The following is a 65,369-nucleotide window of genomic DNA, read 5'->3' on the forward strand; positions in this document are numbered from 1 at the left end:
AAAAGGTAGCATGCTCTTGAAATAACAAATCATTTTTTGGAAGAGGGGTTGTTCATATTGACTGTTTCAAGCCCCATGTTCATCAAGGTCCTTGATGTTATCTCCACTTTTCCATTGGTTAACGACACCCTTATTTGTAATACCTATACTATTTCAGGATTACTCCTTTTTAAAAAATCTCACCAGGAGGTACAAGGCTGTAGCCATGGACTAAACAGTCAGGGGGACCAAATCTAAAACATTACTGCTTTATAAACATTTGGGACAAAGACGAATACTAACATTATGCAAAGCTAGTAAGTGGAATATATTTATTTATACATTTTAACATCAATATATTGGGGAAATATTGGGGTGGGGCATTTTGAGCATATTGTAATTAAGTCCTTGAGGAGTCACTTGTCTTGCCTGCCCTCATCTGGCTGAAATAACCAATTAAGCTCAATGGAAACAAGCTTGTCCCCTTCAAGTGCTTTGATGAATTCAGTAGGTGATTCATAGCACAACATGTCACAGCAGGAAGCTCATTGGTGATTCATAAACCTGTAGGATTGGTCAGTCACGCTGGCCACAAATGAAAAGCTTAGATCAGGTATATGCTGTTTGTTTGTTTGTTTGTTTATTAGGATTTTAACGTCATGTTTTACACTTTGGTTACATTCATGACAGGAACGGTAGTTACTCATTACACAAGATTCATCAGTTCACAAGGTTATATCAAACACTGTCATGGACAATTTAGTATCTCCAATTCACCTCACTTGCACGTCTTTGGACTGTGGGAGGAAACCGGAGCACCCGCAGGTATATGCTAATCCAATCCTAAATCTATAGATGATCTACACACCTTCTGTAATACACACTGTAATGTGATGTGGTTACAACAGTAAGAGCAAGAAAAGACCATAAATAGGTCAAGAGACGTGTTGAATTTCCGCACTGCTGACACACTGTTATCCCAAGAACATTTTCCTAGTTTTATTTACAGTCCATTTTATTCTGCATATAAGAAACTTTTGGCAAAAATGTGTGTGTGTGTGTGTGTGTGTGTGTGTGTGTGTGTGTGTGTGTGTGTGTGTGTGTTTCTCATGTACGAAACCCTTGTCAAACCGGTTCTCCCCACAACTTCTCATGTTTGGTGTACACATTCACCATGAGAAATGTATTCACCAGTGAATACACGACTGCATGTTACAGGTTTGATTCAAATTCACAAAGTCTTGTGAAGAGACGATGCAAAGTGGAGACAGTGAAGTACAGAAAGAGGGAAAAGAGAACGTGTTTTCAACTACAAAAAACCTTCAAAGTTTACAAACCTTGGGGTCTCACCTAAGAGGATCATGGGGTTGCTGTATGTTTGTTTTCCTAAACATTTACTATACAAACCTTACAATATTTTAATTGGGGGCGGCACAATGGCTCGGTGGGTAGCAGAAAAGAGGGTCCTGGGTTTGATTCCCAGGTGAAGCGATCCAGGTCCTTTTTGTGTGGAGTTTGCATGTTCTCTCCATGTTCGTGTGGGGTTACTTCAGGTACTCTGGTTTCCTCCCACAGTTCAAAGACATGCAGTCAGGTTAATCAGGGATACTAAAAGTGTCCTGTGTGTGTTTGTGTGTATGTGTGTGTTTGCCCTGTGATTGACTGGCGACCGGTCCAGGGTGTTTCCAATTGTACCTACTGCGAACAAGTAAAAGCAGTGGTAAAACAATGAATGAGTTAATTAACCATTTAAATACACCAGCACTGCTGTGCTTTACTGTACGCTGGCCCTGCTCTTTACTGACCCTGCTCTACACTGGCACTGCTGTGCGTTACAGCGGTCCTGCTCCACACTGCTGTACTTTACACTGGCACTGCTGTGCGTAATACTGACTCTGCTCTGTTTTACTCTACACTGGCACTGCTGTGCTTTACTTTACCCTGGCACTACTGTGCTTTACACTGTCATTTTTGTGCTTTACTTTACATTGGCACCCATGTGCTTAACACTGGCACTGCTGTGTTTTACTTTACACTTCTCTCTCTCTACTGCTGTGTTTAGACTGGCACTGCTGTGCTTTACTCTAAACTGGACCTACTGTGCTTTACACTGGAACTGCTGTGTTTTACACGGGCACTGCTGTGCTTTACTGTACACTGGCACTGCTGTGTTTTACTCTACACTTCTCTCTCTCTACTGCTGTGCTTTACGCTGGCACTGCTGTGCTTTACTGTACACTGGCACTGCTGTGTTTTGCTCTACACTTCTCTCTCTCTACTGCTGTGCTTAACACTGGCACTGCTGTGCTTTACTCTAAACTGCTCTCTCTACTGCTGTGTTTTACTCTAAACTGCTCTCTCTACTGCTGTGTTTTACACTACACTGCTCTCTCTACTGCTGTGTTTTACTCTAAACTGCTCTCTCTACTGCTGTGTTTTACTCTAAACTGCTCTCTCTACTGCTGTGTTTTACTCTAAACTGCTCTCTCTACTGCTGTGTTTTACTCTAAACTGCTCTCTCTACTGCTGTGTTTTACTCTAAACTGCTCTCTCTACTGCTGTGTTTTACTCTAAACTGCTCTCTCTACTGCTGTGTTTTACACTACACTGCTCTCTCTACTGCTGTGTTTTACACTACACTGCTCTCTCTACTGCTGTGTTTTACACTACACTGCTCTCTCTACTGCTGTGTTTTACACTACACTGCTCTCTCTACTGCTGTGTTTTACACTACACTGCTCTCTCTACTGCTGCGTTTTACACTACACTGCTCTCTCTACTGCTGTGTTTTACACTACACTGCTCCCTCTACTGCTGTGTTTTACACTACACTGCTCTCTCTACTGCTGTGTTTTACACTACACTGCTCTCTCTACTGCTGTGTTTTACACTACACTGCTCTCTCTACTGCTGTGTTTTACACTACACTGCTCTCTCTACTGCTGTGTTTTACACTGGCACTGGTGTGCTTTACTCTAAACTGGCACTGCTAGGCCTTACACTGGCTTTACTCTAGCCTGGCACTGCTGTAGTTTACTCTACACTGATGTGCTCTACACTGGCACTGCTGGGCTTTACTCTACACTGGCTCTATTCTAGACTGGTCCTGCACTACTCTACTGTGGTTTATACTGGTCCTACTCTACTGTGGTTTATACTGGTCCTACTCTACTTTGCTGTGGTTTATACTGGTCCTGATCTACTCTGCTGTGGTTTATACTAGTCTGCACTACTCTACTCTACTGTGGTTTATACTGGTCCTGCTCTACTCTGCTGTGGTTTATACTGGTCCTACTCTACTTTGCTGTGGTTTATACTGGTCCTGATCTACTCTGCTGTGGTTTATACTGGTCCTGATCTACTCTGCTGTGGTTTATACTAGTCTGCACTACTCTACTCTGCTGTGGTTTATACTGGTCCTGCTCTACTCTGCTGTGGTTTATACTGGTCCTACTCTACTCTGCTGTGGTTTATACTGGTCCTGCTCTACTCTGCTGTGGTTCATACTAGTCTGCACTACTCTACTCTACTGTGGTTTATACTGGTCCTGCTCTACTCTGCTGTGGTTTATACTGGTCCTACTCTACTCTGCTGTGGTTTATACTGGTCCTGATCTACTCTGCTGTGGTTTATACTGGTCCTACTCTACTCTGCTGTGGTTTATACTGGTCCTGCTCTACTCTGCTGTGGTTTATACTGGTCCTGCTCTACTCTGCTGTGGTTTATACTGGTCCTACTCTACTCTGCTGTGGTTTATACTGGTCCTGATCTACTCTGCTGTGGTTCATACTAGTCTGCACTACTCTACTCTACTGTGGTTTATACTGGTCCTGCTCTACTCTGCTGTGGTTTATACTGGTCCTACTCTACTCTGCTGTGGTTTATACTGGTCCTGCTCTACTCTGCTGTGGTTTATACTGGTCCTGATCTACTCTGCTGTGGTTTATACTGGTCCTACTCTACTCTGCTGTGGTTTATACTGGTCCTGCTCTACTCTGCTGTGGTTTATACTGGTCCTACTCTACTCTGCTGTGGTTTATACTGGTCCTGCTCTACTCTGCTGTGGTTTATACTGGTCCTACTCTACTCTGCTGTGGTTTATACTGGTCCTGATCTACTCTGCTGTGGTTTATACTGGTCCTACTCTACTCTGCTGTGGTTTATACTGGTCCTGCTCTACTCTGCTGTGGTTTATACTGGTCCTGATCTACTCTGCTGTGGTTTATACTGGCACTAGTCTACACTACTCTGTCTACACTACTCTACTCGACTCTGCAGCCAGAACAAGCTGAAACTTGATTAGGTGGGCGGGGCTTTAACTGCCTCATTACTAACCTGCTCACCTTTACCTGTTCCTACTTCTTCTCATCTCTGTAGCTGCGGAACTAACAGCACTGAAATGGCGCGCTGTGTTTCAACTATTTATCTGCTTTGTGCCGGTAAGTTTCCTTCTAAGTCATGTTAAAAGATGAATGTAACTACAGTCGTCCTAAATGAGGTTAGATGAGTAGGAAATACGCAGGTGTGCGTTAATAGTGGATGTCCGGTGGTGTTGCAGGTTTGATTAATGGCCGTCGGTGCTTAATTGAGGTTTCAGGGTAAATTGGGTGCTTTGGAAAGTTTGTTTATATTGAGTGAAATATAAGCGTGTAGCTTCCACTTCTCTTTACTTATAATTTTACTTGTTTTTATGGTAGTGTGTGTATATATATAATATAAGTGCAGCATGTCTTGACACAGGTGTGTAAGGTAAAAACAGCTCTAAGCTTTACCCGAATGGCGGTGAGTTGTGAGCCAACGCCCAGACACCAGCAGCCTCATTTGCGTGTAGTGCAGCTGCTGTTTTCTACTTTTCTGTCCAACACGACCACATTTTGCCCTCATTTTACAGATTATGACTTTAAAACCATTTATTTAACAAGTGTTAATTGTGATATATGTAGGGCTGCAACAACTAATCGACAAAACCGATTAAAATCGATTAATTATCGAATAGTCGGTTTATTGTTTATTCCATACTCATGTGAAACTGTTGATTAATTGTCTTGACCTTAATGGAATAAAACAAATCCTACTGGTTGGTACTAACATGCACTACATGTGGTACAACATTTACTGGAGCCAAGAAAAGACTCTGAATTTATCTAATCCTATAGAAGTTGGTTTGACATCAGTAAGTCAGATAATTTAAATGTAATCGATTTATTTATCTGCATTATGGTTCTAAAGTAAATAAAACGCATTTTGAAGTTTTGTTTTATATAAGGAGTGTTTGTGTAGATTTATTTATCTGCATGACGATTATAAACAAATAAAATGTATATATTTTGTAAGTTTGAGTTATGTGAGGTACACTAATGTATGTACAATTATTTATCTGCTGAATAAAATTATTATTAATTAAAAACAAAAACAGGGCAGGTGGATAGCACTGTCTCCTCACAGCAAGAAGGTCCTGGGTTCGATCCCCAGGTGTGGTGGCCCTGTTCCTTTCTGTGTGGAGTTTGCATGTTCTCCCCATGTCTGTGTGGGTTTACTCCGGGTGCTCCGTTGCAAGTGAGGTGAATTGGAGATACTAAATTGTCCAGGACTGTTGATATAACCTTGTGAAGTGATGAATGTAGTGTGATGAGTAACTACCGTTCCTGTCATGAATGTAACCAAAGTGTAAAACATGACGTTAAAATCCAAATAAATAAACAAAAACAATTATACGTTTTATGACTGTCCCTAACATCCTAGCTACAGTAGGCGCCTGAACAGCCGGGTTGCTTCCATTTTTTTTTTTAAAAATAAATAAATGTAGTTCTGGCTTTGGTATAAATCATATTGTTGTGTGTTTACCAATTCCATTTGTCTATGAAATTGTAAACTGAGTTAGTATTGTGTGGTGTTTCTTCGAGTGAGATGGACAGAAGGTTGCCAGTTCAAGCCTCACCACTGCCAGGTTGCCACCCTTGGACCCTTAAGCAAGGCCCTTAACCCTCATTTGCTTAGATTGTATACTGTCACAGTACTGTAAGTCGCTGTGGATAAAAGCATCTGCTAAATGCTGTAAATGAACTGGAATGCCAAATGTTCAGTATCACACTAACTTGGTGCAGTCTTCAATCAAACCCCACTCCATAAAGCTGGCATGTAAACATGTGTTTATAGTGTTTATTTTGTTAAGGGTTTGGTTTTTATTCCTAATGTGTGTCCCTGTGTTGAATGTTACTACATTTAGGGACAGAAGAAAGTGCACAACACATTCAATGCTTGGTGGAGACAATCTTCTACAATTTGAATGCATAACCAGAAGTTAGTTTAAACATGTAAATGGTTTCATAAATGTACCTTAAACTGTTTATGTGAATTACTTTTTATTGTTTTCCATATCTGGGAAATTACAACATCGTGAGAAGCAGAACCAGGGTTACGGAAAATTAAACACCACAACCACAGAGAGCAAATCGAGAGCCATGTAGTTGCTTACACTGCTGTTTACAGTTAATGTGGTGTGTTTGCCCTCAGCGCCTTGTTAAAAATGCCACCACAGTCTTCAGCAAACCCTTACAATCCTAGTTACCCTTGTTCATTTGGACATTGACTATCGTATTGGTCCTGGAGATCAGTCTCCAACCCAGGACCTAGTAATTTCTCTGGATAACTCCCAGATCAGACCATCTGATAAGGTAAGAAGTCTTGGTGTTGTCCTTGATAACCAGCTGACATTCTCTCCTCATATAGCCAACATGACAAGATCATGCCGGTTCCTCCTGTACAACATCAGGAAGATTCGTCCATTTCTCTCCAGGGAAGCTACCCAGATTCTGGTGCAATCACTTGTAATCTCACGGTTGGACTACTGCAACTCCCTTCTGGCTGGAGCTCCCATGTCCACGATTAAACCCTTACAGCTCATTCAAAATGCAGCTGCACGTCTGGTTTTTAACCAACCCAAACACTGCCACATCACCCCACTGCTGCGTTCTCTTCACTGGCTTCCTGTAGCTGCACGCATTCAGTTTAAAACACTGACGCTCGCCTACAAAGCCAAAAATGGACCAGCCCCAAGCTACCTTTGTGGCCTAATCAAACCCCGCTCTGTACCACGCAACCTCCGAGCCTCTAGTCTTGCTCGACTTGAGCCCCCATCCAGGACTAAAGGAAGACAAGCATCAAGGCTGTTCTCTGTTCTAGCGCCAAAGTGGTGGAATGAACTTTCTCTGTCTGTCCGAACATCTGAGTCTCTTGCTGTCTTTAAAAAACGATTAAAAACCCACCTTTTTACTAAACACTTAGGCTGACTTGTACTTATTTACTAACATTTTGTTCCATTCTTTTCCATTTAAAAAAAAAAAAAAAAAAAAAAAAAAAGGCACTTTGGTTCTAACAGGTTTTTAGCAGATTTGTGTTCTTTGACTGTTGTTTTCCTAAACTTGAGAAATGAAATGTTCACTATAGAAGCACTTCTGTAAGTCGCTCTGGATAAGAGCGTCTGCTAAATGCTGAAAATGTAAATGTAAATGTATTGGGTACGGTATGGAGAGTTCTGGACTTGGATGTGTACTGTATTGTAATCTAAGGAAACCATGCAATGGAAAAGGGTCACATGACTGTTCCCTCTTTTTTTAAGTTATATACTTCTACTTTAAACAGAAAATGTACTCCAGTGGCATAACTACTGGCTTAGATTCTTGAGCCAGTAGCTTGAGTGGGAGCATGGCAAGTCGATAAACATATTTCAACAATTACATCAGCAAGTCTTTATGAATGTGCCTCTAGATGCTTTGCCAGCTGGATTTGGATATTTATCCCAAAGTCTGAGATTGGTCTGTGCTTCTGAAGGACATTTAGTAACTTGTTCAGAAGGCACCCCAGTTTTGTTACATCTGGAATCTCTGGAACACTTAAATTGAAAGTTTGAAGCCCTCTCTGGGGTATTCCCCACATTTTTTAATGTTTGCATGCATTTATTTAAAGTTTACCTGTCATCCTATTGCTGAAACTGAGAAGCACAGTGGCTGCATGATGCAGCCACCACCATGTTTCACTGTAGATTACAGATTACTGATTAAGTCAAATCACTGTGAAGGAAACTCCATTCCAGTCAGCACACTTTGATCTTTTTTGTCCTTATGTAGCTGTTGTAAAGGTTAGAGGGATTTGGGTCTTGATCGTGCTGCAGTATGAGTCCACAAAGATCCAAACCAAGGAGAATAGCATAGTCTAAGTTTAAAGAATGAAGCAGTATGTCTCCTTTTTCAGGGTGTAGTTGGTTTTAAGCAGGTGCCCAACTCCTGAATATTTTCACCAGCGTGTTCTTCTCCTTACATGAATCCAATTGTTACTGCCATAAGTGCTGCTTTTTCTGTGAGCCCGTTTGTGGTTGTGGCTGAAACATGTGCTTTTGCACCAAAATAGATTCAATACAGAACTGGAATCTGATATTTGTCCTTTTTATGGTTGCCCTTGGTTACCTAGTCAATGTCTTAGCCAGGAGGCAATCAAAGTTGTGTTTTGGAAAAGTAGAAATGGTTGTTCTTTCCTAGGGCAGCATGTTGGCACAGTGGGCAGCACTCGCCTCACAGCAAGAGGTGCTGAGACACTAAATTGTCCATGACTGTGTTCGCTATAACCTTGTGAACTGATGAATCTTGTGTAATGAGTAACCACTGTTCCTGTCATGAATGTAACCAAAGTGTAAAACATGATGTTAAAATCTTAATAAATAAACAAACAAAATGTGTCGTTTGTGTGTGTTTCTGCCCTGTGATGGACTGGCAATTTGTTCGGGGTCTTTTGCCCAATTAATCAGACCCCAGACTGGATATAAATGCTGCACCTTGTAACTGATGGACAAGAACATTTTGAATCCACATTAGCAGTGTTAGATTCCACATTTGAAGACCTGAATCACCCTGTATAGAAATGTGTGCTCAGTATTTTCTGTTTTGTTTTTCAGTCGTTCACCTGACTTCAGCTTTAACCGTTGAAATGCCCCAAAAAATCTATGAATTTGGCCGAGGTAAAGATGCCACGATGCAGTGCAACTTCAAACCTGACAAACCAGTCAACCCAAAAGTCACCATCGAATGGTCAGCTAATGCAGATAATCCCGATGACCCTATGGTAATGAACGACATATATGATATATATATATATATATTGTGTTGTATTGTTTGTGTTGAATGTTTATCAGTGTTTAAACTATCTTCTTTCCTGCCACTGTTGCCCTCGACTTGCTCATTAGGGGTGTTTAATCCTGCAGTCTGTAAAACCTTAAGTGTTCACTGTAAAAAGTGCTATACAGATAAATTTGACTTGATTTGCTGAGGATATTGTATTAATAGCATACACTGATAAGGCATAACATTATGACTACCTCCTTGTTTCTACACTCACTGTTCATTTTATCAGCTCCACTTACCATATAGAAGCACTTTAGTACAATTACTGACTAGTCCATCTGTTTCTCTGCTTTTTTTTTTTTTTTTTAAACACACACCTGCTTTCACCCTGTTCTATTTGGGTGGTGGATTATTCTCCGCACTGCAGTGACACTGACATGGTGGTGGTGTGTTAGTGTGTGTTGTGCTGGTATGAGTGGATCAGACACAGCAGTGCTGATGGAGTTTTTTAAACACCTCACTGTCACTGCTGGACTGAGAATAGTCCACCAACCAAAAATATCCAGCCAACAGCGCCCTGTGGGCAGCATCCTGTGACCACTGATGAAGGTCTAGAAGGTGACCAACTCAAACAGCAGCAATAGATGAGCGATCGTCTCTGACTTTACATCTACAAGGTGGACCAACTAGGTAGGAGTGTCTAATAGAGTGGACAGTGAGTGGACACGTTATTTAAAAACTCCAGCAGCGCTGCTGTGTCTGATCCACTCATACCAGCACAACACACACTAACACACCACCACCATGTCATTGTCACTGCAGTGCTGAGAACCACCACCCAAATAATACCTGATCTGTGGTGGTCCTGACCATTGAAGAACAGGGTAAAAGCAAGTTGAAACAGTATGTAGAGAAACAGATGGACTACAGTCAGTAATTGTAGAACTACAAAGTGCTTCTATATGGTAAGTGGAGCTGATAAAATGTGACGCACACGTGTGGCGAGGAAGTGTGTTGTATAGTTTTGGGGTCACCACATAAATCTCCTTAAGTGCATAGCCTAGACAAAGGAGCAGATAGCAAATGGGTATCAGGATTGTAGAGTAAGTGCAGGTTTGTATGGTCGGAGGAGACAACAAAGATAGGAGGTGGCGAGGACATGCAGGAAATGGCACCTGTGTTGTATGCGTGCCACAGTTCCAACTGATCTGCTGCAAAAAAGGAAGAATGTTCTAAGAGGTGAGAGACAAAGAGGAACTTGAACATCGAATGTATGACCTACTGAGGATGAGAAAGCAGTGGCCTTGACTGTTTTGGTCTTTAAATGCATTGCTTGCTGTTACAGGGTCAGTTGTGAGTTTGAGCTCTGCATTTACAAATGGACCGGGTACGGGGCAGCATCACAACTTCAACTTAAAGATTGGTTGTTCCTGCTTATAAGCAACTAAGCCTTTTGTTTATCATGAAAAGCTTTACCTAGATAAAATTCCTTTATTGATCCCCATGGGGGAAATTCGAGTGTTACAGCAGCTCCAGTACAGTAAATAGAGTAAATAAAATAAGTAGAATAAAATAAAAAATAAGGGAATTATAAAAAAAAAAGAGCTATGCGATGCAATTACTATTATTCATCATTATGGTAATATGGTAACAATATAATAAAAGCACTATATATTCTATATGTAAATATATACGTACATATGTGTGAATAATGAAATGTAGAGGCCATTGCTGGGAAGGGGGGGGCAGGGGGGTCGAGTTATTGTATGGGGTTGGGGGCTCGTCAGTGTGAGGGCAGCCTAAGTGTTCTGCTATTGTTGTGCAGTCTGATGGCAGTTGGCACAAAAGAACGTCTGAAGCGCTCCGTCTTGCTCTTTGGTGGAATTGGTCTATGACTGAAAGAACTGCCCAGCCGCCATAGTTCCTTATTGAGAGGGTGAGAAGTATTATCCAGGATGGCATACCTGTGGAAAGTTTTTGTGTTGCCTTGTCCTAACTTTGTAATGTTTTATAGCATAAAATCTAGTGTGTGTTTGCAAAAAGAATTAAAAGTTTAAGTAAAAAAAAAAATCTGTTTGGTTTATGAATAAATACTTGTAAATAATCACCACTTTCTGTTGTTATTAGCACTTTTTCAGAGCTGTTTATTTATTTATTAACAGTTTTAACCGACAGTGCAATTTAAATATAAAAAGACCAAAATATATATAAATATAAAGACCAAAAATAAAATAGACTGAAACATAATACCCATTTTGGCCAATAATTGACACATGGTAAACTCCCAATGGTTAAAACCCAAATAAATACATTATTTATTTGTTTAGAATGAGGGCAGCTCGGTGGGTAGCACTGGCCTCACAGCAAGAAGGTCCTGGGTTTGATCCCAAGGCAGGGCGGCCCAAGTCCTTTCTGTGTGGAGTTTGCATGTTCTCCCCGTGTCTGTGTGGGTTTCCTTCGGGAGCTCAGGTCCAAAGACATGCAAGTGAGGTGAATTGGAGACACTAAATTGTCCATGTTTGATATAAACTTGTGAACTGATGAAGTGTAATGAGTAACTACCCTTCCTGTCATGAATGTAACCAATGTGTAAAACATGACCTTAAAATCCTATTAAACAAACACTTGAGGACGTTGATACCTGATTGGTGTTCGTACTGGCTGATACTGAGCTCTGATGTTTGGATTGGATCAGAAATGAGGAAAAATGCAATTGGAGCGTCACTGGTTAAATAAGCACTGAAGCAACACCGTCTGGCTGAGGATGTGTAGATTTGTGTGTTGTCAGCACCGCTAACTCATTGTCTGCTGCTGTTGTCGCAACTATTCCTCACATTTATGCTTCATTCTCCCATTTTGTCCACCACAGATGAGTGTTCTTACATACTACTATGATAGCACGGCCAGTGGACCTCCAATCATAGATTACGGTGACGACTACATTGACAGAGTGACTCTGCAGCCAGACATTGCTGCGGGGACAGCGATGCTAACGCTCAAGACTCTAACGGCGCAGGACAATCGAACATTCAACTGCAAAGTTACAATCCCTGGTGATGCTAAAGGAAAACATGTGGCTTCCACCAAGCTGGTGGTTTTGGGTAAGCGCATAAACTATGTTGAGCATGAACGGCATCATTCTCTTAATATCGTGTGTAGTGTGGGCGGTTCTGTTCCTTCCTTCAAATTTGTGACTTAAATTCCTTATCAGTAATTCTGCCGAACTATAGCTGGTAACTTCTCTGTGCACATATAAGGAAGGGCTGGTTTTGTTGCATCAAGTAAAGTACACAAAACGTTGTCCCCCACGTCCCCAATCAAACTGCCAATCTATTCAGCTGTAACAGCTCAGTCTTCTCCTATAATGCTTCTCGTGTCTGTTTAGGTTTCCTCCGGGAGCTCCGGTTTCCTCCCACAGTTTAAAGATGTGCAATAAGGTGAATTGGAGATACTACAAATTGTCCATGAGTGTGTTTGACATTACACTTGTGAACTGGGCGGCACGGTGGCTAAGTGGGTAGCACTCGCCTCACAGCAAGAAGGTCCTGGGTTTGATCCCCAGGTGGAGCGGTCAGGGTCTTTTCTGTGTGGAGTTTCCATGTTCTCCCTGTGTCTTCGTGGGTTTCCTCTGGGTGCTCGGGTTTCCTATTCCAGTCCAAAGACGTGCAAGTGAGGCAAATTGGAGAAACTAAATTGTCCATGACTGTGTTTGATATAATCTTGTGAACTGATGAATCTTGTGTAATGAGTAACTACTGTTCCTGTCATGAATGTAACCGAAGTGTAAAACATGACCTTAAAGTCCTAATAAATAAATAAGTAATGTGACTGGGGAACACACTGCAAGTGATATGAGACCATTACTAGATTCAAAACCACCTCAGATCCACAAGGTCTATGCTGTTGGGATCTTCTCTTCAGTGATCATCCTGCTGGAAGATCTAACACTGGCCCAGTTCAAGCAATTCAAGCAATTTAATTTGATATTAATTACTTCGAGTCCATGATGCAGTGAACTGAGTTGTTTGGGGCCTTTACAAGAAAAGGGGAAGTACTTTTCTGTGCCTGGGCCAAAATGATCTTGATTTGCTTTTCCAACCCCTGCCACAGACACAGCCAATGATGTTTGTATGTATCTGTGTTTGAACCCTAGATCCCAGCAGTAGTGGGCTAGCATAATTCACTGCTACTGCCACACAAGCAGTTCCTTTGTAAATTGTTATTTTAAAATATGGTGGGGGTGGCTGTTTGTCTTACATTTTTTTTTAATGATCTGAACTGTAATGTGTAATGTATAAGAAATAGAAGACATTACAAGAGGCTAATACTGTATGTGCATTGAGATATGGGATGTTGTGGAAGCAGTTTGATGGATCAGTCTCCTGGCTTGTGGTAACTCATCTTATTTTCATCAACATTCTAACTGATGTTCTCCTTCCGTTACACAGTGGCTCCTTCCAAACCGACCTGCACCATCCAGGGTAAAACGGAGTTTTGGCAAAACATCACCATTACCTGCCTTTCCAAAGAGGGCACCCCAGACCCGACCTATAAATGGCAGAGCTTTGATACTACTAGTAATCTTCGACCGCTTCCCCTAAGGGCCACTGATGGTGTGTGTGCTGTTGTTTATTTATTTATTTATTCTTTCTAAAAACCTCTTCTTCGTAATTGTTTTATTTCACCTTTTCATTTCGTTCTCTCTTTCTAGTTAAAGGAGTTTTATCACTTTACAATCTTTCGACTGAGACCACCGGTTATTACGTCTGCTCATCATCCAATAAGATTGCCACTGAAACCTGTAACGTGACTTTGGGTGTCACCTCATGTAAGAATCTTTAATCATCTTGCTAAAAACAGTTTCTGAACATACTTTAGCTACATGTTTGTATTTAGATAAATTTACTGTTACTCTTACTGTCACTTGTTTTATGTCCCTTAGCGTCCATGCTCAGCACTGCGTCGACGGCAGGGTTAATCGGAGCCGCTGTGGCTGCTCTCCTGTTCCTGATCGTTCTCATCTACTGCTGCTGCTGCCGCCGCAAGAAAGACGAAGAGTTTGAGGAGTGCGAAATGGAGTAGGTTTTTATTTATACCTGTTTATACACATACACATGCATATTCATTCATTCATTCATTGTCTGTTTTATCCTGTATTTACTTTATACTGGTCAGGGTCGCAGTGTGTCTCTTTTACTGCATGTAAGGCAGAAAATGCCCCGTACAGGTCACCAATCCATTACGGCAAACGTGACAATTTCTGATGGGTTTAATTGACCTGATTGCATGTCTTTGGAGTTGTAGGAGGAAACTGGAGCGCCTAGAAGAAAACCCACACAGACGCAGGGAGAACATGCAATCTCCACACAGAAAAAAAAAATTGGCTGGGAAATCCAAATCCAGGCCCTTTTTGCTGTGAGGTGGCAGCACTACCACTGCGCCTCTGTGCCGCCTGATGCATCCTCCTCATCGTCCCAATGGCTAGGCTGTTTAGCCACCAACTTTCCACCTTAGACATATAGGATGTGTGGATGGCACAGTGGCTCAGTGGAGGTAGCACTGTCGCCTCACAGCTAGAAGGTCCTGGGTTCGATTCCCAGGTGGAGAGGTCCAGGTCCTTTCTGTGTGGTTTGCATGTTCTCCCCATGTCTGTGTGGGCTTCCTCCAGGAGCTCTGGTTTCCTCCCACAGTCCAAAGACATGCAAGTGAGGTGAATTGGAGACAAAATTGTCCATGACTGTGTTTACTGGGTTACCTGAGCACTTAGTAGGTTTAGAATCTAATGTGTGAAGCTTAAGCAGCACTTTCTTAGCTTGAATGTAATTTGTTTGTTTTGCTTGTGTTTTTGTATTGTGTTATTAATGATGGGTCATCTCCAGTTTCACCCTCATGATGATTAAAGAAAACTTATATTATTATTATTATTAGAGCTCCAGAGGGTGAAGGATTGACCGATAAGGCGCCTCAGCAGCTGGAAGATCTTCAAGACACGCGACTCGAGAGCAAACCCGACCGGCGCGACAAGTACGAAGAGCAAAGCGACCGATTTGAAGATCGCAGAGTTAACACTGACAATCGGCAGGAGCGACCAGACGACCGGAGGAACGATCGCTATGACGATCAGAGAAGTGATCGCTATGACGATCGGAGAAGCGACCGTTACGACGACCGGAGAAGTGATCGCCAAGATGACCGAAGAAGCGACCGTTGCGACGACCGGAGAAGCGATCGGTACGATGACCGCAGGAGCGATCGCAATGATGACCACTACGATGACCGACGAAGCGACCGCTACGACGACCGAAGAAACGATCGCTATGACGAACCCTACGATGACCGCCGTTATGACCGCAGAGATCGTTAGGACTCGCAGGTGATTGCTATGACGATCGTGGTCGACCTCCCGACGTTTCAGCAAATACGCTACCTAGTGGCTTAGTATAAATGGTTCTTTGAAATTTGAAAACCTCACACAGTAAAGCAAAGTGAAAAGCAGCAGGTCTCCGGTTCTACTCCTCCAGACATGGATTGAACAAACTGTTGACTAAAATTTAAACCCCAGCGCTGATTCACTCTTCCTTTTTATTAAGTTCTTTTTAGTCTTTTATAAGGACCCAACTTGGTCTAAACTGTTAATGTTTTAATGATTTGGGTTTTAACGGTGATGGGTAACTGCTAATTGCTAACTATAGTAGATGAGCTTTGCAATGCCAAGGAAACATCATGCAATACGGTGAAGCGGTCATCTTGACCACAGAGCTTAATGACTGTAAAACACTGACAGAAACCTGCAGAGATCCGAGACTTTTGGATCTTCAGTATGGACCATCAATTGTTCTTTATTGCTCTTATGTAATTAACACTGCTGTGTTTGCTATTTTTGTGTGTTTGTATTTGTGTGTATGGCAATATAAGAATTTTAAAATATTTTTTAATAAAAATTATTTCTCTTAACTTTTCGCGTTGTGGTTTGAGCCTGTAAAGTGGGATCATATCTGAATGATATTGGCAGACCGAAGTGAGTCACGGCCCTGAGCGCCCTGTGATTTTTGGCTCTGATTGGACTTATGTAAGCGGCCTCAGTGTGGGTTTGTTCTTAATGCAGGAAGGCCAGTAACGTAATTGAAAGGAATCTGAGGCAGGGAGTCCATCTGAGAGAAATGCTTTTGTTCATGCTGCATAGAATGTGCGGTAGAGAGCCTGTTCCTGAGGTGAGAATCACCCCGGCAGTATTATTAATAACGTATTATTAAGTGTTCTTGAGGGTAAATTGCAGCACCAATTCATTTTTTCTTATTAACCTGCAGTCAATTTCATAGGCTGCCAACATGTACGAGTCTGACCAGAGTGGCATTAACATTTTCCCCCAAACCTTTTTGTTGTGTTGGGTGGGATTGCAAACATTTTTAGGTGCACCAAGACCCATTATAACCTGATCAGGATGAAGCGAAAATCAAAGACTAGTGATATTTTTCTCATCAGCTGCTTTATACTGGGTCACGGGGTCTGGTTTCATCCTAAATCATTGGGCACAACGCATGAGCACTGGGGGATTGGCCAAAGGATTGAGGTTTTTTTTTTTGGCCTCTCTAACCGTACGCCTCACTGCACGTGTGATTGTCATAGCCATACATCTGACCATTTTATGTCCTAATCACACAGGTGTCACTTTTAAACCCTAAACTATGAGTGAATGGCTCAATCGGTACCAGTGCAAGTTCAAACACCAGTGTCCGTCAGGGTGTGGTGTGTTAGTGTCCTGTGAAGGCAACATTGATACTGACATTTCAGTGCATACACTAAGGGCAATTTTAGTAGCTTTAATTACTCTGACTGCATGTATTTGGATTTGTGGAAGGAAACTGGAGCGCCTGGAGGAAACCCACACAGACGCAGGGAGAACATACACATTTCAGTGCAATACAAGCTGCCGTCTAGACGAAGATGCTTCTTTAGTAAGAACAGCGTTCTGCAAGTTACGCAAGTGTGGATTGGTAGTAAGAGTGTGCGGGTGCTAGACTGCAGTCCAGACTTGTCTCTCGTTGAAAGCGTGCAGCACATTATGAAACGTGTGATGTACAACACTGGAGACACTAGACTGTTGAGTGGCAGAAGTGTTAGATCAAGCAGGAATGAGGAAGAGGACCATTGATGAGGCGTAGTAGTGAACATGCCCCTGAATGTTTACTACTAGTTTTGGAATTTATCGCTGCCATGGATTTAGAGTAAGTGTGTATATTAGAAAAAATATTTCATTGAAACATTAAGTATTTTTGCATTGTTTTCATCATATACAACTTTTTATTTACAGAACCTTTTGGTATTGTGGTTTGGTCGAAAATGAGTAAAGCCAGTCTTCTGGTTTGACGCCACATGGAGCGGACATGAGCTCGTGTTTCCCTCTGAGTGAAATCATCTTTTTTCATTATTTTAAGGCACATTTACCGTCTATTTCATTTAAGTTTTTGTTAACTCTTATTTATTTTGGTTCAGTTTTTTGTTATGATGCCTCCAAAAGTCAGTAGAACACCGGGACCCTCACAGAGCCTCCTCAGGCCTGTAGTTCAAGCTGTGTCCTCACCTGGTAGAGGAGATGCAGCCCGTGCTGAAGTGAGCGCTGCTTCGGGCTTAACCCAAGACGTCATGGTGCTAAAGTCTGAACTCTCTTGCAGTGAAAGAGGAGCTGCAGACATTTTTCGAGATAACACTGATCTTAAGAAGAATGTTTCAGATATGGAACAGTCTGTCTCCTCATTTTCAGTCGATGTTGTGGGTCTACAAGCTAAGGTCAATTATTTAACTGCAGAGCTTAGTAAGCTAGACGCTAAGTGCGATGACTTGGAATTTCAGGTCTCGTCGGCAGAACATCAGGATTGTTGGGGTCCCGGAGTCACAGCCGACATCCAATTCGTACGTGTCTCAACTTCTTAAAGACGCGTTCAATCTGATCAAATGTCACCACTCCCTTCTCCAGTCCCCCTAAAAATTAGTAAAGCCTAGATTTATTCATGTCAATACTTAGGAAATACAAAGAAATTATTGTAATTTTATAATTATTGTTATTTTGTTGGGACCAAATAGTTAGCATTTTATGACACACTGTTTTGATGTTGCATGCACATTCCAACTGTTGTAATCAGCTCAAACTAAAACGCCCTGGTTCCAGTGTAGAAATTCTTCTCCACGGCACTTTGATAGCGTTTAAGTTGTAACTACTATGTTCATTTGCCTCCGAGCTAAATAATATTATCTGAGTATTGGAACGGATCTTCAGTGGAAGTTGTGTGAGAGATTCCTGGTACGTCATTAAGCAGGTTGCAGCCTGTTCAGGAGCAGGAACATGTTTGTGTTGGAGAGATAAAGACTGCATGTTATTGTGCAGTATTTACTCACAGTCCTTTCATGCACTGTGTAATGGCATGCAGGCTGCAGGGTGTTGGAAATCATCGCAGTGTATGAAGAGAGAAACCGGTTTGGTTTGAATTCCATGGTAAACAGACCCGCCGGCCGATTTGTGCTTCCTGCGCTATTGCTATAACGTGTACAGTTGTAGGAAAGTTTGTGAACCTTTTGAAATGATAATTGTCTGCATTCAGTGTGTAGCACTAAAATATTCTTACAAATAGTGTCAAAGTAAGTAAACACTTAAAGGGAACAAAAACTCAGCACTAAAGCAACATTTATTTTATGAGGAAATTATATTTGCATTTTGGTCAAAGAACTTCTGAGCATTGTCCACAAACAACTCATCCCATCCCCCAGATGTATTGTATTTGCTCATAAAATTGAGAGTGTAGTGTTCCCAAATTATTTCTCACTAAAATGTAAACAATGTAAAGATAAAGTCTAGGTTCTGGTGATTGGAACAGATGTGACTGCACAGATGTTTGCATTCCAGTTTCAGGAAGAAAAGGCAAAGCGCCTGACCAAACCCAAGCACTCAGCCACCTTAGTTAGTTTTTATTAAGCAGGTTTTATTATTCTGGTTATTGGATTCTTGTTTTTTAGTTATCCTATTCATGCATTTTGCCTTTTTCCCCTGGCTATTCGTATTCCAATTACCCAGTTGTATCCTATCTACTGCTTCAGACCCCTCCCATGGATAAGGAGACCGTACCTAATACACAACCCATCCGACGTGTCGTAGCCAATTGCTTCTTTGCACATGCAGAAGCGGATTTCACACGGGGATCAGTAGTGCATAGAGTCACGCCCTGCTCTCTATTATTCACCGTCTCTGTCCAGACATCGTTCACCAGCGAGCAGAGGCCACAATTGCAGCAGTAATGAGGAATCCTTTCGGTCCTCTTCTTGTTTGAATTAAGAATTTAATACACTATTATTTAAAGCTGCTTAGGCACCCAAGCAACAAAACATGAAGCTCCCTCCACCACACTTTACAGTTGAGATGAGGTTTAGGCATTACTGTGCACTGCTTTTTGTTTTACCATGGCGTAGTATCCTTAAGCACTGCATTTTGTGCTTTTGTTTAATTTTAGCAGGACACTGAATTCAAAGACAAATTCAGGTTAATCATGTATATGATGAACATTGTCATGTGATTTCGATTTCAGGGTCTTAAAAAAGAATTAAAAGCTAGATCACTAATAAAACACATAAACTGGGTAACAATATTTAGTCCAGTGATATTTGAAGGCAACAGCAGTTTTAAAAGTCTGACTTCAACACATTTACCACTTCCCTCATTTACTCACACCCAAAGGCATTTTTAGTAGATATGATAAAACGACAGTTCCAGCCGGTGACTGGAGCTGAGGTTCTGCTCGGGGTCAAGCGCAATTTCTCAACACCATCATCGCTTTGCACAGATGAGTCAGTTTTCTCCATTACCCTTCGTCTCGGTTTGCTTGTAGCAGTCTAGCCACTGATAATACGATCCACTTCATTTACTTCATCTTGTTCTTGGTTCTCCTCATCCATAAATCACAACATTGCCTTCAGTGTTGTCATGTGGGTACGACAACATGCGCCTGAAGTTTGTTTGTTTGTTTATTAGGATTTTAACGTCATGTTTTACACTTTTTGGTTACATTCATGACAGAAACGGTAGTTACTCATTACACAAGATTCATCAGTTCACAAGGTTATATCAAACAGAGTCATGGACAATTTAGTATCTCCAATTCACCTCACTTGCACGTCTTTGGACTGTGGGAGGAAACCGGAGCACCCGGAGTAAACCCACGCAGACACCAGGAGAACATGCAAGCTTCACACAGAAAGGACCGCCACACATGGGGATCGAACCCAGGACCTTCTTGCTGTGAGGCGGCAGTGCTACCCACTTAGGCATCGTGCCTGAAGTTTGCCACCCCATGCCTGAAGTAACCTAGTTTGCAGGACCCAATGTCATTCAGTAGATCCTTTTCTGTTCTGGCCATCTCATACACTTGCTCAGTGGGCATCATTTTCTTTTATTATATTTTCAGCTGTTTTTAGATGCGCCTGTCCTGTAACTGCGTCTTTCTTTTTCTTCAGTGTCCAGGCTTTACATCCGTAAATGTCCAGTGTTTAGACCAACAATTTAATTAATTGTATTTTGGAGGAAAATGCTGTTTTAAATACATATCTAAATTAGCAGTTTTGAGGTTAGCATTAAGGTTAGCATTAATTTGAATAGTCTGGATTATAATAACATAATTATTTCTTATTCATCACCTAATACGCTTTAACCTAGAATGTAAAGCGCGAGAATATAAGCGACTAATACAATTTTATCAAAAATTTGTTATACGTGAATTCCGTAGACTTCATAGTTAGCACTAGCTGATCACTGAACACTTTTTAAGCTTAGCAGAAGGTCCTGGGTTCGATCCCCATATGGGGTGGTCCTGGTCCTTTCTGCGTGGGTTTACTCCGGGTGCTCCGGTTTCTTCCCACAGTCCAAAGACAGGCAAATGAGGTGAATTGGAGAAACAAAGTACATAACCTTGTGAACTGATGAATCTTGTGTAATGAGTAACTACCGTTCCTGTCATGAATGTAACCAAAGTGTAAAACATGACGTTAAAATCCTAATAAACAAACAAACAATAGGCCTAGCTTTTGTGATAAGCTTCTCTAAACCGTTTTGGTTATGGTGAATCCATTATGGTAACGGTGTGGATTCATTCAAAACTAAGAGGAGACACAAGAGGGCGACAGTACAGATTCATTACACTAGAACTGAATGGCATGAATGCAAAACTCTAGCACAGTAAACACTCTGGATTACAGGTCTACAGTTTCCTCTTTCTCAACTTATTTTAGAACCACCAGTATCATCAGTCATGGTACCTTTTTACCTGATAACTGCCTGTAAATTCTGTAACAGTCAGCATAGTAATCAGAACTAGAAGACACGACGTTTAATCTAAAACAATCAAACCTTAACATTAAACTTGATGGGTGAAAATTGCACCCAAAAACACCACGGCAGAAATACAGTCTGGTCAGGGTGGCACTCGATTACAGCCACTCATATACTCTCAGTGGCATAACTGGGAGCTCATGGGCCCCAGTGCAAAAAAAATGATTTATATATATATACAGGAAATGCTGATAGCTGATAAGGATGAATTAAAGGTACTCACTCAGAAGTTCATGCCTTGCGCTAAGCAAAATCACCTACAATAGACTTCAAATCCAAATTCCTGGCTCTGGTATTTTTAATGTACAGTTTTGGTTATTTTAATTTTAATTAACGAAAATAATGTAATATAATAATAACGACCTGGCGAATGCAGCCAATGGGGGGGCAGTGAGGTGAGTGGTTGAGTTCATGTCGTGGAGGGCCCCCCCTGCCATGGGCCCCAGTGCACCTGCCCCCCCTGTAGTTACACCCCTGTATACTCTCTTACTCAAGGGCAATATACTGTATATGTTTAACCACTGCTGTATCCTGGTTGGGTCGCGGTGGGTCAGTTTTCCGTAGAATCACTGGATGCAGTGCAGTAACACAACCCGGACAAGACACCAATCCATCATGGGGCTTCGGCCATCCTCCCTTCTCAGACATAGCCAAATATGTCTGTATGTAGACAACCAACCGGCCATGGATCCCAGCGGTAGTGGGCTAGAGCAGTTCACCTCTGTGCCACCAGAGCACGAGCAGCTAATCATAGGTTACTAAATGTTTTTATAATTCATCATCACACATGTTCAGTTATTAAATCGGTTCTATCTGTAACATTTCAAGTTTTTATTTCTCATTTTTGGTGTGACTCGGTGTGTTTTGTAGGTGGTGAATTTGTTTTCTACCTTAATGTCCAAATATCATTTTCAAAAATGTGTGAAAGAGACAAAGGGAGAGATCAGAAGGTATGAGATCGTTCGAGCGCTTTAAAACTGATATTATAGGAACAATTGTACGTGGACAGCCTTGTAATCGATGAGTTCAGGCGTTTCAATTAATATTAACACCAATAATAGCCAGGTAAAAATAGTAATTGCCCCCTAAACATAACTGAATAATGTATTTTCTGTTATTGTTAAAAAGTTTAAGGTTTAATGGGAACAATAGGAATAAAATTGAGTTTTTTAGTCTTCATTGGTCTGTCCTGAATTGTCCTAATGTGCTTGACAAGCTTGACTGAGCTGGCCAATGAGCTTCTTCCAGATGGCTGACCAGCATTAACCAGCTAAACATTTACATTTTCAACATACGCTTTCATCCAAAGCGACTAACACTATACAGTCTAAGCAACTGAGGGTTAAGGGCCTTACTCAAGGGCCCAACAGTAGTAACCTGGCAATGGTGGGGTTTGAACCAGGGACCTTCTGTTTACTAGTCCAGTACCTTAACCGCTAGGCTACAACTGCCCTACACCAAGTAACCATAATATACTGGTCTTAACTGGATTTTCCACCATGATTGTTAGCTGGTCTCATGTTGTTGACCAGCTTTACCAGTCTAATCTAGGTAGGTGACCAGAATGTAAAGCTTGATCAAGGTGGCGGCCGGCCTTTGTTTTTGTGTCTCCTTAGTCTTAAAACAACCTTAAGATTTAAGACACCTGAAAGCTGGTAATGAATGGAAAAACAAAAATTAAAAATGTGGTTGATTTAAACAGTAACAGCCTGAGGTAAACAGTAATTATAACAAGTGTGTGAAAGAGTTAATTGTGAGTTTAATTACTATAGGTGGTATTATAAAAGTTCTACTTTGGGTGAATAGGATCTTATTTTATATAAAATTTACTTATATCGATAATGAATTAACAGTGTATTAACAGTAAATGTTTGCATTAATCCTAAGAGTTCAACTGCTATCAGTTACTGATTAACGGTTGAGCTTGTATTCGTTTGAGCCATGGCTGAATTCCAAATAGCTTTTTACTCCCTACATAGTGCAATACACAGAGCATTATAAAAATGGCTTATAGGCCCTAGTTAGTGCACTTTGTAGTGATCAGGGAGCCATTTGGCACACAGCTGAGTGAGCACTAGCTCGCTAGCTCGCGTTCCCGTTATCCTGAGCTGATACGGTCCCGCTACTCGCACTATCAAGCCAGTCACAGAATGAAGCGAAAACGAGGAGAAAAAGTTTACGACTTTTGTGCGGATTTAGAGCTGAGTTTTAAAAGAATGCCTTCACTCCTGAAATGGTGGATTACTTTACTTTATTTAACAGGTAGGACGAGTTTTAATTGTATAAAGAATCGGCAGGATACAGCAGGTTGCTGCAGGTTCATGAGAAGTTACTTTAAGTTCAGACTTCAGTGTTTTAGTTTTTTCTTGCTGTGGTTTATATACTATTATTACTTTTTGGCTCTTTATAGAGTGTTTAAACCCTTAGTTTATGTTTAAATCTAGTCTATTATAGATACAGTTTAAATATAATGGGCGAACAGGTTCATTTTAAACCGCTGGTTCTGAACAAACAAGGCTACAAGTGGTTTTATATGTAAACTAAATCTAAAACAAGATATAAAAGTCTAAAAAACAACTTTCTTTCATTCAATTCAACTTTTAAAAGTCTGAAAAGCTGTTTTCCGTGTCTATATTCACTCTAAATGCTAAACAGATCTAAAAAGCTGATTATCTGTATTATGATCCACCCTTCCCATGTGTAAATGTAAAGATTATAATAATATTCCAGTGTTCCCATTAAGCTGTTGATTTGGCAGGACTGTTTTAGAATGGCAGTAACCCCAACCCCCCAATCCGACCCCCAAAAGAGGATTTGGGTCGTACCCCCTGCCCCCCAAGGACCCCCATCCGTGTTCAAATTCCTGGCTACAGCTTTGCTATATTTACTCTAAAAGATAAACAGATCATAAAAGTAGATTATCAGTATTGATTTAAACTCCGAAAGTATAAAAATCTGTTTTTTTATGTCTGTATTCAGTCTAAAATGTAAACAGATCTTAATTTGTAACTTCAGAAACACAAGTATAGAAATGTGTTGTATGTTAAATAGGAATGACCAGATTTAAGCAGAAATCACAGTTTATTATCATTTCTTTTAATTTCACCTGACTTGTTTATTTATTTATTGTTGATTATTTTTAATGTCCACATTGAATAAAATGTCTTCATAAAAAGATTCTACTAATATAATAACACTAACAACACTTTTAAAACACTGATATACTGTAATAAACCCTGAGAAGTGCTCTATGTGGGTATGTGGGTGGCACGGTGGCAAAGTGGGTATGATCTGGTGTAAAAACTGTTCCAACTCAGGTTTCCTCTGGCTGCTCCGGTTTCCTTCAAAGACATGCGGTCAGGCTACTAAAATTGCCCTCAGTGTGTGTGTGTGTGTGTGTGTGTGACCTGTGATGGACTGGCGACCTGTCTGGGTTGTTTTCTGCCTTTCGTCTATTTAATATATATATAGTTAAATATAAATATAGGAAAATAAATAAATATACATATATATATATATATATATATACACACCGATGAGGCATAACATTATGACCACCTTTCTAATATTGTGTTGGTCCCCCTTTTGCTGCCAAAACAGCCCTGCAACTGTGATGCTCTGTGCATTCCGACACCTTTCTATCAGAACCAGCATGAACTTCTTCAGTAATTTGAGCTACAGTAGCTCGTCTGTTGGATCTGACCACACGGGTCAGCCTTCGCTCGCCACGTGAATCAATGAGCCTTGCCCGCCCATGACCCTGTCGCCGGTTTACCACCGTTCTTTCCTTGGACCACTTTTGATAGATACTGACCACTGCAGACCGGGAACACCCCACAAGAGCTGCAGTTTTGGAGATGCTTGCAAAAGTTGCAAATAAAGGGCAGATCTATTTTCTTCTGATGACCAGCTTCAGCATATATTTTAATGGTTTACCCAAAAATTCAGAGGACATTTCAACAGCAGTGCAATATAAAAAAACAAATCTGAGCATCCTATAAGAGGTCTCCCGTTCTGTCCCAGTTTCCTAGCTCACAATGCCATGTTACTGATTTTAATCAAATTTTGTCAAACACTGAGAATCAGATTCGCTCCACCATGTTTGCACTTCACTTCTGTCTAAGTCACATACACAGTTCATCTTATTATATATATATATATATATATATATATACAGTGTATCACAAAAGTGAGTACACCCCTCACATTTCTGCAAATATTTCATTATATCTTTTCATGGGACAACACTATAGAAATAAAACTTGGATATAACTTAGAGTAGTCAGTGTACAGCTTGTATAGCAGTGTAGATTTACTGTCTTCTGAAAATAACTCAACACACAGCTATTAATGTCTAAATGGCTGGCAACATAAGTGAGTACACCCCACAGTGAACATGTCCAAATTGTGCCCAAATGTGTCGTTGTCCCTCCCTGGTGTCATGTGTCAAGGTCCCAGGTGTAAATGGGGAGCAGGGCTGTTAAATTTGGTGTTTTGGGTACAATTCTCTCATACTGGCCACTGGATATTCAACATGGCACCTCATGGCAAAGAACTCTCTGAGGATGTGAGAAATAGAATTGTTGCTCTCCACAAAGATGGCCTGGGCTATAAGAAGATTACTAACACCCTGAAACTGAGCTACAGCATGGTGGCCAAGGTCATACAGCGGTTTTCCAGGACAGGTTCCACTCGGAACAGGCTTCGCCAGGGTCGACCAAAGAAGTTGAGTCCACGTGTTCGGCGTCATATCCAGAGGTTGGCTTTAAAAAATAGACACATGAGTGCTGCCAGCATTGCTGCAGAGGTTGAAGACGTGGGAGGTCAGCCTGTCAGTGCTCAGACCATACGCCGCACACTGCATCAACTCGGTCTGCATGGTCGTCATCCCAGAAGGAAGCTGACGCACAAGAAAGCCTGCAAACAGTTTGCTGAAGACAAGCAGTCCAAGAACATGGATTACTGGAATGCCCTGTGGTCTGACGAGACCAAGATAAACTTGTTTTGCTCAGATGGTGTCCAGCATGTGTGGCGGCGCCCTGGTGAGAAGTACCAAGACAACTGTATCTTGCCTACAGTCAAGCATGGTGGTGGTAGCATCATGGTCTTGGGCTGCATGAGTGTTGCTGGTACTGGGGAGCTGCAGTTCATTGAGGGAAACATGAATTCCAACATGTACTGTGACATTCTGAAACAGAGCATGATCCCCTCCCTTCGAAAACTGGGCCTCATGGCAGTTTTCCAACAGGATAACGACCCCAAACACAACCTCCAAGATGACAACTGCCTTGCTGAGGAAGCTGAAGGTAAAGGTGATGGACTAAACCCAATTGAGCACCTGTGGCGCATCCTCAAGTGGAAGGTGGAGGAGTTCAAGGTGTCTAACATCCACCAGCTCCGTGATGTCATCATGGAGGAGTGGAAGAGGATTCCAGTAGCAACCTGTGCAGCTCTGGTGAATTCCATGCCCGGGAGGGTTAAGGCAGTGCTGGATAATAATGGTGGTCACACAAAATATTGACACTTTGGGCACAATTTGGACATGTTCACTGTGGGGTGTACTCACTTATGTTGCCAGCCATTTAGACATTAATGGCTGTGTGTTGAGTTATTTTCAGAAGACAGTAAATCTACACTGCTATACAAGTTGTACACTGACTACTCTAAGTTATATCCAAGTTTTATTTCTATAGTGTTGTCCCATGAAAAGATATAATAAAATATTTGCAGAAATGTGAGGGGTGTACTCACTTTTGTGATACACTGTATATATATGTGCGTTTTTCTCCCATTTTCTCCCACTTCAGCGTAGTCAGTTTGTCTTCTGCTGGGGATCCCAGATTTTTTGCAGTTGATGTGGGTATATTGCTGCTCACGCCTCCTCCGACCTGCTCGCAGCCCTTGTCCACCCATGCACTCTGCACAGGCGCCTCTATCCGCCAATCAGCCTCCATACACAGCGTTTAAAGACCCCGCCCACATATTCCAGTCACCCCGCCCTGGTGTGCTACAAGTGGAAAAAAACAAGCGGCAAAGCCGCGCAAGCAAAACGGTTTTGCTGCTGATCATGTGAATGCAGCCTATTATTTTATACACGTTTAAAAGATGAACTTTAGTTCAAGTTAGGACAGGACAAGGTTGCCTGTTCTGGTCTTAAACCGTTTGGCTCACTTTTTTCATTAGTGTTGCTGTATTGTATATGAAAATATTTGTGTTTTGTAGTCCAGATCATCGCTTTGATCTGGTGGGGTTTGGATTTTGACATAGCCAAGACCTTCCATGATGCCAGATGTTTTAAGGCGTGTGTGTTGTCCTAACTCCCTCTTACCATGTGAGAAGAATTTATTTGAAACTCAGAAGCTTAGATAGTTCAGAAGGGTGTGTGTGTGTGTGTGTGTGTGTGTGTGTGTGTGTGTGTGGATAGTACATTTGCAGTGTTCGGTCTATCCGTGATATTTAAGAGAATTGTTTTCAATTGCCTGAACTCTCTTAAGAAATCATCCTCCATTAGTGTGTGTTAGTCATGCGTAGACGTTTAGGTGTAATGGGTTGTTTTGGAGGACGGCTGGCTGGTTGGAGAGAGCTCTGATAATAAGCACGTCTCAGCAGCGCTGTAATTGACTTCTTTGTCAGACAGGCTGAGTAAGAGGGTTGAAGACAGCTTTCTCAGCATTTACCAAATAATACTTTTCTACCCTTTGGTCCTTTGTTCCGTCTTTTGTTCCGTCTCGTCTTATATACCGTAAATGTATGATTAAATATTCTATAAATGTGGAGTTTTTCTGACTGGGTTAAAGTCTGGAGAGTCTGGTAGAGGGCGGCGCGGTGGCTCAGTGGGTAGCACTGTCGCCTAACAGCAAGAAGGTCCTGGGTTTGATCCCCATACGGGGCGGTCCGGGTTCTTTCTGTGCGGAGTTTGCATGTTCTCCCCGTGTCTGCGTGGGTTTCCTCCGAGAGCTCCGGTTTTCTTCCCACAGTCCAAAAACATGCAGTCAGGTTAATTGGAGACGCTGAATTGCCCTATAGGTGTGTGTATGTGTGTATATGTGGGCCTGCCCTGCGATGGACTGGCGCCCCATCCGGGGTGTTACTGTGTGCCTTGCGCCCATTGAAAAGCTGGTATAGGCTCGAACCCAGATCTTGATGGTAGTGGGCTAGTGAAATCGACCGCAGCTCCACCTGAGCCGTAAATGAGAAGTCCAACAAGCTACTGATCAGGTGTACACATATCTCTGGCTACATTATGTATACATTATATAATGTTTCCCCCCTTTTTCGTCCCCCAGGTGCCCCACGGTGTGCAGCGGTTAACGTGAACATGCGGGACGACCGGCGGTTCGCCATGCTCTTCCAGTCAGTGGTTCTGCCCTGCCAGTACACGACCAGCTCCATTCAGGCTCCAGTGGTGCAGTGGTGGTACAAGTCATACTGCCGCGACCGCACACGGGACTCGTTCAGCTTCCCCAACTCTCTAGGGGTCAAAGGGTCTGAGCTGGGCCCTTCCTCCCATCTGGACTGCAGTGACAACAGTCGAACGGTCAGGATTATAATCTCCGTGCAGGGATCCTCCGTGACCCTGACCGATCACTACAAAGGACGAGACATCTCCATCATTAACAGTGAGATGCTTTTCTTTTTTCGTTATTCTATTCCAAATTTAGCGTAATCAGTTCGTCTTCTGCTGCTGGAGACTCCGGTTGTGTCCAAGGAGGGTCATTTTGCCTACACAGACCTAGTGTACCTATCATGCTTGGTTTATTCTGCGATGGTTCTTACATTCCCACTGTAGAGCTGATTTGATTGTTTCTGGGATGTTAATGGTCGGTGGTTTCTCTGGTGAACTCACAGCTATGCTTAAACACTGTGAGACGGTGCAGGACAGCAACTCGTCCAACTCAGGAATCCAAAAAACTCAAACATCCTGTCACCTGGTAAATAACGTGTAGACATTTACATGCTCGGAGAACTGCCAGACACTGGACGTTCACTTTAACTGTGTAACTGAGGTTACAGTCATTACAGTAATCTTACATTTAGATGAGCAAGAGGAACTTGCTACACTTCTTTTTATATGAATTTTTAAATCAAACATACACCGATCAGCCATAACATTAAAACCACCTCCTTGTTTCTACACTCACTGTCTATTTTATCAGCTCCACTTACCATATAGAAGCACTTTGTAGTTCTACAATTACTGACTGTAGTCCATCTGTTTCTCTGCATGCTTTGTTACCCCCTTTTTCATGCTGTTCTTCATTGATCAGGACTCTCCCAGGACCACCACAGAGCAGGTATTATTTGCTGGTATGAGTGGATCAGACACAGCAGCGCTGCTGGAGTTGTTAAACACCTCACTGTCACTGCTGGACTGAGAATAGTCCAGCAACCAAAAATATCCAGCCAACAGCGCCCCGTGGACAGCTTCCTGTGACCACTGATGAAGGTCTAGAAGATGACCGACTCAAACAGCAGCAATAGATGAGCGATCGTCTCTGACTTTACATCTACAAGGTGGACCAACTAGGTAGGAGTGTCTGATAGAGTGGACAGTGAGTGGACACGGTATTTAAAAACTCCAGCAGCGCTGCTGTGTCTGATCCACTCATACCAGCACAACACACACTAACACACCACCACGATGTCAGTGTCACTGCAGTGCTGAGAATGATCCACCACCTAAATAATACCTGCTCTGTGGGGGTCCTGTGGGGGTCCTGACCATTGAAGAACAGCATGAAAGAGGGCTAACAAAGCATGCAGAGAAACAGATGGACTACAGTCAGTAATTGTAGAACTACAAAGTGCTTCTATATGGTAAGTGGAGCTGATAAGATGGATAGTGAGTGTAGAAACAAGGAGGTGGTTTTAATGTTATGGCTGATCAGTGTAGCAGTCATGCGGTGGTTGGTTAGCGTAATAGAATTAATAAATCAAATTAAAATGCCATTTCAAGTGCTACAGGTACGGTATAGTTGGGTTTGAGCACCTCGTTTTTACTCATACAAACATTGTAGACAAATGAGCTAATCATTGTTTCATTTGACCACAGCGCCGCTCAGGTGGCACAGCGGTAAAACATCGTAACTGATGCAACTACGACCTCCGCTGGCTGATTGATGGCGCCTGCACAGGGGCGGGAAAGGACTGCGTTGATCAGGGTGTGTCTCTTCGTACACAGTGCTAATCCGCATTGCGCTCGACTAGTGTAGGTGAAAAGATGCATACGGCTGCTGCCCACGTGTCGGAGGGGGCGTGGGTTGGCTTCGTTCTCCTCAGTCAGAGCGGGGATCGGCATTGGTGGAGAGGAAGCATGATGCAATCGGACAATTGGACAAGTAAAATAATTTGACCACAGGTTGGGATGTTACAGTACATGTAACTAACATATATGTAAAGTACTCCGCGAGTGTATGTGTGGTCACATGGTGTACATCTTCCTTACAGATGTATGTAAACATCTGACCATAAGCACATGTTTAAACTAGGGCTGTCGAAGTTAACGCGATAATAACGCATTAACGCGACCTCAATTTAACGCGATTAAAAAAATTAGTGCCATTAACGCAAATTCTAGTTCATGTTGACACTTGACTGGTAGAACAAACGTTTTAATGTCGGACTTGCCACCGTTTTTCATTTGCGGTTTGTTAACATAATGTAACCGATCGTGGTAGTGATGCACTTGCATAATAAAGAAATAAATACACGCTATATTCACAAGTTGTCGGGAGCAGAACACTTTATTACACTTAATTAACTTCTTCTTCTGTACCGAATACCGGAAAGCTGAGTCGAGCACGTTAGTTCATGAACTATGGAAGCCCCAAAGGGTCAAAACACACTCACTTCGTGTAGAAACGTCCATCAAACCATCGTCACGATACAACCACAGACAAGTCTGATACAATAACTACGCCTTATCCCACCTAAAGCACCGCTGATCTACAATGTTTGCTGATGGAGAAATTCTAACCTACAATCTGACATTTACTGCCTAGTATGTGAGTGAATAAAACTCCCTTACAGTTTTCTCTTGTCCCAGCAGTTTTTAACATCAGTACATTTAGCATAAAATGTGTTCACCATTTTAATTGTAACATTTCACTTAAAAATCCTTGTTTTCTATAACATTTACACAGATTTTTTTTAATGCGATTAATCGCGATTAACTATATGAAATTCTGAGATTAATCGCGATTAAAAATTTTAATCGTTTGACAGCCCTAGTTTAAACGATTACCCGTACTGTTTAGTATTATATGATGTATTTTTCTATAGCCCGCCTGAGCCTAGTGGACAATCAGCACCGTAGTTCCTGACAGGAAAAGCCCTCTATTGTGTTAAACATTTCCTGTTCCTGAAATAGATCTGTTTATTCATTCTGAGGGAGGATCTGAGTCCTTCTCCTCCTGCCCAGCATGCATTTTAACACTTGTAACAGAGATAACGGAGACATTCCAGACGTCCCCAGACTATTCTTTCAGCTTATCCTCTCTGATACTTCACACACACGTTCTGTGTTTTCACTCAGGAAATACGTGCACGTTAATGCCATGTTTTATCCGTGTTGTATTATTGGATTGAGTAATATTCAATAATAGATAGATAGATAGATAGATAGATAGATAGATAGATAGATAGATAGATAGATAGATAGATAGATAGATAGATAGATAGATAGATAGAAAAATGAGTAAAGGCTCAAGGTACATTAGAAAAAAAATTAAGAGCGGTAAAAACACACGCTGGAACCAGAGCTGGATCTCGAATACATCGTATCGAATCTCAGCTCTGCCTGCCGGCTAAGGCTGAGCGGCCACATGAACAACGATCGGCCTGTTGTTCAGATATGGGCGGGACTAAGCCGGGTGGGGTCTCTCTCCCATGACTGGTGCAATTACGACCTCTGACGGCTGATTGATGACGCCTGCACAGAGATGAGAAAAGAGTGCTCTCAGGGTGTGTCTCTCCGTACACAACGCTGAGCTGAGCTGCACTCGTCAAAGTGCAGGTGATAAGATGCATACGGCATGCTGCCCACGTGTCGGAGGGGGTTAGCTTCGTTCTCCTCAGTCAGAGCAGGGATCGGCATTGGTGTAGAGCAGGGGTGTCAAACTCAAGGCCCGCGGGCCAGATCCGGCCCGCCGCGTCATTTGATCCGGCCCGCGAGAGCTTAAACGACTGTATGATTGTTGTGATGGTTCGAGTCGTTACAGAGACGCGCTTATTATTTAATGCGCTCCTGCGCCTTTAAGAGACAACGTGACATCGTAGTCATGGCAACTAACTTTAACCTTCGCTAAGAAGCCATGTGACTTTTACGGCAAAAGAACGCGGGGTAGCGTAGTCAGTAATGTAAACAATAATAAATAAATACAGATAATTATCTTGCAATGTAATACCCAAGCATCGTCTGTAAGTAGTGGCGTTTATATTCTCAGTTGTTAGTAAATGTTTAGTGAGTATATCACAGCGTTTTAGTTACAAATTTACCGTAATTAAATACTGTTGTTACCGTTACTATAGCAATTAGTATCTTTACACACAATTTTAACTCCTTATTACGTTTGGTTAAATCTCATATTGTACCAGATGTAACACTTGAGTACAGCTGTGTGCTTTTTACTGTATTAAGTTCTTTATTGTTTTTATTGTCTGTATTTTTACTTCATTTTGATGCACACAGTGTATCACACAGCTGGCGAGCAAATAAACCGACTGTATTCTGAAGGGAGCTGTCTGTCTGTCTGTCTGTCTGTCTAGCTGAGAAAGGGGGATAAACTATTAGTGACGGCAGAATGATTGTCTTAAAAATACACTGTAAAATCCTAAATAAACTGCATCTTTCAAAATGCTGGCTGATTTTGTGACCTGCAAAGTGACACATCCCGCCAGTAGATGATGTTACACTTATTTACACATGATCCTAAAATGTACAAGAAGATAATTAAGAAAATTAAGCATAAGGAGGAAATTTAATGAAAGTGAAAACAAGTTTGTGCTTCAGGAAGAGAAACCGGTGCGTCTCTTGTGTTATGAGGCCGTGTCTGTGGTAAAGTAGAACAATATAAATGCAGAATTCAGCCTCCAAGAAAAACAGCAATGTGACTGCAATCACAGCAGGATACGTTACAATCGGCCCTTTGAGGGCCACCACAATGCTGATGTGGCCCTCTGTGAAAATGAGTTTGACACCCCTGGTGTAGAGGAAGCATGACGCAATCGGGCAATAAATATCCATAGATGTGCAATGGCATAAACAGAGTGACAGATCATGCTTCATGAGTCTGTCCTGATAGTCCTGGTATTAACTCAGTGAGCAGTGATGTCCCGGCACAGTGGGGATGAGTTATACAGTGAGATCGCTGTTGGTACAAACGATTTCCTGTATCGTTCCCTCTAACAGTCGGAGCTGAATGAGTCTGTTACTGAAGGTGCTCCGCTAATACAGTTATATTTAATTATTAGAATATTATTAAATGGGATTCAACCTCGCTGACATCTTGAGCTTGCTTACAGCTGGTCACGCACCTACAAGAACAATGATTGGCCTTTCTGAGGGAGGGAAGGTCATAGGGATTCCTTATAACTGCTGCAGTTACGACCTCTGCTGGCTGGTCGATGACGCCTACACAGACGGGGGATAATAAAGATCAGTGTGTAATTGTCCATGCGTGATACAGATCTCCTTATAAACCCGCCTGGTGCAGGTGGAAAGACGTGGCCGGCTACTGCACACCTGTCCCGGTTGTGGCCCTCCTCAGTCAGGCGTGGAGGTCTGCAGCACTAAAGGAAGCAAAATGCAATCAGGTAATTGGATACGACTAAATTGGGAGGAAAGTTAAGGGGAAAATGCATTTAAAAAAGAGCAAACCTTACATTGGGTGTTTGGGTGGCGCAGTGGTCTCACATGCTGGGCTGCACGGTGGCTTAGTGGGTAGCACTGTTGCCTTACAGCAAGAATGTCCTGGGTTCGATTCCCAGGTGGAGCGGTCCAGGTCCTTTCTGTGTGGAGTTTGCATGTTCTCTCCATGTCTTCGTGGGTTTCCTCCCACAGTCCAAAGACATGCAAGTTTGTCCATGACTGTGTTCGACATTAAATCTTGTGAACTGATGAACCTTGTGTAATGAGTGACTACCGTTCCTGTCATGAATGTAACCGAAGTGTAAAACATGACGTTAAAATCCTAATAAATAATAAATAAATAAATCTAACACGCTTGCCACCACTGTTGAGATCTCAAGCTGGCACGCTCTAATCTTAAAAAACAAAGATCATATGTTTAATTTTGCCTTAAATCTACCGTGAGTGACCTGTATTTTGTGTTCGTTTGTCCAGAGGCTGACCTGCGCATCGGACAGTTGCAGTGGGGTGACAGCGGTGTTTATTACTGCAAGGTTGTGATCGCCGATGACCTGGAGGGTGAGAACGAAGCTCATGTGGAACTCCTGGTTTTAGGTGAGACACCATATGTTGAAATTAAAACCCATTCAGAACAAAAAATGGAGCAGGAACTTTTTCCCTCCACTGTAGGAACCGGAGCTGGTCTTAGTTTGCTGGTAGGTGGTTCCAGGAACTGTTTTGGTTCAGAGTTTCATGTTCTTCATGCTCATTCTTACTTACTATAGTAAATCCTAGTAAAACCTCGAAGTTCGAACGAATTCTACGGCACAATGAGTAACCTGTAACACAGGAAATGAACAGATTACAAGGATCTGATTAGCATGCTGGCTCATTCTTTGGTCATTTCCTCTTCCTAAACCATCAAAAACAGTCATTTTATGGGCCGCTCAGGTGGCGCAGCGTTAAACACACACTGGAACACCAGAGCTGGGATCTCGAATACATCGTTTCGAGTCTCAGCTCTGTCTGCCGGCTGGGCTGAGCAGCCACATGAACAACGATTGGCCTGTTGTTCAGATAGGGGTGGGATATTAAAGCCGGATATTGACTTTCTTATAACTGATGCAACTACGACCTCTGCTGGCACAGTGACGGGAAAAGAGTGCGGTCAGGGCGTGTCTCTCCGTACACAGTGCCGATCCGCATTGCACTTGTCAAAGTGTAGGTGATAAGATGCATACGGCTGCTGCCCACGTGTCGGAGGGGGCGTGGGTCAGCTTCGTTCTCCTCAGTCAGAGCGGGGATCGGCATTGGTGGAGAGGAAGCGTGATGCAATCGGGCAATTGGAAGCACTAAAAGGGAGAAAATGCATAAATATGTTAAAAAAACAGTAATTTTATAAGCATGTTGTGTAGCTAAAACATACCGATATGCTGATACTTCATAACGAAGGTGCTTTGTTCTTATTTCTTTACTTTAGATAAACGTAAGAGTTACTGAGACACACCGTTGTCTGTAGTTCTGTAAACGAAGGCATTTTTAGACAGCTAGCTTGTTATGCTTTTCTCACACAGAGAACTATTGTCAGGTTCTACCTCCCCCTCAGACAGCTTCAGTTAAGCCTGTTACAGTGTGGGCAGTAGGAGGTGTCGCCAGGCACCTCTGCCTTTTACGGCTCCAGTGAATTATGGGAGCAGCTACATAAAGGGCTTACTGGGAAACCACTGTGCTACACAGTTAACCCTTAGAATGCGGTGTTTAACGGCCGGTTCATTCCTGAGCTTTAGAGCAGCTGGTGCACTTTTATGCACATAGTTGGATTAAGGAAATCTCAAACGATGGTTAGAACTTCGGAAATGTTGCCGTTTCTCCGCTGTTGCTGTAGTACCTGGTACTTTTCATAACTCAACAAGGCCGTGAAGAGTCATACCTGGTGATCTCTCTACATAGACGCATTTTATGTCACCCTACACACGCTCCTGAGAAGAGGACGTGTCTAAATTCCTAGATTCCTCAAAATGCTTCTACTGAGGCGCCTTAATCCTGAGCGATAATCTGACTAAATGACGAGGGAGCGTCTAATGCTTTCTCAGCGCTGAGGGCAATCCCAGCATTCAGTGCGGCATGACTTTTCTCACAAAAAATATGAATATGAACGCTCAGGTGGCGTAGCGGTAAAAACACACGCTCTTCACCAGAGCTGGGATCTCGAATCCTCAAAGTTGATGTTAGAAGCAGGAGAAATGGACGAGCGTGAGGATTCGAGCGAGTTTGACGAGGGCCAACTTGTGACGGCTAGACGACTGGGTCAGAGCATCTCCAAAACTGCAGCTCTTGTGGGGTGTTGCCGGTCTGCAGTGGTCAGTATCTATCAAAAGTGGTCCAAGGAGGGAACACTGGTAAACCGGCGACGGGGTCATGGGCCGCCATAGTCCGAGACTAGCAACAGACGAGCTCCTGTAGCTCAAACTGCTGAAGAAGTTAATGCTGGTTCTGATAGAAAGGTGTCAGAATACACAGTGCAGCATCACAGTTGCAGGGCTGTTTTGGCAGTAAAAGGTGGACCAACACAATATTGGGAAGGTGGTCATAATGTTATGCCTGATCAGTGTAAGTGCATTAAGACAATGTCCCAAAGCATACTGCCAAACCAACACTAGAGTGGCTAAACATTAGTGAACCCCATCAAACATCTGTGGCAAAGAATTACACCAGTGCTACCCAACCAACCTGACAGAAGTTCAAGAACTTTGTCGCATTGGGGATAAATTCTAATGCCAAAATCGTAAAATGCCTTTTCGTGACGATCATTTGTCATTTTGGCTTGATAACAGGCGTTCATCTGAGTCCGAGACTAGCAACTAGCTCATCAATTTCTACAAATCAAGCCCAGAGACGTGCTTTCTAATCGCTCAGGACGTCTCTCCCTTTCTTAGAAACGTTAAAAGAATTCAAAGAATTTGAGACAAAAGCTGTGAAGTGATGTCATACTTAAGACAATGAGCTGATAGGGCGCCAACCATCTTCATAGCTAAGCATCATCCACTCGTGGACGTGCTTCCATGGCAACAGAAGGACTTTCTGTGTCCTTTACTGGATGAAGTAAGAGCCTGTTGTACAGTCATGAAAGGGGGAGACAGGGGACGGGGTTAAAACAAAAGAAAAAGTGCTGAGAGGGGAATGTGAGGTTACTTTAAGTGCACAGAGTCTATGGACAAGCGACTTCTTCTGTTCCTGCTACAGGATCGATGCCAGTTCATCATAAAGTTACGACCTGAAAGCTACAACTTTAACTTACACTGATCAGCCATAACATTAAAACCACCTCCTTGTTTCTACACTCACTGTCCATTTTATCAGCTCCACTTACCATATAGAAGCACTTTGTAGTTCTACAATTACTGACAGTAGTCCATCTGTTCCTCTGCTCATTCTCAGCACTGCAGTGACACTGACATGGTGGCGGTGTGTTAGTGTGTGTTGTGCTGGTGACACCAACCAAACTGTCACTGCTGGACTGAGAATAGTCCACCAACCAAAAATATCCAGCCAACAGCGCCCATGGGCAGTGGCCTGTGACCACTAATAAAGGGTTAGAAGATGACCAACTCAAACAGCAGCAATAGATGAGCGATCGTCAACTAGGTAAGAGTGTCTAATAGAGTGGACAGTGAGTGGACACGGTATTTAAAAACTCCAGCAGCGCTGCTGTGTCTAATCCTCTCATACCAGCACAACACACACTAACACACCACCACCATGTCAGTGTCACTACAGTGCTGAGAATCATCCACCACTTAAATAATACCTGCTCTGTGGTGGTCCTGTGGGGGTCCTGACCATTGAAGAACATCGTGAAGGGGGGCTAACAAAGCATGCAGAGAAACAGATGGACTACAGTCAGTAATTGTAGAACTACAAAGTGCTCCTATATGGTAAGTGGAGCTGATAAAATGGACAGTGAGTGTAGAAACAAGGAGGTGGTTTTAATGTTATGGCTGATCGGTGTATAAGACTGTGGAACATAAGGATCATTGTCATTAGGTGATTATGAATTTGTTGTTACAGATGTGACCAGGATGTTATTACTATGTAGTCACCATCATCGTAAGTAGGGCACTTCTAAATTCACAGGAAATTGTGCTTAATTTCACAGATCTTGGATGTTTCTTTAAAAATCACAGATTTCACAGATTTTTAAAGAAAAGAGCCACATTTCATGGCGGTCATTAAATTTTACTCATAAATTTAATTATATAATAAATGGAAGCAACAATACACAGTACAGCTACCGTAATAGTTGAATGTAAACCTAGAACCTCCAGCGATGGTGCGCGGCTCTGTCTCAAACACGAAAATTCTTGTCCATGTTTGGACAAAACACCCCCACCCCCCGCGTCCACAGAATCCTTTGTTAGTTTTCCAAACTCACTCACCCGAGTCGTGTTTTTAGCTGCTTTACACTTCGACATCTTGGACATTTTGTCTTAACTGACTGCTAACTGAATTGCCGTAGGATTGCTGGGACGTCTGATAGTGCAAATTAACCAGTAAAAGTGAGGCACTTGAACGCTACACGAATGAAAAACGTTAAATCACTAAACACAAACATTAAAGTTTGAATTTCACAGCAAATTGCATATTACACCATGGTCCATGATGCGATTTTCACGCCATGAATTGGGTAGGACTTTAATCATGGGTCATTCCTACAATTCGGTGCCTTTTGTGTCCCCAGTGTTGATAATTGTATTTATTAAGTACATTTTTAACTATAAAAAAAAATAATAACATGACTGTATACATACTGTTTTTATCTCTTAGATAGCAGCGGTTTTCCCAGTGTCCCCAGTGCTGTACATTCTGATTTAGTGATGGATACATGAGGTTTAATCATGAAAATATCTCAGTCTTTCAATACTGTTTAAAAGGTATCCCAGGAATGACCCTCATAAGAAATCAGCATTTTGATCTGATGTTGCTTCTTATTTAGATGTAAAGATCAACATAATGTTTAAAATGAAGCTACATAATAAAAAACCACTGACCTGTTTGTGAACTACTATTTGAAAGCCACTAGCAGCAGCAGAATGATTTGTTTACGTCAGTTCCCTCTTTGTTTCCTCTGAGTAACGACTTTGCAGTCATTACTGCTGGGAGGAGCAGCAGATGAGCTGATACAGGAGGCCGTTACACATGGGAATGACCGCTCAACAGTACATATATAAAACAATGTAAAGCGTTTTACACAAAGTATATTTTTAATCTAATAGCTGCGGTGTCATGGCTGACAGAGGGGTTAGAGAACAAACGTGCTACATTGTGACACAGCAGAGGTTTGTGCAGTCAAGCTTAAAACACAGATCTACTCCCCTGACCTCAGGATAAGAGCAAATTCCAAACTTTCTGACTAAGCCCTTTTTCTGCCTCTAAACATAGAGCAAAACTGCCCAGGAGGTCCAGGGACAAAGCTACTTATTAGTCTACTTCCAACGTCCAGTCTACTTTCTCTTTCAACCTTGTTTTGCTCAGATCTGAAAGACTGCACTGAATAATAGAGTAATGATTTGATTACTCAAATGTTTATTAAATTATTAATCGTTAACAATAAACCTGGTGTTTAAATAAATACGATTGTGGAAACAAAGGATAATCATGAATCTTAAATCATTGTCATTAAGCGATTATGAATTCGTTGTAACTGGTCTGACTGTGTTATTACATTTGCGTTTAGCGGACGCTTTTATCCAAAGCGACTTACAGTACTGTGACAGTATACAGTCTGAGCAATTGAAGCCAAGAGCATTAAGGGCCTTGCTCAAGGGCCCAACAGTGGCTGCATGGCAGAATCAGAAGTTGAATCCACAGCCTTCAAGTTGGTAACCCACACCTATACCCACTAGGCTACCACTATCCTGTATGACCTATTCCATCGTGTTATGTTTGTCTGTGAATACAGCACGTCTGCATGCCCAATTTTATCTGTTAGCAGTAGGTTAGGTTGAAATGGCAGCGTTGCTGGTTAGATGTGCCATATTTTCACTTGAAGTCAGACCAAACAGCTTGGCGAGGGAGAAACATTTTTTCCCCAGAACCTGCTTATGAATTCCTCACATTTATTACTGTTATGTAACCTCCCTTATTTTGCTTACAATTTTAGCAGCAGTGATTTATAGCCTTGATTTATCTGGGGAAAATTCTAGATATTTTCGAATGAGAGAACAAACGGATGAAGACACAGAAATAAGCAGAAACCAGGATTTGGACATTACATGTAAATAACAGTGTAATTTAAAAGCCTAGAGCACAGCAAGGTGATGATGATGTGTTTCTGACTGTCTGTAAATGACTGTAATTAAGGTTAATCATAGATTGCACATCCAAACCACACTAGCGCAGTACGGTTGTGATATCAGGGTAAATTTAAAGCTGTGGGTGGGGAACGAAATCTTCTGCACCCAAACCAAACCAAGTAGAAGTGAAGAACAATATGTAGGACATTATCAAAATTTGATAATAATGTTAATACTGATTCGGCACAGTGGCACAGCAACATAGGTTAGGGGGACCAGGGTTTGATTCCCATTTCCAGGGTTTAATACGCTTCTCTGAATACTAGACCAGTAGTGCAGACGGCTCGACCAGACGGCAGAGTCCGAAATTGTAAAGCATCAACAAAGACCAGTCGAAATGAACGCTCCGCCTACTGGGACGCTCGTCCAGATCGACAGCACTGCCTGGAATTAAAACTTGAGAGCTTACCGGATATTCTGCTGGCACACCAGCGTAGCGATTCTGAACTCCTCGGTCCAAAACTCGACGTTGCCACCGGTCGGCTGGGTGCCTGCAGCAGACACGGCTCTGCTAGGGCGGGGTGACCGGACTTTGTGGGTGGGGTCTTCAATCGCTGTGTAAGGACCGTGATTAACAGATTCTGCACAGGTGAAAAAGGGTTCCGCTAAGGGCTGCATGCGGGTCGGAGGAGGTGTGAGCAGCAATATGCCCACCTCGACTGCAATCAGGGATCCACCAGCAGCGGAGGACAGATTGACAACGCTGAATTGGGAGAAAATGCACAAATAAAATAGGGAAAAAAAACTTGAGAGCTTGAGAGCCAGAGCATTAGAACTTCCTCTAGAGCACCAAGAAACGATTATGTTTGAGAATATAGAGAATTTTTAACCCTTTATACGATAAATGTAAGCTACTTTAAATCAGTTTTGTTCCAGAACAGACAGTTACTCTGTATTTTGCATCTAATATGTTTTGTCTTTCATCATAGTTGGGTTTTCATTACCAGCCAGCTGCTTTTTCAGTCCAAATTAGCTAAAAACAGTGCTGCACAGCGATTTTACCATATAAAAATCACCTAGCATGAACCTGCAACCCTGAACATTTCAAACTTCCATCAGCGAATGAACTTCAGGTAGGATTGAGTAGAGCTGTGATGATGTGTCGTCTCTTTTCTGCTGTGACTGAGGTGGAGGGTCAGTTTGGGTTTGTATGTAAACACATTAGACTCAGTGTTAGCTTTCCTAACCCAATCATTCATTCATTTATTCATATATTCATTTATTGTCTATTTTACCACCGCTTTGTCTTGGTCAGGGTCACAGTGGGTCTGATTCACTGGGCAATAGGCAGGAAACAGCACAGACGGATCGCCAGTCCATCACAGAGCAAACACACACACACACACACACACACACACACACACTTATGGTAATTTCTAGTATCTGTAATTGGCCTGCTTGCATGTATTTGGACATGTGGGAGGAACCGAGCACTACCCACTGCACCACCGTGCCGCTCTTAAACCCAATCACGCATGCGTTATCTCAGTGTACAGATTGCTTCATCTTTCCCATCATTTACTGCATTTCAACAATTTCTGCCAGAATTCTGCTCAAATTTTCCTCTTTTCAGCTGATTAACCTCCGCTTCACTTCCCTCTCTTGATCTGTCTGTCTTTCTCCCCAGGTCAAACAAGTGTGACTGACGATCTCCTGCCCGAGATTAATCTGGAGATTATGCCAGGTACGGGTTTTCCTCCTGTCCCACTCTCACCTGTCCTAATTTCTCACCCTTTATTTCTCCAGAATTGCTCATAATCATTCACAATTGATTCGTCTCTTACATTATGGACGTGTTATACATCAGATTAGTCGCTTTCAGGTCAAATTTAACAATATTCTGCTGGCCTGCATTTGAAGATAAAGTCCTAAAATGTTTTTGTATACATACATATACACACATTAACATTTTCAGCAGTTAGCAGACACCTTTATCCAAAGGTTACATTACAGTTACAGTATACAGTCTAAGTAACTGAGGGTTAAGGGCCTTGCTCAGGGGCCCAACAGCAGCAACCTGGCAATGGTGAGGCTTGAACCAGCGACCTTCTGATTACTGGTCCAGTACCTTATCCACTAGGCTACGGCTTGCCCACACACATATGTAGAGTACATTTATTTTTTTGTATTTTTTTTTTTGCATTTAGAAACTGGGATTAGAGTGTGGTGTCAGCCACTGTACTGCGCCCATAAATAACCCATAGTCATCTGATTGATAGTCAAAAGGTTCTACCCAGGAGGCTACCACTGCCCCTTATAAATTGATTAAACTAATTCTTACACATTAAAAACAATGCATCTTACTCTCTCTGCAATCTGGTCCCACTGTGGTTTACAATATGTAATGTAAAGCCTCAACAAGGGGGCGATAACATACCAGTTTATTTAATTATTATTATTTTTCTCTGCTACTCCTTTTCTTTTTGGCTCGTGACCCACCTAAGGGTCGCAACTTAGGTTTTGAAAAACCCTGCTATACACCTCTATACACCACATGGCCAACAATTTAATCTCATTTTCATGTTTAGTCGCTGCTTTATCTTGATCAGGGTCGCAGTGGGTCTGGTTTCCCTGGAAACACTGGGCGCAATGCAGTAACACACCCCGAACAGGGCGCATTCCATCTCGTGGCCTCGGCCACCCCCCACTCAGACACAGCCAATCCATCAAAGGACTGGAAACTGAAAGCGGACCTGGTCAGACAGCCCAAGGTTAAGGAAAGTGTTGCAGAACTGACCACTCCACGGGAAGATCTGATGGAGAAGGTCAACGAGCGAAAAAGAAACAAATAGGCAGACATGATTGTGTCCAGTGCCGCAGACGATGTAGTCAGGCCAGTAGGTGTGTGTGGGCCCTGTGATGGACTATCTTTTACTCAATGAATTGGGCCCACCATGACCCTGACCAGGATAAAGCGGTGGTAAAACAATCAATGAATGTATGAATGGTAACTCCACAAAAACAGCCCACTTATTTGATTCACATTCTTAAAAAAGAAATAGTTGTGTGATGTAGATACAGTGTGACTCTGTATGATGCATGCTGGGAAAATTTAAGGTCATTAGACATGTAAGACTTCACATGCTGACAGTGTCATTATTCTTGTATCTTATATAAACAAGACTTGATTTGGGAGTTGCAGCAGATAATGGTGTACAAAGCACATCCTGTACCACACTGTACCTCCTCCACTCTACACACCACTGTAGCTCATGATTTAAAGATGCTGTACGTTTCTTTATATTAGTGCTGCTCACATCATATACACTATGTGGCCAAAAGTATTTGGACACCAAGTTTAAATTCCAAATGGTGCTATAGACTTTGGTGGGTGGCCAAACAGGCGTAATTGTCTGTGTCTGGGGGAGGGTGGGGTTGAACAGGTTTTATTTCACTAGTCTCAGTCCTCATCAGCCAGCCGGGGGGTAGAAAAAGCAGCAAGAACAATTGCAACAGGTGGATTGGCAAGGATTAGATTGGTAGAATGGGAAGAATGCCGAACAGAGACGGGAGAGCATTTTCTGAATGCTGGTTGTTTTACAACTTTAAACATTAAACTAACCTGCAACAACATCGACATTTCTGGTTTATTGTTTTTATTTAGCACAAGATTAATCTCATGTAGTTTGTTTTGGTTTATTTATTTATTTTTTATGCATTTTCTCCCCATTTTCCCCCCGATTTAGCACACTCAATCTGTCTTCCGCTGCTGAGAGAGACCCGATTGCATCCGAGGAGAGCACGTCGCTGTACACGCCTCTTCCGACACGTGTACAGCCCTCCTCTTCTCGCCCCTGCACTCTGCACAGGCGTCTCTTCCTCCATTCAGTGTCCTTACACAGCGTATGAAGACCCACCCACCCACACATAGTCCGGCCCCCACCCTGCAGATACGGTGGCCAATTAGTATCTGCTGCAGGCACTGCCAGTTATTCCGGCCAGACGGCACCCAGCCGACCGGTGGCAACGCCGAGTTTTGAATGTCCAGCTTTAGTCTGTGTTTTTCCCTTTAAAGTTATTAAGACTATTCAGTCTCAATATTAGTGGTGCTATCAGTAGGCCAGGTGTCTACACAGATGTAATTGGCTGTGTCTGAGGGAAGAGGGGGTGGCTGAAGCTATGCAGTGGATTACCGCCCTGCAAGGTATTCCTGCCCTGACCAGGATAAAGTGGTGGTAAAACAGGCAGTGAATGAATAATGAATTTATTGACTAGTCCAGAGCATTAATGCCGATGGCCGTTAAATAGAAAGTACCAGGTACAGTTTGGCGGCTGGGCAGTTCATTTAGTCACAGACTCATTCCACCAAAGAGCAAGACGGAGCGCTTCAGACGTTCTTTTGTGCCAACTGCCATCAGACTGTATAACAGTAGCAGAATACACAGGCTGGCTGTCCTCACACTGACAAGCCAGCCCAGCCCAGTGGGGGACTGGACTCTACAATTCATTCTTCTATTTACTGTACTGGAGCTGCTGTAACACTCGAATTTTCCCCATGGGGATCAATAAAGGAATTTTATCTTATCTCATCTTTATAAACTTCAGCTGAAATACATTTACTGCTAATTCCAGATGTAACATGACGGCAGATTGTGGTGGCAGATTGCACAGATGTGCATTTAGCTTTCTGTACTTAGAACATCTGGCATAGTTTGTGCTCTTAATTGAATATATTCCTTAAATAACTGTTCTTTTTCACACGACTCTGAGGGTTCAGTGTGCACTCATGAGGATGACCCTCTTCCCGCTGTGTTGTTTGTTTCAGAGTGGGTGTTCGTGGGAGCCGTAGTCCTGGGTAGTGTCCTGTTCCTGGTGCTGGCCGGCGTGTGCTGGTGTCAGTGCTGTCCTCACTCCTGCTGCTGCTACGTACGATGCTGCTGTTGCCCGGAAACCTGCTGTTGTCCACGTCACTGTGAGTTCCTCTCGTTCTCTTTTGCTTTTAATGCTCTTTTTATGCACGCTGGACGCATCATTGGGCATTTTGAGCAATGGTTGAAGATTACTGGTGTGTTTACATTGAATGATCTGGTAATTCAAGAGGCTCTGCAAATTTGGAAGCAACAGGTCCAACACAATTCCTCTAGAAGAGCAGTAATAATGTACATTTTCAGCATTTAGTAGACGCCTTTATGTCCTAGTATTTAAATGCATGTTGAGTGAAAGCAGGTACTGGGGTTGTGACCTTATATGAGGTCTCTTGAGAGGCAGATGGGGTTACTGGTTAAAATATAATGAACAAACAGTGTTTTTTTCAGTACATTTAACTTATAGAGATAACTATCGTTTAATAATACATTAAAAAAAAAAACCTTAAAGAGTGACGTAATATGGTCATTAATGTTAAAAAATCCATCTTAAAATTCTTCCAACAGTGTATGAAGCAGGAAAAGGCCTAAAGACAACAGCAGCAGCGCCAGTAGCTATGTACCCTCCGTACTTTGTGCAAGGCATGCCCACCATGGTGCCAATCGCTCCTCCTTCTTTCATCGAACCCAAGATGTCCACAGTATCATCCATCAATAATAACGCCTCCACAGTTCAGCAGCCATCAGGTACGTTTCACAAACGGCAGAGACTAAGACTAAATAAATAGAACCTGTGGCTATCTGTAGTGTATAACAGGTCAATGAGAATAAGCTGTGATGCTTAAGCTGCTGATAGACTAAATAATTATTTATAAAGTCCAGATATCATCAGATCTGACATACTTTTCATCACATGTACTATTGTGATGATTCTCCAGGTTCCTCCTGATCCTCCTGACTCTTTTATGCAGGTCATGTTTGAGCAAGCAGCAGTGTTATAATAGGCATTTATTAATGGCATTGTGGGCTGGAAGAGCTATTGTAGCCTCCTCTGCTTTTAAATGCAGTGGTAACCACTACCTAACATGCCCATGTTACTATACATGCCACCAACCTTATCTTCACTTATCTTAACCTCATTTTCAACCTCACCTCTTTATCCTGCTCATGGTCGCGGTGGGTCCGACTTCCCCAGTATCACTGGGCGTGATGTTTTAAAACGCCATTCCATCGCAGGGCCTCAGCCATCACCCCTCAGACATTGCCAGTTATGTCTGTATGGCCGATAGCACTGTTTAGGATTTGAACACAAGATCTCAGCAGTAGTGGGGTAATGTAATGTTCCTGCTGCACTACCACTGTAAATAGGCTCTCACTGCCTGTCCCAAGCCTGGATAGAAGTAGGAGTGTTGCGTCAGGATGGGCATCCATCCTGTGGTGACCACTAAATACTGAAGCAGCTGAAATACAATAAAACGTTGTTGTTAACCTGCTTTGCTTGTGCAGTAGCTGAGCCAATAATTGCATGTTTGTTTAAGTGTGAAGAATTGTATGTAGTCACTCTAAAGCTGTGTACACTGGATCGATAAGAATGAGTTTTATTACAGTCGTTGGAGTTTTTATTCCTCTCTGCTGTGTTTGCTCAGTGAAGGTTATCAGGTGAAGGTTATCAGAACTACTGTGTACAAACAGTCCTGCTACAACAGACAAAGAGAATTAAAGTCTCTGCCAGTTTATATTTGTTTTAACTGTCGTTATCAGTTTAATCCTTGTTCAGCTATTAATTTGTAATAATATTTATTAAGTTAAATACTGTATAACAGAACGAACAGTTCTGCGAAAAAGTGAATTGGCTTTGTTTACCTTTGTTGTTCCATATAAATTATTATCATTAAACAAACCATAATGCCACCTAAAAATAAGATGTTAAAATGCTTTATTTTTCGTTTTAATGTATTTATTAATTCATTCATTTATTATAGTAGTCAGTTTAGGGCACCCACTTCACCTACTGCACATTTTTTGGGAAACGTGGAGGGAATCCAAGTACCCAGAAGAACCCACTCAGCCAATCCTCAGAAGTCATGATTGAACCACTGACCTCAGACCCCATGCTGCTTTGATGGGTCGTCACCACAAGCTGTGTTACCATGCCAACACACAACAAAACAAAAAATGTACCCATTTATCCTGGTCAGGGTCCACGGCAGGTCCTCAGCGATGGTAGGCTCAACGTAATAGACTGCTGCACCACCCCAGCGCAACACAAAAGAGACAAAGTTAGAAAATAGATATATAACCATTGTTACAGAATGATTGAAGCCTTGGTTACTTAATTAACCAGTTTACCAAATTTAAGAATGATGAATGCAGAATGTCTTTATTTGTCATATATACATATACACATGTGCAGTACAATGAAATTCTTTCTTCACATATCCTAGCTTGTTTGAAAGCCGGGGTCAAAGCGCAGGGTCAGCAATTGTACGGCGCCCCTGGAGCAGACGGGGTTAAGGGCCTTGCTCAAGGGCCTAACAGTGGCTGCATGGCAGAGCTGGGATTCAAACTCTCGACCTTTCAGTTGATAGCCCAAAGCTCTACCCACCAGGCTACCACTTGTCCGTAAAATGCTCTACCACTGAGCTATACCCCCACCCCCGACTGGATTAATGAGATTTAATCATTATCAGTCTGATGATACGCTGTGATCGCTGCTCTGCCCAAAGAGTCAGATTTTATCTCATCAGTATATTGATTTATCTGAATATCTGAAAAGATAAATCGGGTGTGTCTTCCTAATATATATTGTAACTAGCCTCGCATGAATGTCATGTTGCTTTAAACAAACAGAATCTTAGATTTACATGGACACCACCCAGTCGTTGATTATTTTTTATATAATGTCACAAGCTGTTGTGCTTTATGCCTTACATAGAAAATACTAGTCACACGATGTACTGAAAAGAAAGTGCCTTCGTTGTGCTTTTGATGCCTTTATCTCCCACCTGAATTCTCTCTTACACCCTGTGTTCCCTGTAGTGCACAGTGGGTTCCTCCTCCAGCCCACGCCGGACCAAAATTCCATGAAGATGTTGCAGTATGTGGAAAGAGAGCTTGCACAGTTCAACCCATCTAAGACCCCCAGCAGCAACTGTAAGCCTGACGGGGCACTTGGCCAAGTGCTTTGTTCTTTTCCACCCTTCCAGCTCCTCACCTTGCTTCTGTTATGTGCTGTTCTAGCTTTTAGAGACACTCAAAGCTTTGAGGCTTGTGTTCAGTGACTGTGCATGCAGTGTAGACAGTAGGGGTGGGTACTCAAAGCATCGTCATGTAGGGTTAGAGTTCATTTCTGGCTTTTTTTTTTTTTTCATGTCATAGTTGTGGATACAAGCTAAAACAAAAACCCTGTTAAAACACTAGCTGCTCCGGCAGCTGAAATTATATGGTGTTAAATGTGGCCCTGCATTCTGCTGTATCACTACTAAACGTTTTTCTCACCCTTTCTGCCCCCCTCTCTTGAACTGGCTTGAAATATTTCATGATGGCATATTGGTTGGTAAGTCAAATAAGTGTCTGAATCTCACTCTCTCTTTCACTAGCAGCTTGCAGTATGTCCGAGCTCAGTTCCCTACATGAAGCCGAGACGGATTTCCGCCAGACCTATCGGCAGGTTCAGAAGAAGGCCCTTCCAGTAATTCCTGATCTGGACGACCCTCCAGATGTGATGAGTAGAGAAATGTCTCCTGGTCGTCCACGAGGATCCACGCGTCATCCTCAGCACCGACCAGAGGAAGAGCATCCTAGGTGAGAGATTTGATGGGGCGTGCCCGCTATTTATACAAACTTGAATTTCTGCATCATTCATTATTTGCTGTCCAGTTTAAGAGTTTAAAATTTTGTTAATATAGCACTCGGGTAGGACAGCAGTCTGTTACGCTAGCTATGTCCTGGGAGAGGGGGGTTGGGGGATGGTCAGGTCCCTGCGTTAGACTGGCACCCTGTCCAGGGTGTTCCTGCTTGCGCTCAGTGTTTTCTTTTGACCCTTTTGTATGTGTTAACTAGTGAAAACTTCTCTAGCGTCATTAATGTTTCCTGGTGCTTTTTTGTTGATTAGATTTGCACAACTGTGAGGAGCAATTTCACACCGTCCCGGGATTCCTAGCTTCTAGTTTTGGACATTTGACGTCCAGTTATTATTTAGTTTTGGACATTTAATGTCCAATTTTTATTTAGTTTTGGACATTTAATGTCCAGTTTTTATTTAGTTTTGGACATTTGATGTCCAGTTTTTATTTAGTTTTGGACATTTGATGTCCAGTTTTTATTTAGTTTTGGACATTTGATGTCCAGTTTTTATTTAGTTTTGAACATTTGACGTCCAGTTTTATTAAGTTTTGGACATTTGATGTCCAGTTTTTATTTAGTTTTGGACATTTGATGTCCAGTTTTTATTTAGTTTTGAACATTTGACGTCCAGTTTTTATGTATTTTTGGACATTTGACGTTCAGTTTTATTAAGTTTTGGACATTTGACGTCCAGTTTTATTTAGTTTTAAACATTTGACGTCTAGTTTTTATGTATTTTTGGACATTTGACATTCAGTTTTATTAAGTTTTGGACATTTGATGTTAAGTTTTCATTTAGTTTTAGACGTTTGACATCCAGTTTTTATGTATTTTTGGACATTTGATGTCCAGTTTTATTAAGTTTTGGACATTTGACATCTAGTTTTTATTTAGTTTTGACATTTGATGTCCAGTTTTTATGTATTTTTGGGGATTTTACGTCCAGTTTTGATTTAGTTTTGGACATTTGGACATACCCTGTCCAGAGTATTCCTGCCTTTCGCCCAGTGCTTCCTGGTGATCCCTGACCAATCACAACCCTGACCAGGATAAAGAGCTCTCAGATGGCACAGCGCTTGCCAATCACCTTTAACATCTTGGTTTGAAGCTTATAGGTGCTACTGGCCGGCCAGGCGTCTACACAGACATGATCGGATATGTCTCGGGGGGTGGAAGGGAATCTAGTTTTAATTACTTACTCTGTTATATTTCCTCTACTGCTGCAGACTTCTACCCTGACTAATTCACTCCCCCTTGGTCTTGTGTCTGTAGTAGCCAACCGCTACTTTTCACCTGCTCAAGGCGGGTTATTCAGTCAGATTATTGTTTAGAAATGAGGCAGTGTAGGATGACATAAAACAGGTCTGTAGAGAGATCACTAGGTTTTCAGACAGACCCCATGATTCCATGAAAACAAAAGTTATAGAAACTGTCACATTTAAAAACGTTTCATCTTGTTTTCTCTAGGTGGAAACCACGTTCTGAGCACTTACAGAGGAAAGCCTTTCAAATGGGTGAACGCAGAGGCTCCCTGGACGAGCTTGAGGAATTTGCTATGAATTACGTTCCCCGAGGTTACCATAGTAACTTTAACGACGCCGATGATGACCACAGGACACGTACCCGACAACGACAGTGTGATAATGACCGGGAGTGGAACTGCCGTCGAGAAGAGGAGCCGGAACGTGAGCGCTCTCCGTACTACAGCTCTAAACGCTACTATCCTAAAAACAGCCCAGACAGACACCGACCTCCCAGTCCTGCCAGTCCTCCTCGTGTACCAGAATACACAAAGAGAAGAGACACGTGGGACAGCGAGCGACCGCTGCGCCGTCATGAACCCTGGGAGTCCAAAGCGCGGAACGAGAAGAGCCTCCCGGATTACGACGACGCTCTCCTCAGCAGCTTGTTAGAACGGAAAGCAAAAAGTGAACGAAGCCTGTCGTCTTTTAAAGGCGGCCAGAACGGGGAGGAATCGGACACGCCCTCCAAGAACAGCTCCAAAAAGAGCTACCGCAGTAACTCGCCCAGCAACAGGTCAGCTAACAACCGGCTGACCGAGGCCGAGTCGTTACCACCGTACACGGAAAGGGAACCAGAACGTCACCGCAGCGTCCCGACCTCCTACAAACCCCAGAAAGAGAGGGAGAACAGGGAGGAACAGAACAGACCACGGAAAGTGGTGAGTTGACCTCAAACTGACCTCGTGATCACACAGCTCTTCCATTAGGACGCTTAAATATACGAGGGTTCTTCAAAAGGTTTCTGCACTTTTTTTAGTCTTTTTATTAAGAATTTCAATAACAAATGACATCAGTTCTCTACATGTTTACCTTCTGATGTATTTTCCAGCATCGTACCAACTTTTTAACGCCATCAGTGATGCAGCGCTGCTTTCACATCATCATCACATGAAAATGTTCTTCCCCTTAAAGCTTCTCAGAGCGTCCAAAAAGGTGCAAATCAGATGGAGCTAAAGCTGGACTACAATCTGGACTATAAGACACGACCGGTTATGCCTAGTTCACACTACATGATTTTTGCCCTGATTTTTTGCTAGATTTGCCGACTCGGGAGCAACTTGGCGTTGCTCGTCGATCGAAACTCGGCTCTCAGTTTCTGAATCTGAGTCGCCCGACTGGCAATGAGTGCTATGTCGAACAGCCAATGAGAACGGAAGATACGGGGTGAGGGGAAACGCAGGGGAGGAGTGTAAAAAGGTGGGACAGGGGCGTAATATAGTTTATATCAGAATACATCGACACACATTCAAGTTTTACAGTATTTCTGACCTGATCGTTCTCTACAAAACACCCACGCTGCATTGCAAAAAATATTTATTAACCTCCAACTCACTATAGAACAAACAATCCATGCCGTTCCTATTTTTTCTACTTGTTTTACGCTGCACATCAGCACACAAACTTTTGATCACTCGCTACTTGTTGACGTGCATTTTTGGACGTGGTATCATTAAACCCCTCGTCACTTCTCACGTTTGTTTTCATGACCAAAACGTAGTTTGGGAGACCAGAGAAGCTCGCCTAAGATTCCAGTTGGTGATAGATGGTGTAGTGTGAAACCCTCTATCGCCGATCAGTCGTGTAGTGTGAAATACACACGGACTTGAAAGACTCCCGATTACAAGAGATCCAGTCGTGTAGTGTGAACTTGGCATTACTCCTCCCACCCTCACCGCTTATAACCAAAATATAAAAGTGCGGAAACTTTTTGAAGATCTCTCGTAATTACAAAACATTCTTCCTAGGAAGCAGCATCTTTATTTTCGTGGCACCGTCATGTTAAACCAAATGTTCAGTTAGCGCTCTCTAAGATTTTTCCATGCTTGTCGTCTTCATTAGCTATTTTATGCTCATCTTTTATAGACGTTTTTTGACGAACAGAATGCACACTTTGATTCGGATCTAGGTTTTATGGTCACGGTTCGATTTGTACCTTCCTTCGACAACCAAAAAAAACCCGTACACAGGTAACAAGAAAAAAAAGGAAAGACGCAGTCGCAAGAAAACATTTGTGAACCTTTAGGAATCAGCTGGAGTTCTTTAATGGATCTTCAACACAACGTGGTTTGATCTTCATTAGGACCAAATTCATATTAATGTCTGTGGTTCTGACGTCATGTCCAACAAGCTCATGCTCAGGTGTCCACATACTTTTGACCCTTTTGTATGTGTTAACTAGTGGACTCTTCTCTAGAATCATTCATGTTTACCGATTACATTTACACAACCAACTGTCAGGAGCAATTTCACAACATCCTGGGAGTTCTTGCATTAACAGCCTCCTTCATGCCTCAGTGTTTCATCATTCAGTTTTTATTAAGATGTTTGACGTGCAGTTTTTAATTAGCCAGCAGCACCAGTGATGGAACTTTAATTACACAGTTTGCTGTGACATTTTTCTATAATATTTCTATTTCTATAATTACTTACCATAATGCACCCTCCACCATGCTTCACAGTGAGGACGAGGTTTTGTTGTGGATGCATGTATTGTCATACATTTATTCCACAAGGTTTGTGTCTTATCCTTCCATAGAGCACTGATTTAAAAGAATTTGACCATTTTGGTGTGTTTTGAAGGGTAGTGGTTTTCTTGATGGTTTTGTTTATAGTGTTTTTCTTAAGGTGGACACATAAACAGAGACCTCTGCTTGTTTGCTATTTCTGTGGGTCTTTTGCATTTAACGTTTCTTGTTTTATCATGTTCAGAATGTTGTGCTTGTGGTGAGATCTTTGCAGGATGCCCCTTTGCTAAGAAGGAGAACAGGACTAGGTTGACAACATTTGTTCACAGCATAGGTCCGCTTCCATGGGGAAACAATGGGCACCAGACAGGAACACCCTGGACAGGATCGGCCACAGTACTGTGACAGTATATTGTCTAAGCAATTAAAGGTTAAGGGCCTTGCTCAAGGGCCCAACAGTGGCCACCTGGCAGTGGTGGGCCTTGAACCAGCAATCTTTTGATTATTAGTTCAGTACTTTAACCACTAAGCTACAACTGCCCTGCTTTAAGCAATTTTACAATTAATTTAAGGTTCTGTAGAATGAGTTCTGATCAGGATGGGGTTTACATGAGCAGCTTGTTCTTAAGGAGTTTTTGGTCTATAATTATGACCTGGATGAAGATCAGATCACACGTTATAAAGGGTTCACACATTTTTTCTTGTCACTACAAATTTTCTTAAACATTAAATTACTTGCACTTAATTTTTACCCCCCAGCGTTCTCTAAGCCATTGTTTGCAGTGTTACTGTAACCCAACTAACTTTAATATTCGTGATTCACCAATTAAAAAAATTCTTGGCCTGAATCAAAATTCACATTTGAAAAACTAAATCCGAGTCTCCTTAAACCTTAAAATGTTACATTACACGTTATTGTTTTTTTTATATTGTTTATACACTTTTGAAACTTCATTAAACGACTACTAAGTTACTCTATATGGACAAAAGTATTTGGACACCTGACCATAAACTTGTTGGACATCCTGTTTCAAAAACAAATGATGTTATTTATTTATTAGGATTTTAACGTCATGTTTTACACTTTGGTTACATTCATGCCAGGAACGGTAGTTACTCATTACACAAGAATTATCAGTTCACAAGTTTATATCAAACACAGTCATGGACAATTTTGTATCTCCTATTCACCTTAATTGCACGTCTTTGGACTGTGGGAGGAAACCCACGCAGACACGGGGAGAACATGCAAACTCCACACAGAAAGGACCCGGACCTCCCCACCTGGGGATCGAACCCAGGACCTTCTTGCTGTGAGGCGAGAGTGCTACCCACTTAGCCACCGTGCCGCCCACGAATGATATTCAAATAAAGTGACCTCTTTGTGATCTTTGTAGCTATAACAGCTCTTCAGAAAAAGCATCTCACGAGACTTATATAGTGCTTTGTACAATAGACATTGTCTTAAAGCAACTTTACAGAATCCAGGACCAACAGACCAAAACCCCTGTTGAGCAAGCCGGGGTACGACAGTGGCAAGGAAAAACTCCCACTTTGTGGGATTTTTATGTCTGTACATATAAGGAATGACCTTAGAATACAAGAGCAGGGTGTTTGGAGGTGTGTTTGCACCATAGGGTGCACTTGACCACATAAATAGCCTCATATTTGTCGGCCCTTAAACGACAAAGCACAGCAATCAATAAAACTGATGATTTTCATCAGATCGCTGCACAGAAAACACAATATAAGGGTTCAGATTTGATGCTGTCCTAGTGTTCTGGTCCTTACTACAAAAGTGTTTGTATTAGCAGCTCTGCCATGAGTTCCAGCTCTGTGTTGCAGATACAGATGTTATTGAGACTGTTAATCCTTGTTTAAAATCCAGTTGCGTGACTTTCAAGTGTTTCCAGCTTTGCTATTTCTTTGAAATCCCACATACTGCAGTTATATATGAATCTCAGCAGTACTTGAGTCTCCTAAATGTCAAGTTCATTTTTATTATTTTGTCCACCACTCATAAAGTTTAAGGTTGCCAGATTGATGGACTGTTCAGGTCACATTTACTTGAAACCAAACTCTTAGATGCTTGAGGGGCGGCACGGTGGCTAAGTGGGTGGCACTCTCGCCTCACAGCAAGAAGGTCCTGGGTTTTATCCCCAGGTGGGGGGCGGTCCGGGTCCTTTCTGTGTAGAGTTTGTATGTGGGTTGCCTCCTGGTGCTCCAGTTTCCTCCCACAGTCCAAAGTCATGCAAGTGAGGTGAATTGGAGATGCTAAATTGTCCATGACTGTGTTTGATATAACCTTGTTCCTGTCATAAATGTAACCAAAAGTGTAAAACATGACGTTAAAATCCTAATAAATAAATAAACAGGGGTACAGTGCTGGAACACGACAGTTGCTGTCAAGTTGAAGGTATTTCTATAATTGATTTCATACACCTTTTAGCAATGTGCATGACTAAAACACTGGATTTAACAATCAGGAAGGGTGTCCGTATAGTTTTGGCCATGTAGTGTATAATAATACTAGACTCACAAACTCTCAGATGCAGGTTTATCCTGTCCTCACAGCCTGAATCTCCTCTTTTCTGTTTTCTCTCCCCTAACAGAACACAGTCCTGAGCAGAGATTCACTCGTAGTCTGACCGGCCTGGTAACTCGTCTTCAGATCCCCGCTGCGCTCACCGATCTTCACGCCTTCGGTACGGCGATCTGAAAACCACGGGGTATAAAAGCTTCAGAGTTTAAGTGTGTTTGCTTTGTTTACATAACCGTGAACCCCTGTTGCTGTGCAAATGGCCCAGAACCTGATACCTGGAAAGCCAGAAGAACATGAGCTGATGTTTGTGAAGAAGAGACCAAGGATTTCACTACTTAACTTTACTTAATGGTACCTTCTGCTGGAAAGCCTGATCTTCTGGTTCCAGCGGGGTCAGAAATGCACTGGGTAGAATTTAAAGCTTTGATGATATACAGAAACATAAGAACTTTTTTTTCTTGACCCCTCCACCTTGTTGGTTTAGTTTAGTAGTCAGCCCTTTTTACATTTGAGGAATGCAGGACCCTTGGGGCGTGTCTGCACTGGGACTGACCGTAAAGCTGGAAATACAACAAGTAGTCCAGTCTGAATCTGTGTTTTTTACATGCTGTTTTCTTAGACTTATGATCTGATTGTTTAAGCAATTATATTCTGTTGTGCTTTTCAGATATTCCACACAAAAATATGAGTACACTTTTAATGAACAGAAAAACTTGGAAACGAGACACTGGGTGTGTTCGAAAACCTAGTGAGCTGCCTTGCTGTCTTACTGTCTACATAGGCAGCTGCCTCAGTTTGTTTGTTTGTTTATTAGGATTTTATCATCATGTTTTACACTTTTGGTTACATTCATGACAGGAACGGTAGTTACTCATTACACAAGATTCATCAGTTCACAAGTTTATATCAAACAGTCATGGACAATTTAGTGTCTCCAATTCACCTCACTTGCACATCTTTGGACTGTTGGAGGAAACCAGAGCACCCGGAGGAAACCCACACTGACACGGGGAGAACATGCAAACTCCACACAGAAAGGACCCGGGACCCACTAGGCTACAACTGCCCTTGTTCGAACGCACTACTTAGACAGCGATTACATCGGGTTTCGCTTACTAAGCTAACACAGTTAGCATCGTGCCATTCAAACCAATAAGATTAGGTGGCTCAACGCGCTAGCATGTAAACTAACATCCCCCTCAGTGTACTAAAAATGGTTAAACTGTTCCTGACGAGCCCGAACTTGCAAATAATCACACTTGTATACGTTTATACAAATTAAAAATCTATTATAATTCATTACATTTGAAAATAAGTCAATATTTGTTTGTTTTTTTGTGAGAATAGTCATGCCGCACTGAATGCTGGGATTGCCTCCACCGCTAAGGAAGCATCGGATGCTCCCTCGTTCTCCACTTAAAATACCGTTGAAATTTTAAGATACCTAACTAGGGAGGATATTAAGGCATCTAAGAATTCGAACAGCCTCATTCTCGGGAGAGCGCATAGGATGACTTAAAATGCGTCTATGTAGAGAGTGTAGAGAGTAAAATGCGTCTATCTTTATCTATGTAAAGATAATCGAGGGAATTGAGAGAAGCTGGAACACCTTCATTTGTCATTTAGTAGATACACTACAATCAAAATTCTTTTCATGCATATATGTTGTTTTTGGGGGACAGTGGTAGCCTAGTGGGTAGAGCTTTGGGCTATCAACCAGAAGATTGGCCGGTTCAAATCCAGGCTCTGCTATGCAGCCACTGTTGGGTCCTTGAGCCCTTAACCCTGTCTGCTCCAGGGGCGCCGTACGATGGCTGACCCTGCGCTCTGACCCCAGCTTCCAAACAAACCTGGGATATGCAAAGAAAGAGTTTCATTGTGCTGTACACCTGTATATGTATATATGACAAATAAAGTATATCTAAAATATATATCTATTTTTCTTTGGAAGGCTGGGGTCAGAGCGCAGGGTCAGCCATTATTCTGCACTCATAAAGGGCATTGCTCAAGGATCCAACTGTGCCTTCATGGCAAAACTGGGAATGAAACCCACAACCCTTTAATTGATAGCCTAAAACTCTGCCCACTAGGCTACCTTTGTCTCTGTATATTAATACACACACACATAAACCCTGGGATCCAGGGTTCGAATCTCAGTGGTGCTATCGGCCATTCGGGCGGATGTTCGAGGGAGGGTGGCTGAAACAGACTAGCCGTTGGGAGGTACACTCGTCAGTGCCGGTCCCAAGCCCTGATAGAAATAAAGGGGTGGCATCAGGAAGGGCATCGTTTGTAAATGTTTTTGTGACGTTTTTGTAGAATTGGAAATTTGTTTGAATCTTTATTTAACTGGTAAAAGTAGAAAGTAAAGATTTCCAATGTTTTTGTAAATATGAACATATTTAGAATTTGCCTGCAACACACTCCAAAAAAGCTGGGACAGAGGCGTGTTTACCCCTGTGTTCCATCACCTTGTTTATTAATGAGACTTTTTTAATGGTTTGTGAACTGAAGACACTAACTGTTGCCGTTTTGCAAGTGGAATTTTTCTCCGTTCTTGCTTAATACGAGACTTCAGCTGCTCAACAGTCCGTGTTCGCCGTCGTCTGATTCTGCTCTTCATTATGCACCAGAGATTTTCAATAGGAGACAAATCTGGACTGCAGGCAGGCCAGTCAAGCACACACACACGGTGTCTATAAAGCCACAGTGTTATAGCATGTACAGAATGAGGCTTGGCATCGCCTTGCTGAAGTAACATGAGAAAATTCAGACTCTTGTGTAGATATTTATACTGAATATGATTACATTTTGTACAGGATCGTCTAAGTAACTTAAACGTTAAGTCTCTGAGCATATCGTTTGTATTGCTGGTCTAATTACTGCAGTCTTTATGCTAAGGGCCGGTGTGTCTGCGTGTGCTAGGAGTGTCGGTCCATCTCAATGCCGCTGTGTTTCATCGAGAATGACTCATGAGCCGAGAGTCCTTGTCTATTGTTAGCACATAATAAGTGTCTTGCTGACAAACAGCTCAGTCCAGCAGCATCCAAACACTTCATTTACCTTCAGTACTCAAATCCTCATGCCTGTACGCACTGCACATAAACAAAACAAACACAAACAGCAAAACACTTGAGTAACACTTGAATAACATCTGTCAACAGCCGTCCTAGTTTACAGTTTTAATATGTATCAAAGACACTCGAGGAGCTGGAACAGTGTGTACATGCTAACGAACACAACACAGTGGTTTGTAAATTATCTGTGAATGTGAAAAGGACATCTAAAAATTGTTTATTACTGGTGGCTTTTAAAGTCTGGACTTCATGAATCTTTTTATAATATTATGCACTGTGGAGAGTAAGATATCAAAATTGCTCACTGAGGAACGTTGTTCTTAAACTGGTTACATTTTCTGCATTGCACAGAGACGGGGAAAGAGTGCTGCCAGGGTGTGTCTCTCCGTACACAAGGCTGATTTGCATATATGTACTCGCCTAGTGTGGGTGACAAAATGCATACGGCTGCTGCCCATGTGTCGGAGGGGGCGTGGGTTTGCTTCGATCTCCTCAAATCAGAGCAGGGATCGGCATTAGTGGAGAGGAAGCAGTCGGGCAATTGGACGCGCTAAAAATATGCTTATAAAATTCTTGCCATTTTCTAGATGCTCATTTTTGTGCTCAACATGGTTCCATCACCGGTTTCGGCTGTTTCAACACTAATTTCTTGTACTGCTGCAACTTTGTATTGTTTTCTGTTTCATTCAGATAAAGGACAGTTTTCAGTTTTTTGTTTTCATTAGAATGTTATGTCGTGTTTAATGTTTTTGTTATTGTGGTTTGTACCTTCAGTGTAAGAATTGTGTGAATGTTTAGGAATGACGTGTTTCTGCATTAATTTAAAAATATGGTCTGAACTTTATTTCAATTAGACTACACAAACACTGGCCGCTCAGGTGGTGCAGTGGTAAAAATACGCTATAACCAGAGCTGGGATCTCGAATACATCGTATCGAATCTCGGCTCTGCCTGCCGGCTGGGCTGAGCGGCCACATGAACAACGATTGGCCTGTTGTTCAGATAGGGGTGGGATATTAAGCCGGATAGGGACTGTCTCATAACTAATGCAATTACAACCTCAGCTGGCTGATTGATGTCGCCTGCACAGAGACGGGAAAAGAGTGCTCTCAGGGTGTGTCTCCCCGTACACAGTGCTGAGCTGCATTGCACTCGTCAAAGTGAAGGTGATAAGATGCGTATGACTGCTGCCCACGTGTCGGAGGGGGGCGTGGGTTAGCTTCGTTCTCCTCAATCAGAGCAGGGATCGGCATTGGTGGAGAGGAAGCATGACGCAAACACATTGGGACTGAAAGCAACAGTACTTTTTATAATTTTTTAAACAAATATATTAATTATTTACAAAAGAAACTGTGGGGGGATATAATGGATAAATTGTGTGGCTTGTATTTAAGAACCTCTTTTGATGTTGTGGTGCTTCCTCCACCATGCTTCACAACGTAGATGATCTTTTGGTGAAAACACTTTGCTTTTTTCTCCAAGAACTTTTCGATTTTTGTATAATTTATTCCTAGAACATGGATCCAAAAGTGTTGAGAAACGTACAGAAGGTCTTTTGAAAAACTGAGATGCAAGAATCGATTCTAAAAGCACTGTTTGTGACGTCTCTTCAAGAACACAATTGTTATTGAGAAGTTTCCTAGACAACCAGGAATCTTTTGTGGTTACCCATGGATTCCTGGTTGGACCTCCTCTCCTGTTTTAACACATAGTGCTCTTAAAAGCAAATAGAAACAGCTATTAAAATTTTAAAATGCTTTTAAAACCCTAAAATGACTTCTTTACATTTAGTTTAGATCATAGCATGGTTTACATGAAAGAAAGTCTTTCTAGTGAGGAGCGATTTTGGAGTCGTCATTAGCCCAGATGTTGACACACTTCTTCCAGCCTAGACTGTAAATGATGTTTATAAAAATGAAAACATTGTGTTTGTGTGTTATTGTTTTAAGCTGATTATGTGTATTACGACAGGGATGAAGATCAGATGATGTTGTATGAGTAGTCAATGCAGATACATCTAAAGGGATCACAGACTTTTAACTGCACCTGTATATACTGTATCGAATTTACAATGTCAGACTGAAGTATTTATTTTGCTCCAGAAATACCAGCCTGCTCACTCCAGTTTATTACCTCCGTATGTACTGCCTGTTTTTTTTCCATCCAATAAAAAGACCTGAATTCATCACATTCCTGCCTGGATTACATTTTTCTTATTTTTCCAGTAAAGTGAACTTTATAAAACCAAATAGTGGACGAGAAGGAGCGTTATGGTTGTGTACCAAAATTACGCCTTATCAATACATGGGAACGAGATTTTAATGCATGGCCATGACTTAGTAAGGTGTGGGAATGAGATATACAAAGATGACATTTCCGATCCGAACTTCAAGCATTAGCTTATATAAATCCGAGTTTAACTTCTTGGACAGACGTACATGAATCCCTCGAAAGCAAATACACAAATACAGTTTGCTTTATGTTAGTTGTGACTTAAATAAAGGGATTGTGTTGCCATGCCCTACCTTACAAAGTCGTACGCATTAGGATCTCATTTCCACGCCTTATTTTTATTTACACAAGATTTCACTACCAAAAGCTCTGTTTATTTGAATGTTTGGTGAGTTTGGGGCCATACCATTCCCAGTGACTAACAGTAAGTCGGTAGTAAAATGGGTCATACTGTAGACATTCCATCAGGCTCTGACATAGGATGCCACATATTGGGAAAAACATAGTTTTAAATCTCCATGTGTGTGAGCAACAACAGCTCAGCTGCAAAGAAGAAGGATACCAAAGCTAACAGAACACTGCAATGTTCAGATAGCTAGACAGATAGATAGATATACAGGCAGATAGATAGAGAGATAGATAGATATACAGACAGACAGATAGATAGACAGAGAGATAGATAGATATACAGACAGACAGACAGATAGACGGACAGACAGACAGACACAGATATACAGACAGACAATGTCTAGAAAAGTCCTAATGCTACAGCATGCAGTGACATCCTAGAGAGCTGTGCTTCATGGGAACAGTTTAGGGAATTTAGGGTATTTTCCTGTGTTATGATGACCCTGGTGTTCACATCTTCACATGCAACACCAAGTCGAGACAGTAAATGAGTGTGTGTGATTTAGCAGGATACAGCTGGGCACAGAAGGGAAATAGAATCATGCCATCTGGTGTGGACAGAGTGTACAATACCTGGAAATAACTTTCTTCAGCTTTTCCTGCTGATTCTACAGGTCAGTGGGCCACACAAGCATAGACCTATATAACATCCATAACAGAGGTCAGATTGCATACAGGAACACTCAACATAGCCAAATCCAGGAATGTCAAGATCTCTGTTTTTTTTTTTTTAACAGGACACTCATACTCTTTATTCAAGTGCTAATCTCAGAGCGTGTCACTTTGTTACACTGAACACAGTGTGGCCAAGGATCTGTAACCAAGTATGTGCAGTGTGTTTGTGTGTAACTAGCTGTTGAATTGAAGATCTTTTTAATGCCTTTTCTCACAAAACACCTACAATGGTTTCTAATCTTCTACAATGGGATCCAAATCTTAAATTTCAAACAATACGGCGCTGACAATAAATATAAATGTTAATAATAATCAGTTAATACATAAACATGAAAAATATTCAGTCATTCTTTCATTTATTGTCTAGTTTGCCACCACTTTATCCTGGTCAGAGTCGCGGTGGGTCTGATTCATCTGGGGTGAAACACACCGGGCAAGTCACCAGTCCCTCACAGGGCAGAAACACACACTTACACTTAGAGCAGTTTCAGTAGCTCTAATTAACCTGACTGCATGTCTTTAGATTTGTGGGAGGAAACCAAAGCACCTGGAGGAGACCCACACGAACACAGGGAGAACATGCAAACTCCAAACAGAAGGGACCTTGGCCGCACTGCTGGGGAATCAAACCCAGGCCCTTCTTGCTGTGAGGTGACAGTGATACCCCATGCGCCACTGTGCCACCCTGTAAGAAACATATTTAGTTGTTATTTTGTCTAAGTCTCTGAAGCTTCAGGTAATGCACTGCTAGCTTGATAATGTTCTCTGAAATGTCCTGATATAATCCACTGTGGGGCACCGAATTCACTTCAAACCATTATGCTCCCTCCACCACACTTTACATATGAAATAAGAATAGAAGTGTGTATTTTTTGCCCCTGAAGCACTGATGAACATCTTGAGACCTGTAGCATTTTGGATGGTGGGGCCTGAACCAGTGACCTTCTGATCACTAGTCCAGTACCTAAATATTTAGACAAAATAATCTATAATTTAATAGTATAGATAATATAGATGATCAAATTATGATGTAATCATTCACTGTCTTTTTTTTTTACCACCGCTTTGTAGTGGTCAGGGTCGCTGTGGGTCTGATTTACTTGGTGAAATCGTGTATATGAATTAGTTATGATGGATGAAATGATGTAAAGTTTACATGAGCAGCCGAACAGAGTAAAAATACCAACTGCACACACTAGGTACTCTCTGCCATCTGCTGGTTAAATGCGGTACATGAATTCCCTCTTACATGTACAGTTGTAGTAGGAAATATTCAACCCCCTTCTCTTAAAAGGTATTATTATGATGTGTATAGAATTGAATGAAAATAAGCGAATGAATGGTGGTAATTCAGTCCAAATGGTTTATTCGTGTTGTAACCCAACTTTAGGTCCTACAGATTAGCAGTAGGTTTTAAGATCAGCGATAATTTGTAGGGGTTGCATAATTGTGACATGCTACCTAAAATACTACATCATTTGTCTTGTTGGCTTTAATATTTCCAATTACAACTGTACAAAAAGACATACTGTTCAAATGTTCTGTTAGTACTTGAGAAGAAAATATAACTGGAATTACTGTATATGCACCCAAAACTAAAACACGTACTACCCCGATTTACTACTGTGTTCCAGGGTGGCACAGTGGCTCGGTGGGTAGCACTGTTGCCTCACAGGGCCTGGGTTTGATTCCCAGGTGAAGTGGTCAGGGTCCTTTCTGAGTGGAGTTGGCATGTTCTCCGCGTGTCTGCATAAGTTTCCTCCAACAGTCCAAAGACGTACAAGTGAGGTGATTTGAAGATACGAAATTGTCCATGATGGTGTTGGACATTAAAGTTGAACTGATGAATCTTGTAACCAGTATCTACCTGTTCTGTTAAAAATCTAATAAAAAAACCTGACTGTGATACCACCTGTTGCAGTCTGTATATTCAATAGAAATACGCAACCCTCCCTCCCAGATATTAGACAATCATGTCTGTGCAGACGCCCAGCCGGACAATAGCACCTGGGATTGCTTCCAAGGGCCAACCAGTTCTCATTCATTCATTTCCGTAACCGCAGTGCGGTCGTAGGGAGGCATGAGAGATGCTGACATAGCTGTCTTTCTCCACTTCGGCCTGTTCTTCACCTCACACAGCAGGCTGTTCATGTCCTGACCGGTCCAAACTTTGAGATCGTCTGTCCAGCGTTTTTGTGGCCGGCCTCGTCGTCTTCCTCCTTCAACTGTTTCCTGGAGGATTGTTTTTGACAAGAATTGTGTCTTGCAATGTGTCCGAACCACTGAAGCTTCCGTCTTTTCACTGTTGAGAGCAGGGGTTCTTGAGGTCCTGCTAAGGCGGTAACTTATCCTCATTGGTCTTATGTTCCATCCTATTCTATTCTATAACCAATTCTATTCTCCCTTAAAATGTTAAAATGTCTAAGCTCTTTGTGAAATCCATCATACAAGTGGACAGTGGTAGTTCAGTGGTTAAGATACTGGACTTGTAATCAGAGGGTTGCCGGTTCAAGCCCCACCACCACTAAGTTGCCACTGTTGGGCCCCTCAGCAAGGCCCTTAACCCTCAAATGGTATCCAGTCATAATTGTAAGTTGCTTTGGATAAAAGCGTCTGCTAAATGCCACAATGTAAAAGTAAGTGGGTGGCATGGTGCCGCAGCGGTTAGGGTGGGTGCTGCACGGTTCCTTAAACCATGGGTTCGATCTTCGCTTTCAATCCCAAGGTTCCACCTGTATTCGGCTTGGATTTTCCACGCAGGAGGTAGAATGTCTGCACTAAATCAGCCCCGAGCTTAAGGTTAAGCGATATGAATGATTTTTTAAATTGCATTTCAGAAAAATAACAAAGGAAAAACGAATCACTGTATATACAATATTGATCAGGATAAAGTATCAGCACGATAAGCTACAAACATCACATTCTGATATTAAACAAAGGTATCAAAATATGGGGGTAGCACACATACACACACACACAGATAAACAACAAGGAAAGCCATTCAACCTTCATCACAACCCTCCCCAAAATAAATCTCATTTACATTTTCAGCATTTAGCAGACGCTTTTATCCAAAGCGACTTACACAATGAGCAATTGAGGGTTAAGGGCCTTGCTCAGGGACCCAACAGTGG

At 42.1% G+C, this 65,369-nt stretch overlaps 2 protein-coding genes across 2 annotated transcripts; both read left to right on the forward strand.

Moving 5' to 3' along the window:
* Positions 1–4,359: 4,359 nt before the first annotated feature.
* gpa33a (glycoprotein A33 (transmembrane), paralog a) lies at positions 4,360–16,001 on the forward strand. The gene is made up of 7 exons (XM_063010526.1): positions 4,360–4,418; positions 8,927–9,093; positions 11,962–12,193; positions 13,541–13,705; positions 13,804–13,920; positions 14,035–14,170; positions 15,021–16,001. Exons 1-7 carry the CDS (start codon positions 4,379–4,381, stop codon positions 15,454–15,456), a joined length of 1,293 nt encoding a protein of 430 aa, XP_062866596.1. The 5' UTR covers positions 4,360–4,378; the 3' UTR covers positions 15,457–16,001.
* A 7,611-nt stretch (positions 16,002–23,612) lies between these two features.
* LOC134329618 (immunoglobulin-like domain-containing receptor 2) lies at positions 23,613–56,403 on the forward strand. Its single transcript, XM_063010902.1, has 10 exons — positions 23,613–23,724; positions 28,749–29,081; positions 34,805–34,924; positions 42,290–42,346; positions 45,428–45,574; positions 46,035–46,214; positions 48,507–48,620; positions 49,067–49,271; positions 50,781–51,495; positions 55,914–56,403. Exons 1-10 carry the CDS (start codon positions 23,613–23,615, stop codon positions 55,947–55,949), a joined length of 2,019 nt encoding a protein of 672 aa, XP_062866972.1. The 3' UTR covers positions 55,950–56,403.
* Positions 56,404–65,369: the final 8,966 nt, after the last annotated feature.

This window comes from Trichomycterus rosablanca, chromosome 15 (genome assembly GCF_030014385.1).
Source record: "Trichomycterus rosablanca isolate fTriRos1 chromosome 15, fTriRos1.hap1, whole genome shotgun sequence".
Lineage (NCBI taxonomy): Eukaryota > Metazoa > Chordata > Actinopteri > Siluriformes > Trichomycteridae > Trichomycterus > Trichomycterus rosablanca.

Coding starts and splice junctions, on each gene's coding strand:
- gpa33a (XM_063010526.1), top strand. CDS start 4,379: ATGGCGCGCTGTGTTTCAACTATTTATCTGCTTTGTGCCG. Junction 4,419..8,926: donor TATTTATCTGCTTTGTGCCG/GTAAGTTTCCTT, acceptor TTTGTTTTTCAG/TCGTTCACCTGACTTCAGCT. Junction 13,706..13,803: donor TCCCCTAAGGGCCACTGATG/GTGTGTGTGCTG, acceptor CTCTCTTTCTAG/TTAAAGGAGTTTTATCACTT.
- LOC134329618 (XM_063010902.1), top strand. CDS start 23,613: ATGAAGCGAAAACGAGGAGAAAAAGTTTACGACTTTTGTGCGGATTTA. Junction 42,347..45,427: donor TAATCTGGAGATTATGCCAG/GTACGGGTTTTC, acceptor TGTTTGTTTCAG/AGTGGGTGTTCGTGGGAGCC. Junction 45,575..46,034: donor CTGCTGTTGTCCACGTCACT/GTGAGTTCCTCT, acceptor TTCTTCCAACAG/TGTATGAAGCAGGAAAAGGC.